This window comes from Zalophus californianus, chromosome 4, assembly GCF_009762305.2.
Source record: "Zalophus californianus isolate mZalCal1 chromosome 4, mZalCal1.pri.v2, whole genome shotgun sequence".
Classification (NCBI taxonomy): Eukaryota; Metazoa; Chordata; class Mammalia; order Carnivora; family Otariidae; genus Zalophus; species Zalophus californianus.
The window spans coordinates 14,563,867-14,626,567 of record NC_045598.1 but is presented as its reverse complement, the minus strand read 5'-3'; the positions used below and the strand labels follow the sequence as shown (position 1 = coordinate 14,626,567).

Below are 62,701 nucleotides of genomic sequence, written 5' to 3'. Positions count from 1 at the left end.
CTCTACAACTTTCTATATCCACACAAATGTGCTTTTTTTCCCTATATTTTCCTCTTTCTCATTCTGGAGTAACTTTTAAACAACCTCTAAGCAATTTGTACATTGCAGACAATATTACTCTCCTTTTTCCTTAACAGAAATATAGCACATATTCTTGCATAATTTGCATGTAGTTTTTTTTCTTCACTCTTATTATTCCTAGAAATTTCTAGCAATTCATTTATGTATGATTAGAATTTTCAACCCATTGTAATCTTAATTTCAAGTGAAAACAAGGAAGTAGACAGTTGTTAACAGTCTGCTATATATCAACATTCTATAGTATATTAGTAAATTTTATGAATATACCATCTCACAATTTCTAGAAATATATGCTTCTTCTAGTACAACTTTTCATGCTTATTAATAGACCCAAAGATATTTCTCTATACCATATAAGAATAAAAAGCCAAAAGTATATAAGCTTACACTTGTGCTTAGTAATTAATGTCTTAGTGGTTTATCTGACTTAGAAATGATTTAGATATTTAATGACTATCTATTACTTAATTTAATTTAACATAACCGTTAAGATGGCAAGCCACTAAAAACATTTTGGAAACTGTTCTTAGGCAAGCATATTTGAACATTGGGCAAAATTATACAGCATCTCAAGCTATTTCCGTAAACTCTTTTTACAGCCCGTGCATGTTAGGCAAGCATCATGAAAGCAAAAGCCTAAAAAAGCTAAATACACAGGTTTTCTGCAGTGCTTGATCTACACAAAGTAATGGATATCAAGCAATTCATTTTTACTGCACCCTGACTTAGACATTTGTTCTTCGGTTCAATTTATAATTTTTTATAATCTTAGACATCTGGTAGAGATGACATTACTTTATTTAACTACTAAACCCGAGTAGAATAAAACATATGTTCGTATTATCCTTTATTGTTGATAACTCAGAAAACATGGCTGTTTTTGTTCAACCAATGCTATTAAACCAAGAACTGCTCAAATCATATAGGCTTGGAAAATATCTGGGTTAGTTTCTATATTTCTGGGTGTTTTAGGAATATTAATTAATAGGAGTGCTGATTTATATCTAAGCTATTTTGAATAGAGCTCCGTGAAGTGATTTCATGAATTAATTTGGTAACGTCATCTTGATTAGGACGATATCACACATACATTACACACACAAACTAACAGATGCAGACAGAGATCTTACAGGTTTCAGTCTAAAATTTTAGCCATGAATCAGCAAAGCCTAGTGACGCAAGATCCCTGGTTTGTATAAAATAGTTGGATCTCATCTTTGTTCCATTTTGTATTTTTTATCTGAATTGTATTTCTGGCAAATGGGACAAGTTAAGGTTGTTTATTCAGTATGAGAGTTAAAGCTTTTTACCAGTGTTTGTGGAGGAGACTTTTAAGCTTTTCAGTTGCCCCAATATGTAATTTTTTAAAAAGATTTTGCATATTTATTTCGGAGAGAGAGCGTGCACAAGCAGGGGAGGGGCAGAGGGAGAGAGAGAAGCAGACTCCTCATTGAGTGCACAGCCTGACACGGGGCTTGATCCCACAACCCTGAGATCATGACCTGAGCCAAAATCAAGAGTCAGAGGCTCAACTGACTGCACCACCCAGGCGCCCCCCACCCCAATATGTAATTTTAAGGAGGCCGTGGGATACATTTTAGGGGAGAGATTGAGGGGACATCAAGAAGCTGCCTGGATGTCTCCAAAGCCCATCTAAGTGAATAAAATATCTAGTCTGTTTCTAAAGAACAATTTCCTTCTTAGCTTTAGGTGGTTGCTTCCAGGGGTCCCTGAGTCCCTTGAGAAAACCTGATGGAGACAGGGAGCTAGATATTCAAGGGCCCAAAGGGCTGGCATGGGCAGGCAGAGGGAGGGAGGAGGCAGGGGTTTGAAGGGGTCATATCAGGGCATACAAGGGAACTGAAGGGCAGATCAAAGAAGGTAGGTGGGGACATGGGAAGGGAGAAGTCTTAGAGGAAGCAGTGAAGTTCCAAGTTCTGCAGAGGGTCGGGAAGGGATGGGCGGCTTCAGTCAACTAAGAAGTTTCCTTGGAAGAAGCAGGATCAAATAGAATAGAGAGGTTTCCCAAAGAGCCAGGAAAAATATTCCAGCCTCGGGAGTCAGGGAGAGAATCCCTACTCAAAAGAAAGGGCCAGGAAGAAAGACTCCCAGCCCAGCAGGTATCTGTCCAACAAAGCAGCCTGTAACTCTCATCCAGCTTCACCGAGTGTACTCAGAACCTTAAGAACCAAAACCTATCCTTGCTGTGCTTCAGTGGGCATTTACCCGGAGCCCTGGCTCAGGAGTCGGGCTCACAATGGGTCCCCGATCAGTCAGTCAGGACTGAAGACAAAGGCCTCAGGCTGCCCACTCGGGGTCCTAGGTGACACGGCCAGGGGTCCGATGACCATGAATCTGATCTCACACGAGTCATGACACCAGAGCTGTTAGAAAACCGGAGATGTACAGTCATTTCAATGGTAAAAGCGAATTTTATTCAAGAACCATCACAACAAGGGCCCGTATGGAACTGGGCTCTCCATTTTGAGTACCACAATGAGAAATCCTCCCTTTCTTAGGTGGGGGTGTATAGCCAAGGACCAGGGAGAGAGGCTGGTGGATGGAAGATCGCTAAGAGGGTTGGGTGATTCTTGCTACGCTGACCTAACAGGATGCCTGGGGAAGGCAGGCCTGGGTGATCAGGAACCACCTGGCAAACGGTGGAGGCTAAAGACTTCGATCAGATATTGAGGGTGAGATGGGATTCTTGCTAAAACGGGGCAGATGGAGACAGAAACCCTGAGGTCAAGGCCTGGTTGAGAAAGGTCTCAAAGAAGCCTAACTAGGGCGCCTGGGGGGCTCAGTCGGTGAAGCGATTGCCTTCGGCTCAGGGCACGATCCTGGAGTCCCGGGAGTCTGCTTCTCCCTCTGACCCTCTTCCCTCTCGTGCTCTCTATCTCTCATTCTCTCTCTCTCAAATAAATAAATAAAATCTTTAAAAAAAAAAAAAAAGAAGAAGCCTAACTAAAGTGGGGTCAAGGACAAAGTCTTTGTTGATGACCAGCCCAAGGCAAGTGTGGTCCCTTCCTCAAGCCTTAGCCTAAATGACCTAATTTGGAAAGAGTCCTGAGGAAGGAGAGACCACCTCCCCCCGCCCAGACTACAGATGCAAGGGGCCTCTTCCTCAAGACTTGTGACCCCCTCACCTCTCCCCTCCACCTCCAAGGACCTCAAACATGCCGTCTCAGCTCCACCCCTTAGCCCCTCGGGGGCCCTTCTGGGACAGCCAAGGACATACTTGGGGCTTCAATCTCCATGCTCTCCCTGCTCCCCGTGATAGTGCTTGGCACCATATGGCAAGGTTATCACATGTCTCCCCCCCACACCAGTATATGGGCTTCCTCAGGTAGGGTCTGTGTCTGATCAAAGGTATCACGCCCGGTCCATAGATGACCATCGGTATAGGTCCATTGGAATGAATGAACTAATGGATGATCTCGTCCAGGGGCTTTCAAGCTTTGAAAAAAGTTACTGAAGAATGTCCTTTTCTTCTTATAGTAGTTCGTGTGAATGCTCAGTATATAATATAGGAAAAGCAGAGCTGCTCAATTGAAGATTGAGGTGGGGAGAGCGGAGCCCCAGAGATCATTCCAGATGTGCCCAGGAAAACACCGGGCTTTGGGGAACGCCTGAAACAGCTTCTCTGGTCCCTCTGCACATGGGGAAACTGATCACAACAGGGAAGGGAAGGGACTTAAATCAGAGAAGGGGCCAGGGCGAGGACCAGGACTTGGTGCCCTGCTGGATTTTCAGTCGCTGACCCCACTGTCCCCAGCTGCCCAGTCATCATTAAGAAGGTGCTCAGTCAGTTAAGTTTCCAACTCTTGGTTTCAACTCAGGTCATGATCTCAGGGTCGTGAGATGGAGCCCCGAGTCGGGTTCTGCACTCGGCTCAGAGTCTGCTTATCTCTCTCCCCCTGCTCCTCCCCCACCTCTCTCTCTCTCTCTCTCTCTCTCTCTCTAATAAATAAATAAATACATAAATAAAATAAATCTTAAGAAAAAAGTCAGATCCCGAGGCGTCAGACCCAGCCCCATCACTGACAACCTGTGTGACTCTGGACAAGTTACTTTCCCTCTCTGGGCCTCACATGTTCAACAGCAAAGAACAGGGTGGAGATTGACGCCAGAAAGCCCCCAGCCCAACAGTTCTCGTTGTCCAGCCTTTGGCACACACCAGCCTTCCTGACACTCGCCCATCTGCTGGAGTGGGCCACTTCATCCAGGCCCCGGGGCAGGAAGGGGACAGGCCAGGCCAGCTGCTTGGGGTCAGAGAACCTGCTTTCCCCAGAGCCGCAGATCCTGGAGGGAGGCTCTGTGCCCTCCCCTGATGCCCAGCCAGTGAGTACCATGCCAAGGAGGACCAGCAGTGGGGAGCCAAGGCAGGAGACCTTTATTAGATTGAGGAGGGGTTGCTGAGTCCTATGGAGTGTCTCTGGGGTGCAGCATCCTGGACAGGCCGGAGCAAGGCAGGGGGTGGGGCAGGCAAGACTTGGCAGCAGAATCTCGTCCCAACACATGGGCCCAAACTCTCCGGAGTGCAGGTTTGTGCAAGCTAGAGGGGCGCAGCCAGAAAGCTGGGCTCCCACAGGTGAGGGGCGGAGGCTTCTGCAGACCCCACCTCCAGCGGGGACTCTGGGTGCCCCATCGTGACTCCACCCCTGGCTTGGTGGGGGCTCTGGTTCAGAGAGAATGGGCCCGCCCAAGATGGCCAGGAGAGGGTAGTTCATTAGCTGGAAGATGTCAGTGATGAGGCTCACAGGGGACCACAGCCACCAGGCCACGCCAGTCAGCGGGAGGTGAGTGGTGGAAGGGTCTCCTCCCACGCATAGTGACAGCCAACGCCAACCAACAGCTTCATCCTCAGTCTCCAAGCCCGGTGTTCTAGAAGCTGCAGCTGGGCAAGGCTTCTGCCCAGTCCTGCTATTTGGGGGGTAGACATTCTCTTCCCACCCCCATGACCCTCTTGCCTCTGGCTTTCTTGACCATCCCTGGGGACAGTGGTCTACAGGGTCCTGGCAGGGCGGGCCAAGCTCCTGGTGGCTGTTCTTGGTGTCCAGGTGGGTCACAGCGCTATGCCAGTGGGTCCTCAGGGTGACGCAGGGCATGCTGGCTTCTTGGAGGCCGCTGAGCTTGAGGTCAAGAGGTGAGGCAGGCGGGACAGGGGAGGGCGCACCTGGAGAAACAGCAGAGCTGGCGCAGGGTCAAGAAAGCTGGCCCCGCAGAGGCTGACCCTCCTCCACCTCTGCCCACAAGCCCCCGGCCAAATGGGAACCTGGGCCCAAGGGGGGCCCTGCGCCCCAGGTTCCTTTAGCCCGCTTCTCCTGCCCAGACCACTCTGGTCTGGACGCCTCACCTTGTCCCGCCTTCTCCCCTCCCTTCCCTCAGCATGTGGCTCCCTCCCCACTGCCTTCCTGAACCTTCCCCACAGCCTCCTACCTGGACCTGGTCCCTCCTGCCTTTGTTTCCCCCTTCATGGAGGTGGGTCCCAGCCCTCGGCCTCCTCCCCATTGAGAGGGCTTCTGACCCCAGGGTGCAGCCTCGCCTCTCCCTGCCAGGGAGAGAGGGGTCTGGGGTCTTTCCACCCACTGGCCTAGCTGCTGCGGGGTGGGGGGAGCCAGGAGGGGGAACGGCCCTGTCCCCTCACATTGGTTAGGGTCCCAGGAGCCTGGGTTTGGGTGTTCCTCAGAGCCATGCAGTGTTGCAGGGCCGGCTCAGCAGGGAGGCGGGGGAAGACCTGTGAGTGTTGGGGGACATATTTGTGCCCCCGTCTTGGTCACCCTGCACCGAGGGGCGTGCCGCTGAGGATGCGGGTTCTGTCAGTGCCCTGGAGACTGCCCTGAGGCCAGAGTTGGGGGCTGAAAGGCTAAGCACTGTGGCCATCCTGTGAAGTCTGGGCCTGGACTCTGGGTCACCCACCCACCCTGGGGCTCTAGAGAAAAAGCAAGGATCACCCTGAGTTATTGCCTAGGAGCAGCCAAGAGGCCTCCAGAGCCCAGGCCTTGGGACCAGCACGCTGTTGGTCTGGGAACCTGTCTGAGGACACACCAAGCTCCCAAGCTCTGGGGCTGTGCCCGCAGCTCAGGATCTTGATGTCTAAGGCCTCAGGGTCCCATCTTGAGGGCCAGGCTGAGGAAGTCAGCCTGGGGCCAGGGACAGGGGCCCCCCTCAGAGGACCCCCACCTCTTCTCTCTCAGGCCTTGCCTTCCATACACAGGAGACGTCCCTGCCAAGTCAAGGACTCACGCAGCGGGCCACGGCCACGCTCAGGGTTGGGCCGGATGAGCCTGGGGGCCACAGGCCTTCCCGAGTCCTCTGGGGCTGATCTCCTGGGGGGTGGGGAGGCTCCAGGGAAGAAGCAGCCAGGCAGTCCCCCAGGCTCCCGGTCTCATCCCCACCTCCCCCTGCATCTGTCTGGTCCCCAGAGGGCACTAGGGAGGTGCGGGGGGAGCAGGGGAGAAGTGTCTGCAGGCCACCTCCCCCGGAGGGGGCTCATAGATGCTGCAGTTGGGCGTGGGACCCTGACAGTAGATGTTCAGATAGTTGCGATGCTTCTCGTTGTACGTCTGGTTCCGGAGACACAGAACCACGCTCTTGTCACATTCGCATGTCTGCTTGTCACACTCCGTCTCGTTGAGCTCACCTGTGCGGGGCAGAGGTTCCAGTGGGCCTCGGAAGGTGGTCCCGTGGGAGGGTGACAGCAGAGCGTCACTGACGGGTCACCCCAGGCCCACGGCTCAGACGCTCTGGGGCGGGCCCAGTCATCTGTGTCCATCGCCCTCCTGGTGGCTCTGGGTGCACTTAAATCAGAGAAGCCCTGAAGTACAACATGCCACTTTATAGTTGGGGAAACTGAGGTTCAGAAAGGGGTTTACCTAAGTCACCCAGCCACCCCAAGGCAGAGATGGGACAGACACCCAGGTGTCAGGAACTCCCCATCCCGGGGCCTCCTCTCTTCCATCACAGAATCACAGAACCCCCTCCCCACCCCCGACCGGAGGGAGCTGGTGGTAAGGAGCCGCTGAGGAAGGGCTCCTAAAGAGCTTGGCTCAGGGCATCCCACGAGCAAATGCTTAAGTCCTAGTCACTGTTGCCACCGTTACTGCTGCTACTTCTGAGCCTCCAGAAATCGTCCACCCTGACCGTTCTCAACCTTAGGTGTGTGCTAGGGTCCACCGGGGGCTTGTTGAGACAGAGACTGCTGGGCCCCAGCCCCACAGCTTCAGATTCAGTAGGTCTGGGTGGGGCCTGATAATCTGCATTTCTAGTAAGTTCCTAGGTGATGGTGATGTTGCTGGTTTGGGGAACACCCTTTGAGAACCCCTCACTGGCTCAGTGGTTTGCACACTTCTCAAACTTTCCATCAGCAGAACCCTTGCTCTTAAATGAGACTCTTTGCAGGAGGCTAACTTATCAAATGGCCAAAAGAGAAGCCCTTAAGCTATCAAATGGGTTAACAGGGCCAGCTGGACCACTCAGGGACCCCATGACCACAGGAATCTCCAGAACCCAATGTGAAAACCACTGCTTGGGTTAGTCCACCGCCCTTTGGGGATCCTTGAAATGCTTTAATGAGGGGACATCCCCTCTCTCAAGCCAGCCCCCTCACTCCATGTTTGAACAACAGCATACGAGAACCTCAGTGCCCTGGGCTCCCAAGGGGCCCCAGATGTGCCCAGTTCCCCACCAGGCTTTTCCCCAGAGAAGAGGAGACTTAGGGTTTCTTTGCAAAGCTGGGCTTGCTTGTGAGCTTTTAGTGAGGAATAGTGAGCAAGAACCTGGTTAAGGCAAGGAGACAAAGGGAACCCGGGGCTGCCCATGGGACCGGGCCAGGAGGCACCTGCTACCCAAGGGGAGGCAAGGCAGGGACACTTGGGCCATTAACTTGGATGCCACATCCCTCAGTTGAGGAATGGCCTGGAGAGTTCAGGGCAAGGGAGGGAACCCCACAGGGCCTGGTTCCCATAGCTTGAATCTTGGGAACAGTGAGAGTCCTGGGATGGGGCCACCTTCTGGCCCGGTCCCAAAGACAGAACCAGAAGGGAACAGGTCTGCTCCGATCTAAACCCTTCCATGGGCCCATGGAGAGACTGAGGGCAGGTAGGGAAGCACCCTGCTTAAGGTTACACAGCAGGAGATGCTGTGAATCCAGGTTTGAACCCAGTTCGGCATGTCACAAAGTCTCAACATCACCAGAGGATCTCGTTAAAAACAGATTCCGGGGCCCTCACCCAGACCCACTGAATCAGAACCCTCCCTAAACCCTGCGAAGCCTAAGAATCAAGGACCAGGGAATTGGGCTGCTAATTCAGGCTTGGAGGGTCAGAGCATACCAGGATGAAGACCACAGCTAGGGTTCTCAGATTTAACAAACAAAAACAAGAAGCCTGGCTAATTTGAATTTCAGACAAACAGTAAATATTTTAGTCTAAGTATGTCCCAGATATTACATGGGATATACTTACACTAACTCTTAATCTTATACTACTAGTAACTGATTTTACGCTAACATTTAATTTTTAGTATGAGGCTGTCCCATGCAATATTTAGGGTATACTTAGGTGAAAATATTTTTCGTTGTTTATCTGAAACTCAGATTTAGCTGGGCATCCTGTATGTCACCTGGCAACCGTGTGCACAGCCCCAGGACAGGGCAGGCAGGGGGACTGGCAATCTAAGCCCTTCTCCTAGGTGGGGGAGTGGGAAATGGCAGGGGGAGAACTCACTGCAGATGACCGAAGTGTTATTCTCTATGGTGTGTTCATAGTGGTCCACATAGGGGTGACAGCCCAGGTCAAAGAGCTTCTGGTAGCAGCAGTCATGGGCGTGGCAGCACCTAGGGGCAGGTAGAGGATAGCAGGCCCATGTAGGTAGGCTTGGCTAGTCTCCCACTGGCAGAGACCCCAACCATCTGTACCAGTTCCTTACAGATCAGACCTTCAGACTGAGACCCAGAGAGGGACAGTTACCTTCCTGAGGTCCACAGCCAGGCAGAGCCCAGCCAGTGGCCCAGTTTCTTGCCCATGATCCTGCCTCCCTGTTCTATGCGCAGGGCTCCTGGCTTTCCCCCTGAGAGCCCTGATGCAGCTGCAGGAGGCAGGAAGCGTCAGGCTGTCCGGCGATGTGGTCGGGATGGGAAGGAGAGTCAGGGCTCAGTCACTGTGAAAGGAGCCTGCCTGACTATATGAAGAGGCCATGCCTGGCTATGTGGGATGGCCAGGGAGTGACAAAGGTCCGCAGGGGCGAGTGGGATCGGGGGGGGGGCGGTGAAGGACAGGAAGCAAATGTAGTGTGGCCACCCCCAGCCCCTCAGGTGGAGGAAAGCAATTAGTCAACATGGATTCATCAAGCCTCCCCGCTCCCCAGCCCCCATGATACCAGACTTGGCGCTGGCTGCTTCCGGGGAGATAGGAGCAGAAAGTAAGCTCAGCCCTCCATCAGAGCCTCCAGGGGGATGGGGGTGAGAGGGGTCAACAGCCCTTGCTTTTGCTCAGCGTGAGCTGCATGTCCGTTGCTCTCATGTGTTTTGGGGGCAGGTCAATGTTTCCTTCCTGGCGAGAATGCGAGTTCCCAAATGCCTCCAAGCCCAACCGTAGAAAGCATCCAAGACAGTTGAGGAGGATAGGGGTCAAGGTCACTAACTCACTGAACCAGCCTCATCCTTTGGGGAAAGGGTCCTGTCCCACCCATCAGAGACGGAGACCAGTCTGACCCTCACTGCCCCCCCTTCCCAGTCCCAACACGACAGTAGCGCAGGCGCTCGGGGACCTACCAGTCCACCTCGTCCATGGGCAGCCCGTGCCCTCCCAGCCCACAGTAGCAGCCATAGCCCACGAAGGAGAGGATGGCGTTCCTCCCCGTGATGCCTTCCACCATGGACTTCAGGTTAAGCAGGCTGCTGCGGGCCTCGGGCAGGACTGCAAGAGAACCAAGGGGTGCCGTGAGCGTCCTGCCTGGTGGATGGCCCTTCGACTGTCCTCCCCATACCCCGGGGCCAGGGAAAGGGGGAGGGAGGGGGGAGGGTGAGCAGAGGGGGAGGATGGAAGCAATGTATAAAAAGCTGTGAGAAGGGGCGCCTGGGTGGGCTCCGGCCATTAAGCGTCTGCCTTCTGCTCAGGTCCCAATCCCAGAGTCCTGGGGTAGAGCCCCACGTCGCACTGGGCTCCCTGCTCAGCAGGGAGTCTGCTTCGCCCTTTCCCTCTGCCCCTCGCCCCGCTCTGCTCATTCTCTCCGTCTCTCTCTCAAATAAATAAATGAAATCTTAAAAAAAAAAAAAATAAAACACCCGTGAGGCACTAGGGCACTTAGAAAGTAATTATTGTTACTATTTGTTGAGGGCTCTGTGCCAGGCACTGTCCTAAGCCCCTCCCATGCATTAGCTCGCTGAGTGCTGTTATTATCCCCACTTTATAGATGAGGAGACTGAGGCCCAGAGCACTGAGTAACTTGCCCGAGAACATTATCAAAAAGTGGTAGGGATAGAATTTGGACCCAGGCAGTGAGATCCCAAGTGTCCGGTCCACTGTAAGGGACTTCACAAATGCCACATGCTCTTCTGAACATTTGATTCTGGGCCCTGGGCTTTGTCTGGCTCCTCTGCCCCCAGGAGGGACTCAGGGTCCCTACCACAGTCCTGGGGCTGGTGCAAATTACAATGAATCCAGAGACAATTCGGTGCTCTGGTCGTTCCCCAAAGACAGACGGACACACACACACACACACACACACACCCCTTTTCCCTTTGTCCGTGTCTCACCAGAAGCAATAGCGCCATGATCCCTTCCCACACCAGCAAACTCAGTGGCAGCACCTGCCAGGCCAGCCCACCCCAGCGACAGATTCTCCTCTCCCCTGCTCCCCGCCTCCTGGGCCCCCCGGGGCCTGTGCTGACTCAGCATCTCCTCCTCGCTCACTGCTGAGTCAACCCAGAGCCTGGTGCTTAAGTCCTTACTTGGTGAGGCCACCCCGCACAAGGCAGGAGAGCTACTGCAGCCCCATTTAATGGGTTTGGGGAATCCTGCTCTACCTGAGTCTTCCTGTCTATTGGCTTGGTGATTTTTGTTATTACAGAAAATAAGGAGCAAACAAGAAAGGAAACGGGCGAGGAGCTGGGACAAGTGACTTTAAGAGGTTGGTGCCACGTGAGGTACATGTCTCAGCAGGGTCTGGGGCAGGGAGAGGCAGGACCCCACATCCCGTGGGCCTGAGCCCATCCCTGAGCTGCAGGAGGGATGTGAGGGTTGCGGGTGGAGGGGGGGAGGGAGAAAGGGGACGCTAGCTCTCTCCCCCAGCCCTTCCTCCTGCTGTGTTGGCGTCCCACTGCTGGAGGAGGATGTGCATGCCAAGCAGCTTGGGGGCCCGATCTGGAATTGGACCTTGGGAGTCAAACCCAGACATCCCCGGGTTTGCAAACAGGTTTCTCCGGGAGCACTGTGGCACCGTGAGCAGGTTGCACAAGCGCTTTGACATCAACTGCCAAATCTAGGGATAAAGCGGCTCTCCTGCAGGGCACCAGGTGCCCGGGCTGTGAGGAGGGAGCACCCTCTGTGGGTCCTGGCCTCCTGGCTCCCTGGCCGGAAGCTCCGGCCTCCCACTGCCCACCATCTGGCTGTGCAGGTGTTACCCTGGAGGGGAGGGGAGAAACTTCCATCCCCAGGGCACCCTGACCAGCAGCTCCATACAAGGTGGACATTATCACACGAGCACTCCACACCTCACACCCAGGGAGACACACCCCGTCACACTCACACAGGCACCCACACCTCAGACTCCCCTCCGCGCACACACTCTGGTGCACACTCACCCACAAACACGCATTCACCCACACATACCTCATACACACAGTCACGTGGTCCTGCTCAGCAAGCTCACACACACACAAGTCACACACCCATGCATACCGTACGTAGAACCACACTTCGCGCACACACATTCACCCACCTCACACACTCATGCAAGATACACACTCACACTTTCCTCTACACACCGCATGTGTTCACAAGCACACACCCGTGATACACTCACAGGCACCTCCCACACAGACGCACACTATCATATACACAGTCGTGCACACACTCACCCGCGAACACCTCACCCACTCACATGCCTCACACACACAAGCACACTCACACATACACTTCACACACTCAGCCGCACGCCGGTACACACTCACATGTGCAGCACACACGATCCACACTCGCGCTCCCAGCAGAAGAAAGGGAGTCTGCGCTCGGTCAGGCTGGAGCTGTCCCCGGCCAATGTTGGGGCGGAAGGCAAATGGTTGGTTTCTAAACAACCTTAGCAGCCAATTCAACCCCCTCTTATTCACATCTGGCCACAGGGTTAACCTTATTTTGTTTCTGGGATCTCTTTCTTTCCCGCAAACCAGGCTGCGTCGGGCGATATGTAACAGGCTGGATGAGAAGTCAGCGAGGGGTTCGGGTCACCTCCCACCTCCCCGAGACACCTGGCTGTGTGCGGGGTCAGATTTGCCTCCGGAGCCTCAGCTGTCCCCAGCGCTGTGCCCGGGAGCACCAGTCCCAGGAAAGGAGCCCCCGGACCCCTCCCCCGCCGATGGCTTATGAGCTCCCAGACACCTGCTACGCACACACCTCACGCACATCCAGGTGCCCCAATTAACATACACCTACACGTTTTGCTGATGTGTGCTGAGACACCCCTCCACACACAGAGATATACGTGCATATAGCCACACACAAACCCATTAGCTCTTATCTAATGTACACATGGACACAAACACACACTCCTATCTACACAAACACCCAGGTTTTCCCAGGGCGGCCAGACGCCCTAGGCAAACACTACTGTTTTACGATGCTTCCTCAGCTCTGGGCCCTGTCTCCTTGGAGGCTCATAAATGCCAAGCTGAGGGCCCCCGGAGTGTTTACGGCTGGCCCGGCGAGCAAACAGTCCCAAGGCAATGAAGGCCGCCAGGGCCTGAGCGAGGAAGTTGCGCCCCAGAGAGGCAGCACAGTCCCCCAGCCAGTGGCTCGAGAACCTAGGTGCCCAAGGTCACAGGAGAAAGTGTGGGAGCGGGAGAGACAGAGGAGTCCCCCCAGAGCCTTTACTCACCGCTGCCGGCCAGGATGACCATGGTGAAGAACTTCATACCCAAGCTAGATCTGAGAGAGGAGAAAATCCAAGTCCTGAGTCCATTCCTTCCGCTCTCCTGCAGCTCTGGGCCTGCAGCTCCCTCCCGGGCCTCATCACCCCATCAATGCTGCCCCTTCAGGCCTCTGTTCCTGCTTCCCCGGGCTCTGTGAGGAGAACCTCCCACCGGCCCTGCACCTGCTGAAAGAACAGTCCCCAGGCTGGCAGAGCCTCCTTCCTTCTTACCCTGAGCAGGAATGCCCTTCCTGCCCAAGCTTCCAAGACAGGAAGCTCACTGTCTCATGGGGTCGGGCCACTGTCACAGATCAGAACCAACCCCCTTTCCATACACACTCCAGGAAGTCACATGACCCAACCTGCTGGCTGGGTCTTGCACTTGGAGCCAAGAAACCTGGGTCCTTAGATTCTAGTCCCAGCTCTTCTTCCAAAATGCTGTGTGATCTCGGGTAGATCCTTTAGCCTCTCTGGGCCTGAGGATTGACTAGAGGATCCTTAAGGCCCTCATGGTGCTGAAAATGCAGTGACATATCTCACCATCACTCAGAGACTTAGAGCTCTTCTCTCTGGAGAAATGGGCTCTAAGAGCCAGTTCCCCAACCCCATCCCTGCTGCTCTCCATGGAGGATTCCATCCCCAGGTAGCAGGCACGCACCTGGAGGTTCTCCAGGGAGAAGAGGCCCTGAGACTTGGGCCCATCCACCCAGAGGGGTGCCTAACCAGCACCTTCTTCCTGAACACTTTGGGGTTGGCTTGCGCCCCATCTGCCATGTTCTGCGTTCTGGGGGTCCAGCAACATAGGGCTTGTAAGGTCCACGATCACTCTGAAGGCTCCAGGGAACAGGCCCCAGCTTCGCACGGCCACACGCACTGGCAGGGTAATGCAGGGGCAGTGCCCCTGGGCGGGAGGCAGGTGACACTGCCCTAGAAAAAGGAGACTCCACCTCCTCCCTCCCACAGCCACTGCCCTGCCCACAGCTGCCTGGTACGGTCCCCACCCCAGGGCACTCGGCCTGCAGGTGGAGGTTTGCACATCTGCCCAGGAGCTGGCCCCTCCCTGCACATCTGGAAGGAAATTCACCCAGAGGTCTCCCTGTTCCCACCTGAAACAGATGTGAAAGAAAAAATCATTCAGTTCCATTTGTTAAAGCACAGTGCAGCGGGCTTGACACGGGGCACTGGAGAGAGGTGGGGCCACTACAGTGGGGTTTTGCAGTGGAGGACAGAGACTGGAGGAAGCCCCCAGCTGGCGTCTGCAAGAGCAAGCCCATCTGCTCCTCCGGGAGCAGTCTTCTCTGCCACAGTACCACTGTGGCACGTGAGCCCGACACCTCTCTGTGGTGGGGGTCGTCCTGGGCATCCAGAGTGCTGAGCAGCATCCCTGACCTCCAGCATGAGACCCAGGAGGGGCCCCCGCCCCCCGCCCCATGCTCCTCTCCCTGAAACTTGCCAAGTTGTAACAACCAAAATTGTCTCCAAACATTTCGAGAGGTACCCTTGGGGGCACAGACATTTCTGGTTGAGTTGTAATGCTCTCTTTCAAGCTAATGAATTTCCCTTCTATTTCAGTTTGCTGACATTTTTTTTTTTTTTAAATCAGGACGGTCAGATTTTGTCAAATGGGCTGTTTCTTTGTGTTTATTAAAAAGATCATATAGTTTTTCTTCCTTAGTCTGCTATTATGGTTAATTACATTGATTGATTTTTAATGTAAAACCAACCTTTCATTTCTGGGCTAAACCCCATTTGCTCATGGTCTATTTTCCTTTTTTATATTGTTAGACTCTTTGCTTGTATTTTGTTACAAATTTTTTGCATCTAGGAGCCCCTGGGTGGCTCAGTTGGTTAAAAGTTCAACTCTTGATCTCAGCTCAGGTTTTGATCTCAGGGTCGTGAGTTCAAGCCCCAACGTGGGGTTCCAAGCCCCAAAGAATTTTTGCGTCTGTGTTTATGAGAGATATTAATCTGTGGTTTTTCTCTTCTTGTAATGTCGTTATCTGGTTTTGGTGTCAGAATAATTGTGGTTACCAGAAGGAGTTAAGTGGAAGCATTTCCTCCACTTAAATTTCCTGGGAGAATTTGTTTATAATTGGTGTTATGAGCTGAATTTTGCCTCCCCCCATTCATATGTTGATGCTAACCCCCAATATCTCAGAATGTGACTGTATTTGGATATACGGTTTTAAAGGGGTGATTAAGTTAAAATAAAGTCATAAGGTGGTCCCTAATCCAACTGGACTGGTATCTTTATTTTTTAAAAGATTTCTTTATTTATTTGAGAGAGACAATGGGGGAGGGGCAGAGGGTGAGGGAGAGAATCTCAAGCAGACTCCCTGCTGAGCCCAGAGCCCAAATCAGGGCTGGATCTCACAGCCCTGAGATCATGACCTGAGCCGAAATCAAGAGTCAGACACTTAACTGACTGAGCCACCTAGGCACCCCTAGACTGGTATCTTTATAAGAAGAGGGTATTTGGGCACGCAAAGAGACAAGAGGGATGTACCTGTACAGAGGAAAGACCACGTGAGGGTACAGAAAGCAGATGGCCATCTGTAAGTCAGAGAGGGGCCCGCAGAAAGAAACCAACCTTGCCAGGGCCTTAATCTTGGACTTTCAGACTCAAGAACTATGAGAAAATAAATTTCTGGAAAATAGCTGGGCAATTTCTTATCAAATTAAACATACACCTACCATACGACCTAGTCATTTCACCCCTTGCTTTTTACCCAAGAGTAAAGGAAGTATGTGTTCATACGAAGACATATACGCAAACATTCACAATAGCTACAAATTATAAACGATCCACATGTTCACCACTTGGAAAAAGGACAGACTGTGATACATTCATACCATGGAATACCAGCTCCCCAGTTGAAAGGAGGGGAACCCGTTCCATGGGACAACACAACCTGGAGGGGGCCCCGAGGGAACTCTTTTGGGGAATGGAAGCGTTTCCTGTGGTGGCTGGGGTGTGGCTCTACAGGTGTGCACATCTGTCAAAATTCACTGAACTTGACACATTTTATTGGTAAATTTCATTCTTTGTAAATCATACCTCAGTAAGGTTGATTTTAAAAGAAACAACGCTTCGAAGAAAAACAGACGGCTTCTACGTTTATTTTTTTTTAAAGATTTTATTTATTTATTTGACAGAGAGAGACACAGCGAGAGAGGGAATACAAGCAGGGGTGGTGGGAGAGGGAGAAGCCGGCTTCCCGCCGAGCGGGGAGCCCGATGCGGGGCTCGATCCCAGGACCCGGGGACCATGACCTGAGCTGAAGGCAGACGCTTAACGACTGAGCCACCCACGGCTTCTACATTTATAACAAAAATGCTCTGTATATCCATATCTATAGTGATTGCTTTGCCAAATCATCCCTAATCATTAAGCCGTTGACTGTAGAGGAATGAGGCATCAAAGGACATCGGTCCCATTTCATGGAGGCAGACACCTGAGGCAGTAAACTGGAGGGCCATGTGTCTCGGCCTTATGAGTCAGGGAAGGCCCGTCTATAGGCAGCGTCTGGAGGATCAGGCCAGTCCCACAGATCAAACTCCTGAACTGCAGGCCTGGTGTGTGTGTGTACGCTGGGGGGAGGTGTGGGGGTGCAAGCAGAAGAAAGGGGATTATGACTAACAGCTGCTCACCTCCTCCAGGGAGCCTGCCAGGGCATCTCTTCTTCTCTCTGGGCTCCCTTAACACCTGCCTTAGTCTGCTCTAGCTGCCATCACCAAGTACCACAGGCTGGGTGGCTTCAACAACCGACATTCACTCTCTTACACTTCCGGTGGCTGCAAGTTGCAGGTCAAGGTGTCAGCTGGCTTGGTTCCTTCTGAGGCCTCTGTCCGTGGTTTGTGGACAGTCATCTTCTCCCTGGGTCCTCACATGGTCGTTCCTCCCTACCTGTGCCTGTCCCAAGCTCCCCTTCTTACAAGGAGTCATATTGAATTAGGACCTACCCTAATGACTTGATTTTAACTTACTTATATCTTTAAAGACTTTCTCCAAATATGGCCACATTCTGAGGTACCGGAGACTAGGACTTCAACACAGAAATTGAGGGCCGGCACCACTCAGCCGCTGTCCACAAGCCCACAGCTACAGCCCACTGGGAAACCATGCTTGGGAGTGACACTAGGTCTGGTCAGCCCCCTGTTTGGGTGGTTTGACCCTTTAAAGTCCCACTAACCCTTCTGGAAGTGGGGCAAATAATACCAGCTTCTAAACTGTGCTTTGAGGAGGGAGTGAGCAAAGGCTTTGTGCAAGGCAGAGCATCGTTCTTTCCCACGGAGTTCATGGTGTATCCCCCTAGGCTAACCCTTTCACCAGGTCTCACAGGGGTCGGGGGCTCCTGGGGGGGTCATAGCAACAGCAAGAAATGCTTCTGGTTTATTATCCCACCCATGCGAGTCAGAACGCCCTTGAGCCCCTACTTCCCAAATAAAGTCCTGCTGTTATTTCTAGGAGTCTCTGTGGGAGCCTCGGGAGCCCCAGGGTTCTCCTAGTCTTCTCCTCTGCTCCCCCGTGTGACCTCCACAGCTGTTCATGGAGGCCTCAGCACCCCAAAGCTGCAGGCTCTCAGACGCCCGGTGGGGCCGCCCCACCTTCCAGCGTCAGAGCCACACTGTGCTCTGCAGAGGAGGCGGCATGCCTCTAGCCCCACACTGTGCCATGTCTGTCCCCTGGGCCCCGCCCGGTGACCGTAGCCTATGCCCGAAGCTTCTATACGGCCCTCTCCCCTGGGCTCCAGCCAAATCCGCCAAATGAATATCTTGGTGTCCACAGCCATCCCCCCGTTCTGACTCCTCAGGCAGATCAACCCACCTCCATGCAAATCATCTCATGCAAATTGGTGTGAGGCCCCCACCCCCCACCCAGAGATGGAGCGCCAGGGGTCGCCACAGCCCAGGTTCCAACCAGCTCCAAAGTGTCTGGTTGCTCTGAGGATATCATTAGTTCCTAGTGGGGATCTGCCTTACCCTTTCCTCTCTGCACCCGAAGCACTGTGCTGGGCCTGCTGACAGCGAATAGTAGGTGCTCAGGAAATGCCTGTTGAATGGAGTCATTTGCTGGCTTCCTGTGGGATTTCTTGCAAGTGTGGTCTTTGCCCCCCATACGCTAATATTAATAACAACACCAACTGCCGTTTATGGAGTGCTTACAGTGTACAAGCCAAGCACCCTATATGCCCCTTGGGATCCTTACCAAAACCCCGGTGGGGGGCATTCTCATTTCCCTCCACCCCATTTAACAGATGAGGAAACAGATGAGCAGTGAGAATCCAAGTCAGGCCGGTCTGGCCCCACTTCCTTCTGAATGCCCAGGCTCTGCCGCCTGCCAGGTTGAGGTGCGCTTGAGGAAGGCAGCAGGGGCCAGGCCAGGGCCGGAAATGGAAGAACCTTCTGGCAATGACCACCGCAAAGCTGCTGGCTGTGGAGATTTCTGACTCTGAAAGTACATTCCATGGCCACGAGTCTGAGTTTAGCTCACTCTGAATGAACTGAGAGGTCAAAGTGGAAATCCCCCCGCTGTGTGTGACCAACTCTGTGTCATTTAGAAACAAGAGACTCTGGGTGTGAGGCACGTGGGGAAGTCACTTTGTCCAGCCCCTTGCTTTGGTCAGAGTTTTAGATTCTTTCCTTCTGGGAGGAGGAGTCAGCAGGTGCCATACATTTACTGATCACCACCTGTGTGCCTATAGTCCCCATCATTCCACCTGAACTCATGACAGCAAGCTGGCAGGGGGTGCGTTGCTGGCCCCATTTCTCAGATGGAAAACCTGAGGCTCAGAGAGATGAAGTAGTGGAATCAAGGTAATGCCGTTGTTAAGCTGGAATTCGAAGCCACATCAGTCTGATAGCAAAGCTGTTGAAGAAAGTTTCACAATGGGAGCACACCAAGGTGCCCAACATCCAGCCAGTGCAGGGGATCAGAGACGAAGCTCAGAGCCCTCGGGGAGGCACCCTCTCCTGCAAACCTTTGGTAACTCCCAGCTTCCTCTCTGACACCCTCTGCAGGTTCCCGTGGATGGAACCCAGGCCATGGGACCGTTGCAGTGAGTGGAGCTTTGCAGGGAGGGATGGGTTGAGGGCAGGATCCTATCACTGGCTAAAAGGACATGCTCTCCCCTGTGGGGGTACCTCTTAGGAGATGGGGGTCCACTTTCTCTTCTGCAGTGAGGTTGGGGCAGCAGTTTTCCAGATTCTGCCAGCTCTCCTCACTTGCACCTCCATCAGTGTGGGGAGGACAAGAAAGTATGGCGGAGACCCTGCGTGCAATGACTCATCTGTAATATGGGGATTAGGGCAGTACCTACCTTATGTTACGATGTGTGAACCACTTAGAGCGGTGCCCAGCTCATAGTAAGGGTGGCTCTGGCAGATCTGTGTTCAAACCCAGATTCTGCCGTGTACCTGCTGTGTGACCCTAGGCAACTTTCTAACCTCCCTGAGCCCCACTTTCCTCACCTGTAAAATGGGGATATCGGTATCTTCCTCATGGTGCAGTTGTGAAAATGAAGTAAGACAACAGCCCGGTGCCTGACACACAGTAGAAGCTCAGCTGATGGTAAATATTCCTCATGGAATTTGCATGCCAGCATCTAAGCCCCTTTTGCTCTTTTCTACCCACCACCTGGAGATCTTGACGGGTTGCAGCCTAATGATACCATCAAGTGTTTTTCCTACCATTTCCAGAGAAGTAAAAGCACACAGACTTGCTGACAATGACAAGTCCCGAGGAACCACCAGGCCCAGTGGAAACTCATGTGTGTTGATGGAGGCAAAAGCAAGGGACTTTCTAAATTCCTACAGACTTCAGAGAATGGAAGAGGCTTAAAATTTTTCTCTGTTCCAACCCAGCAATTTCACTTCTGAAAATCTATTTTAAAGCAACTACCCTTTAAACGTAGACAAAGCTTTATCATCCCAGCGTTAACTATAATAATGAGTGGGGGTGACCTGAAAGTCATAATAAGGAAAAAAAAATCAAGAAAAACAGACCCAGAAATGACCCAAATGATAGAATTAGTAGATAAAGCTATTAGAACACTTATGATAAATATATTCCTTATGCTTAAGATAGAGGAAAGATTGAGCGGGGTAAGTAGAATCAGATTTTTTTCTTAAACCCAGATCAAATTTCTAGAGTAAAACAAATATACGTCAGAGGAAAGGAACAGTGGACAGGTCTAAGGCAGATTTGACAACACAAAGAAGAAAAGGCTAGTTGTTTTCTGTTCATCGTAAGCAGTGAGGGTGACGTTAAAGATGACAATAATGATGGGAACCATCCATAGCTAACGTCTGTTGATCTCTAGCTATGGACCAAGCCCTGTTCACCTACCATGCTGTTTAATTCCTGTGACAGGCCTTTGAAGTAGGTACAGTCATTGTCCCCAGTTTACACATGACAAAGCTCCAGGTGAGGCAGGTAGAGCACCAGGGAGGTTAGCCTTAACCCAGGTGGTCTGGGTTTGAACATCTCCTCCCACCCTCTTCACCTCCACGGAATGCTACACAGGCCAAGCTGTGGTCACTGTGGCGACTTTCTTTCCATGGGTGGGACTTGGTACAGTGTGCTGCATGCATGGGACCTCTAAACCACACAGCAGTCGGAGGAGGGAGGGACTATTGTCCCCATATTGTCCCCACCAGCAAATGAGGAAGCCAAGGATCATGGAGGAGGAGCGATTGGCTCAGAGTCCCACCGTTGGTAAGAGAAGGAGCCAGAATTTGAAGCAGGTCTCTCTGGCCCCAAACCTAGCCTTTCAGATGTGCCCTGGGGTCTCAGGAGGTGTCGGGGACAGCCAGTTCTGAGGCCTCTCTGTAGCATGAATTTGCCATTAGGGAAAAGGCTTCTGGAATCAACAAAGGACTTGTGGTCCTGGCTACTTTTGCTCCTACCCAAATGATAACCAGATCAGGAGCAGCTGGGACTCTGGGAGGTACCCACATGCCCCATCAGGAGCCCAGATCTGGGAGATGGTATGCTGAAGTCCCTCACCGAGAGGAGTGTAAGGGAATGACCACAGAGTACACACGAGGGACGCATGTCAGAGACTATGCCAGGGCCATACACTGTGCTCGCTGCTTACTTATTTTGCATGCGGGTTATTTTCTCACAGATGAGGTGGTCAGTTGGTGACTGAGTCAAGGAACAAAGGAAAAATTAGATTCGAGAGAAAGAACTCTCTCTCGAGTCGCAGGGACTCTTGCTGGCATACTTTTTGGGTGAGCAGGCAGCAAGGAGGTCAGTCTGTGGGCTATGTCCTTGAGAGCCATCCAACGAGTGTGGGAGAAAACCAATCTCTACTACTAATGGACCCTCCATGAAACCCCGAAAGGTTACCAGTGGAGCGTCTGTGGGAGCGCATCTCTAGAATGCCTGTGTGTCCTGCCACGAGCACCTCCACCCTCTGAGTGAGTCCACACCATCTGCCTCGTTAGGATTCTCCTATGCAAACTGAGGCAGACCTGCAGAGTAAGATGTCAACACACATCAATTGCCTTCAAATCGTGCCTGTGTGCTGTGACGTTCAAGTTCACGTTAGGAATAGATCCTACGAAATAATTCTGGACACACTTTCTGAGATTTAGCCTCAAGGATTTCTCTCACTGTACCACTGTATGGACTAGAATAGTAAAAAAAAAAAAAAAAAAAGTTTGGAAACAACCCATATGTCTGTCAATAGGGGATTCATTAGATGAACAGCATAGATGGGTAAAGGAATATGGGGGTGCCTTGCAAACTGTTACCACAGAAGAATCCTTAATGACACAGAAGTATGTTCAAGTTATAAGGGTAAGTGAAAAGACAGACTACAAAGTACTACTTGTAACATTTTTCTAATTCGGTCAGGGAAAAGTGTGGAAAGGTCCATACAGCAATAGAACCAGAAGAACATACACCAAAAGGTTAATGGTGGAAAAAACTCAAGTGCCTCTCAATGGATGGATAAAGAAGATGTGGTAGAGATATCAAGATGGAATATTATTTAGCCATGAAAAGAAGGCCATCTCGCCATTTGTGACAACATGGATGGACCTTGAGGACATTATGCTAAGTGAGATAAGTCAGAGAAAGACAAATACTCTTTGATCTCACTTATCTGTGGAGTCTAAAAAACCAAAAGCTTGGGGCGCCTGACTGGCTCAGTCGGTAAAGCATGCAACTCTCAATCTCAGGGCTGGGAGTTCAAGCCCACGTGAGGCATGGAGCCTATTAAAAAAAAAAAAAAAAAGCCAAACTCATAAAAACAGAGAGTAAAATGGTGGTTACCAGGAGACAGGGAGGAGCGAAAATAGGGCAGATATTGTTAAAGGCAAAAGCTTGCAACAAGTAGTGAATAAGTCCTAGAGATCTAATACACAGTGTGGTGAATACAGACAACAATATTGCATTGTAATCATCAAACTTGCTAAGAGATTAGATCTTTATTCCAACCACTAAAAAGAAATTATAATTATTTGACATGACAGAGGCACTAATTATTGCTATACTGGCAGTCATGGTATAATATATACATGTATCCACTCAACATGTTGTACCCCTGAAATTTACACAATGTTGTATGTCAAATATATTTCAATCAAAAAAATGAATGGTGTGTACTGGATTCACAAGCAATTTTAAATTGTTTTATTGTCTGTGATTTTTCAAATCTCCTCCACTGAATGTGTTCCTTTTGCAATCAAAAAGTAAAAAAAATAGGTATTAAAAATACAAACAGTAAAATTCCCCTGTTGCTAGAAACAGGAAGTAGAAAGAGCGTGCCCTGGTGCCGGAGCTGGGAAGGACAGGGGTGGGCTCGGCCTGGTGGGGCTACTCTGATATAAGAGGCCGCCTGCATGGAAGGGGATTTCCAGCAGCTACGTCCACTGCTCTGGGCTGGGACCATGGAGCTTCCCCTGCTGTGCACACTGCTGGTGTTTGCTGGTGAGTGGGACAGGACCCACAGCTGGGAGGGGAAGGCAGGATGTGAGTAGACACTGTATGTCCTTCCCAGACTGAGCCTCTGCTCTGATCCCCAACAGCTCTGGACCCCAGTCCTCAACCCTTCTGCCCCTGCAAGGAGCCAGCAGCAGTGGCTGGCCCCTAGAACCCTGGCTTCAGCCACGGAGCTCTGGGCTGCCCTGCTGTGCAGCATGACTCTGGTCTGCAGTGAGGATGAGCAGCTAGAGGCTCAGACACTGGGGCTGGCTGAGCAGATGCCTACGGTACTTTGGACGCAAGTTACAGAAAGGGATCTCCCCACCTCACCCTGCTCCCCTCTGTCACCTTGACCAAATAATAACAATCTTTCATTTACACACAGCACTGTGTACTTTTAGAACCCCTTCGTTCATGTTCATTGTCTCCCTTGAACCTGGGAAGAGGGTCCTGTTGACAGGGGCGGGAGATGGGGCAGTTTCCATTCAGTCTTCCACAGATCAAATGTAAAAATGTGGTTGCTAGCAAATCGGTGTTTTTGTTTCTCAGTCCATCCGAGTATGTAATGTTAGAAAGGATTTGTACTTTAAAATGTGGTTGCTTGCCTGGCAAAGGAAAACTGCATCATTCAAGTGTGAGTTTATTTGTGTACTGTGAAGCTGACATGGAAAGGGCCAGTTTTAGGGCAGAAAGAGGGATGAGGTAGACCAGAAAGGCAAGAGTCTGAATTCAGGTCCCTGGCTGGCGCACAGGTGGGTGGTAACTCTCTTTGCCATGGCTTGCCGCGGCTTCCTCATCACGGAATCCGGGCTTCCAGTGGGCCTGGGATGGGTCATTAGTCCCCTCAAGGCTTAGCAAGGGTTCTCTTAAACATCCGTACAGCTGGAGCCACCGTGTCAAACAGGAGTGACAACGTGGGTTCCTGCACATTGAAGGGACACACTGGGGACAGAACAGACCTGCAAGTACCAGGCACCCCTCGTCACTTTTAGCTGCTGCCCATCGCTCGAGCCCCTCCCAAACCCCCTCTTCCCACCCACCCCTCTCCCCATTTGGGGCTCACTCCCACTTTGCTATTTACTTCATTTGCACACAGAGCTTTCATTATAACACCATTTACCTGGGAATGGGAGGGGAGGTCCATAATGAGGTCACTCGAAGGGCCCCACCTGGCCACGTCTCCCTGAGACTCAGCTCCATCTGTGTCCTCGAACCGCCTCCCGAGGTTGTACACTGGCACAGTTCTGTCCCCTTATCTTGTCTGTTCCTCCCAGGCTCTCCCCTGAATTCATCGAGTTCATATATTTTTTCTCCTATCTCAACATTATGCATTCCTCTCCCCCAATAAAATAAAATGCCCTTATGACCAATTCTAACCAGTAGCAATTATGACTACAATGAAAAATATCCATAAAAGTCATTGATTTCTAAATCACATTGCCTCCCAGGTAGGCGAGCCACACAGTGCTCTCTCTCAGGGAGGTGAGGGACAGCGCGGAGTGCAGGGAAAAGAGTGAGTCTTCCTGTTACAGAATGGGAACTCAATGCAGAGGCAGGGAATGGCATCAAACTGCTTCGGGTTTCAATCCAAGCTCCTCCGTGTACCAGCCACTGCGACCCGGTACGAGGCTCAAGCTGCTCATCTATGAAGGGGGCATCAAACATAGTGCTTTTTGTACCAGTGTCAGTTTCTTAGTTCCCATAAGTATACGGTAGTTATGTAAGCTGATCATAACATCAGAGGAAAGTAGGTGAGGGGTGTATAAGAATTCTCTGTAACTCCTTGCAACTTTTCTGTACGTCTAGAATGTACCAAGATAAAAAGTATATTTATTGGGGGAAAAAAAACGAGTATTTATCTCATGGGTTGAATGGAGTCAATAAATTACTACATGAAAAGACCCATAGGGGCACCTGGGTGGCTCAGTCGGTTAAGTGTCTGCCTTCGGCTCAGGTCATGATCCCGGGGTCCTGGATCAAGCCCCATGTCGGGGTCCCTGCCCAGCGGGGAGCCTGCTTCTCCCTCTCCCTCTGCCCCTCCCCCCTGCTTGTGCTCTCTCTCTCTTAAAAAAAAAAAAAGGCCCATAATAAGCACTTACTATCGCTATATTTTTAATAGCCTTGGTGGTTGTAGTCATTTTATTATCCAAGGTCATGGGTTTGGTCCAACCAGGCACAAGTGCCAGGCCTGTGACTTCTGGTATTCATGTCCTCTCCGTGTTGCTGGACTCTCTGGCAGGTGTGATTCCAACCCAGGGCGGAATCTTAAACCTGAACAAGATGATCAAACAAGTGACCGGGAAGATACCCATCATCTCCTATTGGCCCTACGGCTGTCACTGTGGACCTGGGGGCAAAGGCCAACCCAAAGATGCCACAGACTGGTAATCCTTTCGCAGGCAGGGCCACGGGTGGCAGTCCTGTCCTGCCCCCACCCCAGGACTCTCCCATTTCCTGTTCCCCCATGTATTCATTCTGTGAATTCATTTTGTGCTGTGTGCTAGGGAACTCTGCTGAGGCCCGGTACCGTCCCGGCCCTCCTGGAGCTTGCCTTCTAGCTGGTTCTGCAGAGTCTCTGAAGGCACCCCCCCTTTGCACCTCCAACCCCTGATCTAGTTAGAACACCCACACACACTCCCTGCTGCCATTTCACGCTGTTTGTTTGTTTTTTAACTCCTACCTCTTTTTGCCACTGTCTCATTCAATCTTTACCACACCCCCCAGGAATCCGCCAGGAGGGAGGGCACTCCCCTCACCCACCACTTACAGGCTGTGTGACCTTGGGCATGTGGCTTGACCTCCCTGAGTCTGTTTCTTCATCTGTGAAATGGGGATTATCCTAGTGCCCCCATCATAGGATGGTAGTGCAGATTGAGAGAATATTCACAGACAAAACACATGCCTGGTTCATAGAAAGCACTCAAGAGGCGTTAGCTAGCGGGACCATAACCCTGCCGGCCTTGACTCCTCCAAGGCCGGCACTCGGTTTCCACCCTTGGGCAGCTGTGCTCCCTGCCCGTCCCTCCTCCTGTTCTCTCCCTCCAGGTGCTGTCGGAACCATGACTGCTGCTATGATCACCTGAGGCAGCACCGATGCCGTGCCTACATGGACCATTATGACTACACATTTTCCCACGGGGACATCCAGTGCTGTGAGTGCCCGGGCCTCGGGTTTGGAGTTAGAGGTGAAGGAAGGGAGTTCTGGCCCTTACTGACCTCATGCGCTATGTGACAAGGCACAAGCCGCTCAACCTCCCTGTTTTTCTCGTGTGTCCGGTGACAGTAGCGGGGCTGTGGAGGAATTTGGGGCTGAGAGTATGGAGAGGTCCAATGGGGCTTTTGACCCCTCTAGGATTTGGAAGGCTGGCAGACCTCAGCTTGGATCCCAGAGCCACCATCAACCAGCTGTGTGACCTTGAACACCCTCTGAACATCAGTATTCTCATCTGTAAACTCAGGATGATAACAGTATTCTACCCCCTAAAGTTAATTCAAGAACTAAAATGAGAGCAGACAGAATGAGCCTCGCCTAAAATGAGAGCAGACAGAATGAGCCTCGCACTTACCTGCTGCCAAGTGCGTGCTCGATAAACGCTTGGACTACCTAACATTGTTACAGCTTACTTCCGCTCCGGTCCTCAGAGCGGCCTAGCCAGGAGCAGCACCACCCTGACGATCTCCATTTTATAGACAAGGAAAGTGAGACCAGAGTGAAGAGATGTTTGCCCAGGGTCACCCAGCTGCAGGTGACAGAGCCTAGGCTAGATCTCAGGTCCCCTCTGGCCCTGGGTCCATGCTTGGAGACAGCGGGCAACTCCCGGGGCTGGGAATCAAGTGGGTTTATCACGTCAGTCCCTGTTCATTAAAGGCTTAATAATAGCAACAGGGGCACCTCGGTGGCTCAGTCGGTTAAGCGTCTGCCTGCGGCTCGGGTCATGATCTCGAGATCCGGGATCGAGCCCCCGCATCGGGCTCCCTGCTCAGCAGGGAGTCTGCTTCCCCCTGCCCCTCTGCCCCTCCTCCCGCTCATGCTCGCGCTCTCTCTCTCTCTCTCTCTAATAAATAAATAAAATCTTTAAATAATAATAAGGCAACAATAATAGCCAACATTTATTGAGCACCTACTGTGTGCTGAGTGCATTGCTTCTTCAGTAGTCTTGACAGCCCCAAGGCAGCATCTACCCTCACCCCAAGTACAGGAAATGAAACTGATGCACCAAGGTCCCTTCGGCCTCAGTCTCTGCACATGCTGTTCCATCTGCCCGGAACAGTCCCCCTCTGCCACCCCAGCTTTCCAACGGGGGGAGCAGAACCTTCCCACCTCAGCTCAAATAGCTCTTGACGCTGAGCACTGTCCCCCTATTTTATCGTCTTGTAGCCCCTGCATCATCCCTTCCTTCCGCAAGGAACAGGTTGTGATCCCCATTTCTGTGGTTCTCGAATATCTGCTGCCCCCACGGGAGTGTGAACCGCATGCATCCATTCGGGTCAGTCCTGTCCCCCCAGGGCCTGACACAGGATGGGTGCTCGGTTGTTTATTAAATGGATGAATAAATAAAGGAGCAAAGACAAACAGGGAGGTCACGATTCATGCCCAGGGTCATGCAGCTAGAGTCCAAGCAGCTGGGAAGGGTATTCGAAAGTTGAGCAAGGACGGGGCTGCCTTCAGAAACTCCCTCTGGGACCCTAAGGCCGCCCTGGGCTCTGCGTTGGCAGGGGACGGACACTGAGCCCCCTTCTCCTCCACCCGCAGCCGACAAGGGGAGCTGGTGTGAGCAGCAGCTGTGCACCTGTGACAAGAAGGTGGTCCTCTGCCTGAAACAGAACCTGGACACCTACCAAAAGCACCTGCGTTACTACTGGAGGCCCCGCTGCAAAGGCCAGACCCCTATGTGCTAGCAGGGGCCTGCCCCACCGCCCCATGCTCCCTCCTGTTCCTCAGCATCTCCGGCTCTGGCGCTCCGCCCCTGCCCCAGCGTCTGACCCCCTGAACTGGCTCGGGAGGGTCTCAACCACGCCCCACCCTCCTTCTTGCTCTTGGACCTTCCAAATCTTCCTGACCAAGGCCACCGCTCTCTTCTGAGCGTGGTTTGAGATCTGCGGAGAAGCCAAAGCCAGGAAGCCCCTAGGGATGGTGTTTGGGCCGAAGCCACAGGTGTTGGGGGTGGGGATTTGGGGTCCGTGGTGGGACGGGTCCCCCTTGCCACTGCCAGTCGCCAGGCCCCCTGGCCAAGTCTCACCCTGTCTGACACACTGTCCAAGCTGCAGCCAGGGTGGCCTCTCTTGAAGGGCAGTGTTGATCTTTCTGTCCACGTGGCTCTACTTCTTAAAACCCAAAGCCCCCCACCGCCCCCACCCCTGGTAGGACCTCTCACGGAGTTTGGGGCCTGCACTGTCCAGCGCTATGTCACTCTCCCAAACCAGGCTGGGCAGTCCTCTCGGGCAGGGCCCATGACCGTCTTGGACTCAGTTGCATCTCTGCATCCAAAGCAGTACCCAGGACCAAGAAGGGACCCCATGAATGTCTCTTGAGCTAAGGACCAGATGAAGCCGCCTGGAGCAAGAGCTCCAGGCCCAGGTCCACACGCAAATGCAGTGTGTCCTCTCCTGCTTCTAGATGCTTTTCAGGCTGGGACCTCTGCAGAGTGCTCTGCTTGCCGTCCCAGGTGGCCGAGCCCCACCTAGGCCCCTTGGGGTCCAAGGGCCACTAGCAACAGAAGCCTCCCCTGGCTGACTCCTCCTCGGCTCCAAGGGCTTGCGCCCTCCTCCAAACCCGCATAGCACTTTATGGGTCTGTAATCTACCAGGTTTGATCTTGAGTGGGATATAATACCTGGCCTTTTCCAAACCCCTCCAACTGGACTGGAGCTCCTGGAGGATGGGGGCTTTGTCTCTCGTCTTTGTTTCCTCTGCTTCCTGAACTAACAGGTGCTCGATTAGTGTTTATGGACAAATGAGTCCATAATGGATGGATGGAGGTTGTGGCAGATGCTGGTACCCCACCCAGATCCCCTCCTGGCCCCATCTCCCAACCCCCAGCTAAGCCAGATGGTTGGCTGCTACATGCTCACATCTGTCTCCTTCTCCTCTTTGTCTGCTGGAAGCCCACCTCTGACAAGTGACTAGAGAGTGTAATACCAGAAGGATGTAATTGCCCAACTCCAGCCTCCATGCAGGACCACCCAGGCAGCACGTTGCATGCCCCAGAGCTCCACATGGGATCAGGCTTAGGCAGATGTCTAGAACACCTCTTTGCTTAGCTTCATACCTTGGTCTGGCCTGTTTCCCTTGCCACCTTACAGGTTTCTCCTGAGAGCATGCCCTCAGTAAATCACCCCACTTGCACAAGAATCCTGTCTTGGACTCAGCTTCTGAGGAAACTGACTTAGGATGGATGGATGGGTGGGTGGATGGCTGGCTGGCTGGCTGGATGGATGGATGGATGGAAGGATGGATGCATGGGTGGGTGGATGGATGGATGGATGGAAGGATGGATGGATGGAAGGATGGATGGATGGATGGATGGATGAATGGATGGATGGATGGATGGATGCGTGGGTGGTTGGATGGATGGGTGGGTGGAAGGATGGATGGATGGGTGGGTGGATGAATGGATGGGTGGATGGGTGGGTGGATGGATGGATGGACGGGTGGGTGGACGGATGGGTGGACGGGTAGGTGGATGGATGGATGGATGGATGGATGGATGGATGGATGGATGGATGGAAGGATGGATGGAAGGATGCATGGATGGGTGGGTGGGTGGATGGATGGGTGGGTGGATGGATGGGTGGGTGGATGGATGGGTGGGTGGATGGATGGGTGGATGGATGGGTGGATGGATGGATGGGTGGGTAGATGGATGGATGGATGGGTGGATGGATGGGTGGGTGGGTGGCGTCATCATATAAGGATCTGTCATCTGTATGTGATTAGCTGTGTCTCCAGCAACAGGGCTAGAGCACCAGGAGCCACTCACCCCCTCCAGCCTGTCACATATGTAAATGAAACAGCTGACAGAGAACTTTCCTACTTCTACATGAAGCTCAGGGGTTCATGTGAGACAGGGTAATTGGAATTAAGAACCATGGCACTGGGTTCAAATTCCAGTCATACCACTGACTAGCCATGTGACCTCACCTAAGGAATCTTGGGTTTCCTCGCATGCGAAGTATAGATGAAAGTTAGAAGAAAATAAGACAAGGTCAGCAGATTAAACAAGATTTAGGTGTATGAAGCTGTTAGAACAGTGCCCGGCACATGGTAATGCCTCTTTATTTTTTAAAAAAGATGTATTTGTTTTAGAAAGAGAGCAGGGGGGAGGGGCAGAGGGAGAGAGAGAGAGAGAGTCCCAAGCAGACTCTGTGCTGAGCATGGAGCCCATCGTGGGGTTCGATCTCATGACCCTGAGATCATGACAGCGGAAACCAAGAGTCCGTTGTTTCACCGACTGAGCCGCCAGGCGCCCCGGTAATGCCTCTTTAAATGTTACCTGTAGTACTCTTGGTCTTGTTGTTATGTAATGACCACAGCTGAAATCAAGATACATCAGAAGAAAATAGTTAATCAATGTCCCCCTTCTTTCCACCCATTTCCTCTCTCCCTTCCACATGACTGTGCAAGCCATGTCAGTTAGATTCTGATGCACCATGTTCATTTATTCAAGAGCTGGTGACCCCCACTTGTCCTTTAGAGCTCCTGTGTGCCAGGCCCTGTGATGGTGACAAGATCGGTGTTGGTAGGTAAGGGGCATTATTGTCCCTATTTTACACCTTGAGGCTCAGAATGGGGACAGCAACTTCCAAGGTCCCACGACCAGCAAAAGCAGAGCCAGGATTCCACCCCAGACTCTCCCCACTCTGTTCCCTGGCACCCCGTCCCATTTGCACTGGTCAGGAAGCTTCCTGTGACTTGATGGACTTCAACAATGAGGGCATTTATGACCTCACATGACAAGAAGTGTCATGTGAGGGGTATGGTGGCTTTTCAGTGGCGTGGTGATGTCATCAGCACCGGTGTCTCTCCTACTCTTGGTCACCCTCGCTGTGCTGCGCTGGGCCCCTGGGCGGCTCATCCCAGCTTCCAAACCGCAGCTGTGCTCCAGACCCCAAACCTGGACATGATAACATCCAGCAGAGAACATGTTGTCCCTTTTGTGTCTGTTTTTAATGAGCCCTACTGCCACCACCCGGCAGACCTTCCCCGCAGGACTGATCACCCTAAACCCTAGTGCTTCAAGGTGATGGGATTACTCTGGTCAGTTTCGATTCCTCTGGTTTCATTTACCCTTGAGAGGAGACAGGGTTAATGTCCCCGAGTGGCAGGTAGCGGCTCCAACCAGAGCTGTTGGAGTTGTTGATAGGATGGCCTTGGGTGGGCAAGTCCAGGGCTGGGTCAGGAGCAGGACCGTTTCTGTGGCGGCTCCCCTCTGTGAGCTAAGCACCTGGTGCAGGGCCTGGTGGTCACAGAGTAGGTGATCAATACTTCTTTGTTATGAATGAATGAATGAATGATTAATGAATGAATGAATCCCAGGTTGGTAAAGACATGGGACTTTGGACCAAGAGGTGGGATGGGCAGATGGGGTCTCAGAGCAGCCAGGACTGAGTCCGCAGAGTAAGATAGGACCCCCCACCCTGTGAGTTCTCATTCTGGGCCAATTTCCAATTCCTGGAACTGGGTAAAAGGCACGAAGGAAGGAGAGACTCACTGGCAGCTTCTGTTCTCCACGCCCGTCTCTTAAGTATCCTGGAGGTAGGAGGCAGACAGAAGGACGCAGTCACTGTGCTTCCTGTTGCTTCTGGGGTCAGACTCACAAAGGGACAACCACGGGGGGGGGGGGGGGGGGGCGGAGCGGGCGGGGGGGTGGAGCCAGCACGGAGCAGCCGACACTGAACACCTGGGGTGCCTACTCACCTGCTCCCCTCACCTCCCAGGGGCATGGTATTGACACCTGTGTCTTCCAGCTGCAGAGACTGAAACCTGAGGGTGAGTCACTTGCTGATAAGTGGCAGGGCTGGGACTTGAACCCAGTTCTCTCTGGCTCCAGGGCCATGTCTCACCCTACCTCCCACACTCTTTCCTGGGACAGTTGGTGAATCAGCCTTGGGTGCCCCTCAGTGGGCAAGAGGCACACCCAGGGATAAGGAGGTGAGGGGGGATGTGGCAAGGCAGGAAGCAGTCGGGGAGAGGGGTGGGGGGTAATATTGTACTGACAGTAACCATACTGCTCAGATAGAGCCCTCCCATTGGGAGCCCTTAATCCCACGGGTGAATCCAATCCCCAGGCCTCGTGGACCCAGGGTGCCACCTCCAGGGGCCGGCGGCAGGGGGAGGTGCCAGCCCAGGGGCACGATGGGCAGCTGCCTTCTCCACGACTCTGCCTGTTTTCCCAGCAGGAGCCTCTCCCAAATACCCACACTCCTTTCACACATTGTCTCTGTTGCTGCGACGTGCGCTGGGGCTGGGGCTCCTATCCCCCCGTCTCCCTTGTGTCAGTGCCCCCTGGAGGGGGGTTGGGGTGTTCCCTTGGGGTGCAAGGCATCCTTGCTCACCACTGAGGTCACCCCCAGAGCCGACCTCACCGGGGCAGCCTGGACAACAGGGAGTGAGGGCCTGGCTGGCTCTAGAGCTTGGGGGTCCTCTTTTCTTTTTTTCACTTAAAGAAGTTTTAAAGTAGTTTGTGAAAACTCAACGCAGGTCAGAAAAGGCAAGGCGGAGAGTTTCCTTCCTTTCTCTCTCTGCTTTAGGTTCCTGGCCAAGCCTGGCTGGCTTAGGGGCCTCTCCCGGATGGACTTCCCTGGGCTCTTTGCAAGATCGGCCCCTTCGGTCATCCAGAGCTCAGCTGCCAGTCACTCCCTGAGAAAGGTCCCTGCCCTCCCACCTGAAGCAACCACCTCCCACCCTGACTCAGTCTCCCTGCCTTATTTCAATTCTCTGCTTACCTTTTCTGTTGGTTTTCTTAATCACTCATTCAACCATTTGTTTATCTTAGATTGAAAAGCGGGTGTGCGTTATCACCTCCCAGCCCCTCCCGCAGAACTATCAGAAATCAGCCCCCACCCTCTGCCAAGAACACGCCCCTCCTCCCAGGAGACCCTGCGGTCAGAGACCATTCTCGAGGGGGACTGTCTATTCTGGAGCCCCGTCCCCCAGGGCCCGGGCTGGCCTGGGGTGAGGCTCTCCTCTCCCATCAAGGATCCAGCCCCAAGATGAGGCTGCCACAGGGCCTGGCTCTCCGGATGGCTGCAGTACGCGTCCCACCTAGTCCCCAAACCCCAAGTCTGGGAACCACAGAGCAGAAGGAAGAGGAAATAGAGGAAATAATTCAGCCAGGTGGCTTCTGGCTTCTTAAGAAGGAGATGGGAAAATGCCATTTTTCAGGGTTCTCTGGTGCCCAGAATCTTCTACACATGATCACATTACACCTGCCCCCATTGGATGGGTATTTTGACTTTCTTTTCCAGGGGAGGAAACAGGCTCTGATAAGTAAAATATCTCGCCCGAGGTAACTCAGCAAGAAGCGGCAGAGGCTGGGCACGGGAGGTCAGACCACGCCAAGATCTGCCTCCGGGTTCCACCCTCTCCAGCCCAGATGGTGAGCTCCCGTTGAGGGCAGTTCTGAAACTTCACAGTGGACAAGAATCCCCTGGCAGAGAGTGTTTAAAAAGTAGGTTCTTGGGCCAGAACCCATACCCAGAAGGTCTGATTCTGTACGTCTAGGATGCGCTGCTGGAGATTTGGCTGCATCTGGCTCAGGACTACACTTCCAAAAGGGTGCAGGCTGGCTCCCCTCTATCACCGGGTCCCCGTTGCCCCCTTCCCTTATGGCCAGCATCCAGAGCAGGCAGAGTCTGTCCCCATGGCCAGTCATGGGGCTGACCAGCCCGTTAGTACCAAGGTTTGTTCATCCTGTGCCAGCACAGCTCAGTGAGCTGGAAGATTGGAGACCCACCTTCTAGATCAGACTCCACGCAAGCCCCATTCTATCAGCCCCCACTGCTTCCTCTGCCAGGTAGGAGGGGGGAGGATTCTGCTTCCCAAAACCCAGCCTTTCACACATCATTGTCCAGATGTTTGGTTTAATATTTTAATTTCCTTCTTTTTTTTTTAAATGTTTCTTAACCTAAACAAATTTATTTAAGAAGGAAATTAATTCCACTCTGATATAGTGAAAACCAGTATCACTTGTCATCCCCAGAAGGTGACCATAAAAGTAAATGCAATGGAAATGAAACTCTTATTGGAGAGAGAAGTGCACGATCAATAGTTGGGTCAACTAGCGAGCATGGGAGAGGTGCTGAGGACCCCCAGGCTCCGTGCAGAGACCACCTTCGGCTGGATGTATTCTGGTTGGGAAGGAACCAGAGAGGGAGCAGGTCAGGCGCTCTGTGAGCAGCACCGTTTGTCCTCTTCTCTGGCGAGTCCCAAGCCAGGTGGGGGGTGTGGGGGGACACCAGCTGGGTGATGCTGTAGAAGGTCCTGGAGACAAGGAAGGAGGAACGCACAGTCTTCTCTTGGGGAGCACAAGCACAGCAGGGGAAGAAGGGGCTCACGGAGTGCCGGACTGGGAGCCAGGAGACCCCCACGCTAAGCCAGCTTCTGTGACTCTCTTGCAACAAGACCTCAAAAGGGATCAGAATATGCCATCCCAGAATATGCCACATTGCATACAAATTATTTTGAGCTGAAGGCAATTAAGAATCCACAGATGGCAGGAAGAGTTCTCTGCCCATCCCTTATCTGCCTCAAAGCAGCACACAAATTTCCCTTTGAGGAAGGTGCCCCCAACCCTTGTACTTGGAGAGGAGAGCAGCTCATCTTCAAAGCTGGGGAGTCAACATCCAGATCGGTTTGCATAAACAAAGACTTTTCTAAAATAGCCTTTCTTCCATTAGTTCCCCCATATAGCTCTTAGTCATTTCCCCACAGGTTATGTTCCTTGAAGTCCAAACTCTCTCTCCTTTGCTAAAAAGGAATCCCCTGAGTCTCATCACTCATAGTTTCACTTCTTTTCTGTGAATGCCTGTGCATGTCAATATTGATAAATATCATGTGGCTTTTCTCCTGTTAATCTGTCTTTTGTTGGTTTAATTTGCAGGCTCCTGTGCATTGCACCTTAGAGGGTAGAGGAAAAGTTTTCTTCACCAACACTGGCCTGCAGTTCCCCATTGACACTAAAATGGTCAGGGTGAAAAACCTCATGTTAAATGGAAAGGTGAATAAAACAAGATGTACAACAGTACATCCATCTTGACTCTATGGGGAAAATGTACTACATGAGAAGTTGGCAGGAAAAATGCTCTAATGTAGTAGTCAAGAGTGTGGGCTCAGGGTCCCGCATACAAGGTCTGCCAGCCCTTAGGGTCTCCTGACTCCTGGATGTAGGATCTTGGGCACAAGTCACTGAACCTCTTTGAGCCTCAGTTTCTTTTTTTTTTAATGTTTTATTGTTATGTTAATCACCATACATTACATCATTAGTTTTTGATGTAGTGTTCCATGATTCATTGTTTGTGCATAACACCCAGTGCTCCACGCAGAATGTGCCCTCTTTAATACCCATCACCAGGCTAACCCATGCCCCCACCCCCCTCCCCTCTAGAACCCTCAGTTTGTTTTTAAGAGTCAGTCGTCTCTCATGGTTCGTCTCCCCCTCCGACTTACTCCCCTTCATTCTTCCCCTCCTGCTATCTTCTTCTTCTTTTTCTTTTTTCTTAACATATGTTGCATTATTTGTTTCAGAAGTACAGATCTGTGATTCAACAGTCTTGCACAATTCACAGCGCTCACCATAGCACATACCCTCCCCAATGTCTCTCACCCAGCCACCCCCTCCCTCCCACCCCCCACCACTCCAGCAACCCTCAGTTTGTTTCCTGAGATTAAGAATTCCTCATATCAGTGAGGTCATATGATACATGTCTTTCTCTGATTGACTTATTTCACTCAGCATAACACCCTCCAGTTCCATCCACGTCGTTGCAAATGGCAAGATCTCATTCCTTTTGATGGCTGCATAATATTCCATTGTGTGTGTGTGTGTGTGTGTGTGTGTGTGTGTGTGTGTGTGTGTGTGTGTGTATACCACATCTTCTTTATCCATTCATCTGTCGATGGACATCTTGGCTCTTTCCACAGTTTGAGCCTCAGTTTCTTTACCTATAAAATGGGAATTATCATACTGTCTTCACAAGGTGTTGTGAGGGGTGAATGACAGACCCCAGGAAGGCACTTGGCACCCTGTCTGGCATGTAGAGACCAGCCTGTGGAACACATGGCAGTTGCTGTCAAGCTCATTGTTGAAGAACTATTGGCAACAGTGGTCGTGCGTCATCGTGGTGGTGGTGGCAACCCCATCTTTATTTTATTGATGTTTCTTTCCTTCTCCCCAGGGCTCATGCTCAGCCGGGCCTGCTTGTTGGAGCTCTATGGCATTCGCAAGCAGGCCAAGGAGAAGCAACCCCTCCTTAGCCACCTCACCAGTGGCTGACACTGTGGCTTGGGGGGACCAGGGCAGCCTGTGGATGCCAGCAACTGGTAACTCTCCCCTCCTGGGGCAGCAGATATGCTGGGCAAGGTCTGAACTGAAACCTTGTCTGGGCATTGTCTTGAACGGGGGCAGCCATATTGATTCAGCACAACTTTCCTGGGTGAAGAGGGCCGGCTCTGGGGTTCATCCCCTTCTGCACTGCTTACCAGCTGTGGTTTCTGGGGCAAGCTCCTTGACCTCTCTGTGCCTCAGTATCTTCACACACAGGATGGGGTGTTCATAGTACTTCCTTTGCAGGTTAATATGAGGATTCAGTGGAATCGTGGTGAAGCACACTTAGGATACTGTCCACACGGGGATCTACTCCACTGTGTCAGGCACCAGGCAAGGCAGTGGGGGCTCAAAGAAGTGCCAGTCCCAGCCCCCAAGAGGTTCCCATTCCCATGAGGGAGAGACTCCCCCAAACTTCAGCTTCTGAGAAGCTGGTTCAAGTCCTGGCACCACTAACTTGGGTGAGATCTCAAGCAGGACATTTTTCTCTCTGTCTCTCAGTTTCCCACACTGTAAAATGGGATGTTCTGAGGTTATATTGGATCATGGATTTGACAACACTTTGCAAAGCATAAAATATTAAGAGGTCTAGAGTGTTCTACATAGAAAGGAAGTCTGCAAGCTGAAACACATTAGAACTTGGATTGGATGCTCCATATAATAGCACAACTGTCTCTAGGTACAGAGATCCTTACAGAAGATAATAAGAGGTTCAAGGTTTACAATCAACAAGTTTAGTTGTAACCTGAGTAATCTCAGCGTCCGGCAGCTGGCTCACTTAGATTTATAGGAAACCAATTGTGCAACATTCCAGATTTATTAAATCAGCTGTTTAGAACTGATGACTCAGAGTTTTTAGGCATGGCAACCAAACAATTTTCAGATTCTCTGCCTCAGGGGTTCTCAAACCTGATAAATGAGTTGTTTGCCAATTCCCAGAATCTATCATTTTGGTCTTGATGGGTTGATGAGTTTGAGATGTGCCTTTTCTTTCTAGAAGATCCATCTCCCTTTCTCTCCAGCTCCTTGCTGGAGAAAGGATGGGGCAGCTGAAGTAGAGTGGGAACGTCAGTGCAGAGGAATTCACACAATGACCAGGGATCTTCCAGGAAAGGATAAAATCAAAGGAAAACCAAAGCTGGGCAGTAGTCAAAGGGGAAAAAGCAGATTCTAAGCAGGAACGATTGCAATGGGAGACAAGATCCCTCGTATACAACCGGGCTCAGTTCAGAATACAACATGGGCACATGGGGATTTACAGCCACGGAGGCAGGCAGGGGTGGAAAATTGCTGAGGGGATATACATCCGAGGTAAGGGGGGGATTCTGGCCAAGCCGACCCAACAGGACTCTTGCCAAAGGCAGGCCTGGGTGATCAGACATCACCTGGAGGACGATGAGGGGCGAGGAACCTGATCAGATATCAAGGTGATCAGATATCGAGGGTGAGGGTTTGGCTAAACCTACTTGACAGGATTCTTGCTCTTAAGGATAAGGCTGAGTCAAAAAAGGTCTTAGAGGAGCCTGACTAAATTTGGTCAAGGAGAGTCTTCATCAGTCCCTCTTCTTGTTCAAGGAAAGAAGAGACATTCTTTCCTCTGAGTAGCAGGAGTCTGTTTATGGCTTCGTTGCCTTTTGTTCATGAAGGATCAGCTAACCCACTGCTTGGGACTTGGTCCTAGAGGCTGCCTGCTGGATGGTGTGAGCAGTTGGGCATCGAATGAGGTAATTCCATGAAAATAATAGAAAGATGAAGATTAGTCGTTGGGAGCCCACTTTCTGAGACCAGAAGGCAGCCAGTCAGAAGAATTCTAGATGTTGGGCTGGAGGTATCTGCAGGGGGGAGTGAGGACCGCAATGGCGATCCAACAGACTTGCTGGCTTGCAGTTCGAATGTCTTTGGCGATGGCATCGGGCATTCCGGTAAACTTTCTGAGCGGCTCACGTGACAGCAGACACCATCTATTGTGACTTCTCTGGAGTTCCTGTCAAGCCATCCAGCTTCTGTTTCCAGGGCATCGCGAAAAGAGCAGTTTCAGTTCTCAGTGATGCGAGTCAGGAAAGTGGGAGAATAATTGGAAACTTTAATCTGGGGGATTATAGTCAGATACTAGAGAACCCCAAGGGTGGGCAATAGTTTTCCATTAAAACGCAAAATTTTCTCTCTGCAGTCACCCCCCTTTCTGACCAAAGAGAATCAAAGCCCGGCTGTTCTTGTTTACAAAATTATTCTGGTCTCATTCAATTGGGCATGATTATTTACATAAGGGCAGCAAAAACAGAGATTGACCACATAGGCCTTTTTGAGTTTGCTGCCCTAGAGCCTTTCAGAGGGAATCTCAGATTAGACACTTAAGAAACCTCTAGAGGTTAGGAAGCCAAGCCAGGAACTCCTCACCAGACTTGGCCTTCAGTACCCATAGATTTGGGTGACTTCCTCTCCTCTCAAGGTCCCCAAGATATCCTAAGTTCCCTGGGTCTGCTAGGAAGTGACCTTCCTTACTCGCCTACAAGGCTAGGAACCCTGTAAAGCCAGGTCCCAGAACACTTTTCTTCAAGAGGGCTTTGTGAGTATTGGCTCCATAAAGTCAACCTTAATTCCTTAAAACTATCTGGTCATATCTGATCCTGTGCGCATCATTCTCAAATAAGACATTCCTATCAGAGCCTTGGTTTATATAACCAGTGTTTCCATTGATGATCTGTTGCAAGGAGAACTGATTCTTAGTGAACTCAGGCAAATAATTATACGGCCATGGAAATAAGAATACTCACTAAGAGCTTCTGAATGTTGGAGGGAGCAGGGAAGGAGAACAGATAAATATTTCATTTCTGTTTACAAAAGTATCATCTACTAAACTGTTATGAGCATAGACAACTTACAAGACCCAGCTCTGTTCTAATGATCCTGGTTAAAGGGACTTAAGCTTCTTGCCCTTCAGGACGAGACTCGGGGACAAGGCCCAGTCAAACAAGGGCTTAGAGGGGCCTGGGTAAAAGGTTAGGGAAGGAGAGCCTTTGTCAGTAACAAACTTACAGGAGTGTTCTTGGTTTAAACAGTAGAGAGGGGAGTGACACATCTTAAGAAAATATTCGATCATAAAAAATGAAAAATGTTTTAAAGATTTATTCAATTATTTGGGAGAGAGAGAGAGAGAGATTGGTGGGAGGGGCAGAGAGAGAGGGGGAAAGAATCTGGGGCAGACTCCCGCTGAGCACAGAGTCTGATCTCACAACCCTGAGATCATGATCTGAGCAGAAATCAAGATTTGGACACTTAACAGACTGAGCCACCCAGGTGCCCCCCAAAAGGTAGGATGGTCATATATAATTCAGGATTTATTAGGAGGGCACACCTCCTACACCTTTACCCCTGGAGGTACTGTCTCGAATTTAGAAATGTATAAAATTAGGGCCAGGACCACAGGTCATCTGAGTCTCTGTGGATGTCAAGAGGCTGTCCCCACAGGTATATGTGAGTGTACCAAGTGGGCTTTGCTCCTCTTTTGTGACCTGCGCAGCCTCCCGGTGCCCCCACACCTGACTGCTTTGTGCATCCGGGTGCATCCGGGAGCTTGTTTACAAATACAGATTTCTGGTCCCCAACCGACCGGGAGTTGGGATCCAGCCCCGGGGATTTGTATTTGCAACATCAGGGAGTTCAGAAGCAGCCCTCCTACCTGCCAGGCCAGAGGGCAGCCTCAGAACGCATCGGGTGCCCCAGGGGGTTCCCAGCTCCACTAGGACTAAACTCCTAACCCTTTCTGTCCCAGCAGAGAAGATGCACGACGCTAGGAGATGGAGCCAGAGTCACAAGGTCCCCCTGTAGTGGTGGTGTGGCCTAGTGACCTCACCGAGGCCTGAGCGTGTGTGAACGGGGGCCTTCGTGTGCGGGGCACACTGCTCTTTGCTGGCTTTGGTGGAGATGGTGCACAGCCGTCCATGCCGGACCAAGAGGATTTGTGGGGAGGGAGGCTGACGGCAGCATCACGCACCACCTTCCTGCTTAGAGAGTAGCCTCTTGGTTCAACTCAAAACTCCCTCATCGAGCATCTCATTCTTGCCGTGGCGGGGAGTACCCATCTCCTTTCCCGGACTGAGCTTCTTGAGGGAGGGATTTGTATTGTGTTGTGATTGCTCTCTCTGTGTCCCCATACCTCGCCCAGACGGGCCGTGAAGGCCTGATGGGGGCCGGGGGCTCAAGTGGACAAATGACTGGTACTCCATGGGGGCCCTGGAGAGGAATGGCGGCCTCTACTGGGGACGCTGGGACAGATGCCACCCAGAGGGAGTGCACAGCTGGCCTGAGCAGGTGGGAGGGATGTAGCCGGTGGAGTAAGTGGACAGGTGGCATGGGGTAGCCCGCAGATAGAGGCTGGAGATGCGGGAACGCGCGGCCTCTGCCCAGATGCAGGGCTCGCTGCCCCAGGCCCAGCCTGGGGCTCCCCACAGGTGCTGCCTCACCTGTGAGTGTTGCTACGCCCGCCAGAGAGCTCACCGTGCTCCCCATGGGGTCGCCATAACCACAGCATCACCGCCACCCACATCCAATGTGGTAAGCGCTTCACAGGGCAGCCGGGGGCCACCTTCCACCCTGGACACCAACCTCGGCCCCTAGGGCTTGTGTTTAGAGCTAACTGGTTGGAGTCACATCCAGTCTCACATCCTGGGCTTGGGTTTGGTTGTCCTCTCTGACAATAGGGGCCATCATTGAGTGCCTCCTCTTTGTCAGACACTGCAACAGGTAATTTACGTGCATCGTATCATCAAATATTCCCAACAGCCTAGTGAGGAAGGTATTATTATCCCGTTTGACAGCCGAGAAACTGAGGCTTGGAGAATTGGAATCACAGGCCTGGGGTCACATGGCGAGGAAATACACAGAGCTACCACATGAGCCCCCATCTGGTCCAAAGCCCTTAAAAACTGGCTCTCCAGGGCTTAAACTCGTGGCTTGGCTCTCTGTGTCCCAGCCAGGAGCCAAACACCTGTGCTTATGTCCAGTGCCTCTGTTGGGTGGTTCCAGAACGTTCAGGGACTGACTCCATCACAGGCTTGGAGATCCATGGCCAGAAGCCCCGTTCTGATCTAATGCTTGAGGAGAAGGATGAGGGGGCCCAGGGGCACCAGACCAATTAAGGCTCAGACAGGGAAGCCACTCAGATGCTAGCAGCTTCAGACCCAGGCAGGCCCTGAGAGGTCATGTGAGCAAGGGTTTCTCAAATCCTTTTGATGGCAACCCACAGAATGTAAGAAATTTCACACCTGGATCCAGTCAGCCCCCAACACACACACACGCCCACCACAGAGACACAATTTGCTGAAGCAGCACTTTACTGCTTGTGATACATTAACACACACGCACACGCACATGCACACGCACGCACGTGCCACACCAGATGCAAGCCTCCAAACTGATTTCATGACCCACTCACGGACCAGGGCTAGTGTTAAAATTATCTGTCAAATTGGTCCCCTAAAATGGGAAAGCTGAGGTCAGGAGAGGGGCTGCCCAGGGTCACCCAAGACACAAAGACACATGCAGAGTCAGGACTAGAACCTGGTATCTAGTTCCCAATACCTCTCGTTACCCCAAATTAAATTCCGATTAATAGAATGCTAACCCAGTTGAGTGTGGAGGAGGTGTTTGGATGGTCTGGGGCGCAAAGTCAGTTAGACCCTACAGCTAGCCAGGGTCTAACTCCATGCTTCTCCGAGTGCTCGGGAGGCACTGCAGGGCCTCTGGGCCCCACCTGTGGCCGTCGGTTCTCACTGAGCCAGTGGGAGTCGGCGGCCAGGCTCCCCCAAAACCAGGTTTTCTATATTGGCCTAATCTTGGCTGTGGTTCCCAAGAAGATGCAGACCTGAGCCCTGCTCGCAGCCGAGGTGTCTCTGATCCAAGGCAGCGCTGACAGAGGCAGCAGCGTGCAGGGGGTCTGACCCAGAGCACACTCACTGGGCCCTCCCCCCGTCCTGTGCCAGACCCTGTGCCAAGCTAGGAAAGGCGAGCCAGCAGCAGTGAGGCACAGGCCCCGTCCCCGGGGAGTTCAGGCTCTGGATCAGCACGGTCCCAGGTTCAAATCCCCACTCTGCCTCTCTCGGGTTGTGTGGCCAAGGTTCCATGCTCGGCCTCAATCGACTCGTCCCTTAAGTGGGATTATGACATCTGCCTGTTGGGTTGTTGGGAGGATGAAGGGACCTAACCTATAAGAAAGTCCCTGGCACATAGCAGGCAGTCTGTAAGTGGTAGCTTTCATGATTATTATTACCGATAAGAAAAAAAAAAAAAAAAAACCTCACAGATAAAGGAGAGGGACAACATCCCAGAAGGGGAGAAACGGCGAGAGCAGAGGCAGAGTGGAACACACAGGGCAAGCTGGTGAGGAGTGGAGGTCTGGGGAAGTGGGGAATGGTTGGGAGATCAAGCAGAAAGGCAGGGCTGCCAGCCGCAGAAAGACCTTGAACTTCAGGCTGAAGAACGTGGCAACAGGGAGCCACTGAAGGCCTTAGAGGAAGGAAGTGGCGCGACTGGAGTAGTATGTGAAAGAAAAGATGGATCGAGGACCCTTGACGAGTAACAGCAAACCTCCCCCAGGGCTTGGCGTTCCCCCAGGGCTTGACTTACGCCATCGTCGTGGGCTTTCTGAATTCAGCAGGGAAGGGCATGGGCACCATCCTGAGGCCTCCAGGAGGTGGCAGGACTTCTGAGGATCCCCAGGGAGGCTCTCGCCACCTGAGTGGGGTAGGATGGGTCTCTCTGGCGGCAGCAGAGGGGAGCACCCCAGTTGCCTTCCGCGCTAGCGCAGGTCCCGGGAGCAAGTGCCAGAAACAGATGTGCGAGTGTGACCAGAAGTCGGTTCTGGACACACAGAGCAGTCTGGGACCTCATCTCGGGGGCAAGCCATATGCAGGAAGACCACACCCCCTGCTAGACTTCAGGGCACTGGGTTATCTCCCCCGGCCCCCGAGGGGACGGCCCCGGCGTGGCCGTCTGATGAAGGGCCCTTCCCCTCACTCAGCACAAGCCTGGATCAGGGAGGCATCAGGGACCGGGAAGCCAAAGGGACCAGGGCAAGCCAGCACTCGTCCGGACTGCGCCACCAGAGAGGTCAGCACGCCGTGGCCACTGTGCTGCCGGCCCAGCTCCTCAGTTCTGTCTCCGCGCCGCTCTGTGAACACCTCGAGTGCGGGGGCTGTGTCTCCTTCATTCATCTGTTCATCCAGTCCCTCATTCAATCAACAAACACTGGAGAAGCCCCTGCCAGGCACGCCGCTAGGCCCTGGGAAGCCGGCTCTATCAAGCAGGCTTTGATCAGAGCCCCAGAACGGCGAGGAGATACCCATATACACAATCAGGGACTTTTTACCGGGATTTACTTCCACGATTGTGGGCGCCAGCAAAAAAAAAAAAACATTCTGTTTCTTATTCTGCTGGTGTTGCTACCTGAAATCATGTGGCCCAAGTGACAGGGCAAACTGGAAGGACAGGGATGAATGGAATGGTGAGAACAGCCCTGAACGCCCTCATCATTTCATCACCTCCAACAAGAGGCGCTGGGGCAGGTGGCCCGGCAGGACCTGGTGCAGCTTCCTGACACTGACACGGTGAGCCCGCAGATACGGGACAGCAGGTGTCAGCCGGGACAGCGTCTCATGCACAACATCTCCGGAGACCGAAACCAGCCTGGAATTCTGCAAGGATGGAATTTTTGGGAAATGCAGTTTCCACGTAGCCAAGGGACATCTGACAGATCCAGGACGGTACGCCCCTTGGGGGGGCGTGCAATTTTGAGAGATGACCTCCCTGATGGTTCTCCTGTCACCCAAGAGCTGGTCAAATAACAGAGTCGGAGAGACCGCCTCCTCCCAGGTTTTGGCGATTCCTGGATATCATCATTTCCCCAAGGGCTGTTCACGGCAGCAAATGAGGGTCCAGAGGAGCCACCATGGAGGACCTCAGTGGGGTCCCCCTCTCCAGTGAAGCCAGAGCCCCAACCAGACTAACCACCCAGGGACGGCCTCTGTTATCCAAGGCAGTTAGAGCAGAGAGGAACCTGGCCCTCAGGTGGAATGCAGGGGATCCTCCCAAGAACCCCTAATATGGACGAGTCTCTGAACCACCCCAGGTTCTGTGTTCTCTCTGTGTGGGCTGGAGCCGAAGACAAGTGGGATTAGCAGTCAGAGTCCAGGGCTTAGAACCAGGATCTGAGGTCTAACTCCACCTTTGGCTGTTGATGTGCTGTGTGACTTTGGGAAAGTCTCTTAACCTCTCTGCACCTCAGTGTCCTGATAGATAAACAAAAGTTCCCCACGGGCCTCTCCAGCTCAAGCCCAGCTCAGCCTGTAGTGTTGCTTTCATAACCTCACAGCTTCCTTTGTCCACAAATGCCTGCCTGTGCCTGTCTGAATGCTGGTGCCCTGAACTGGGATGCCCAGAGGTGACAGCCGGCACCCAGCCCCTCCTGCCAAACCTAGCAGCAGAACCTTCCTGACCCTGATGGGAGGCGGGAGAAGCCGGGACTGGGGTCTCCATCAGCCAGGATATCACAACTGGGGAGAGATGGCATCAGAGTGAAGCTTCTGACTCTGCTACATTCCTATTTAACATTGGACTTGGGAAGTGGTTTCGATCAAAAAAAAATCTGATTAGCAAATGGGACATTTGAGCCCCATTCTGTGTAACACTGTCAAATACAGACGCGAGTCTGTATCAAACTTTTCTAAGACACTAGTACATTCAGAGTCACCTCAAAAAATTAAATTTTATTTTGAAAACATTCAGCGTTGGAGCTTTTTAAATATAGATCCCATTTATTATGTGGTTATTCTGGGGTTTGTCTGTGTAAGGAAGCCAAAGGTCCTTCCTTGGAAAGGACTCTCCTCTGTTTTAGAATGTGTGCATTCTTCCTGCAATCTCTGTATTAGAACGCCCTTTCTTTTACGAATTGATAGATGAGGTGGGTTTTTTAGAATCCTTGCTTGGTAAAAATAAATCCCTCGGCTGAACCCTATTTTTTTTTAAATGTCCTGCTCTGTGACATTCCAGAACCTCAGCATTCCCGTGTCAGCACCCAGGTGGCCTCCGGATTACCCGTTTTACATTTTTCAAAAAAACGTTCTAGCTCCTTTTTTAAAGAAACTGGAAGTCAGAGACGTTCAGTAACAAGCCTGAGACCACATGGCTGGAGAAGCCAGTGCGGGATTTGAACGTGACCCTCTCTGGCCCGGAAGCTCAAGCTAGCATGATTGCCTAGCACCTTCTCCCCATCTCCTTAAGGAAGAATGCAGCCCAGTGCTTGGCCGGAGAGGCCCCCCCAAGGGGTAAGGAGATGAACCCCAAAAGAGGCTTGGATCTGGTCCCAGAAAACCTTCTACTTTTGAATCCACACTTTCTGTTCCTGAGAGTCCGTGGTTAACTCGGGGTTCAGCGCCCCAGTGGCAGAGGAAGGAGAGGTGCGGGCAATACCCCAGAGCAGAGGAAAATGCCCATGTGGTTTTATTTGTCTTAAGAATAAATTTTTTTCAAAGATTTTATTTATTTATTTGAGAGAGAGAGAATGAGAGCATGAGAGGGAAGAGGGTCAGAGGGAGAAGCAGACTCCCTGCCGAGCAGGGAGCCCGACGTGGGACTCGATCCCGGGACTCCAGGATCATGACCTGAGCCGAAAGCAGTTGCTCAACCGACTGAGCCACCCAGGCGCCCCAAGAATAAATTTTATTTAATATCTATATGACAGACTTATGGGGTCAACTTGGCTTCTACCTTGAGTAAAAATTCTCTAAAGGGTGGTAGTGAGAATCCGATTGCAGAAACTGAACAGTAAATGCATCTTGCTGGAGAAGGGGCACTGTCTTCAGGATGAGGGGGGACAGCTGGCCTGGAGCTAGGGGTGAGCTCCCAGCATCAGAGGGGCCGACCTCACAAGCGGGGGCCAGAGACCCTGACCTTACCCGGTCCTATGACCCAAGTCGCTCTCCTGGGACTCTGTGGAGCGTGAAGAGTGGCCATGGGGCTCCTCCAAGCCCCGTGGACCATGGAGAGAGAAGAAGGTCTGAGACCGGGAGACTCTCTCGGGAGCCCAGCAGCATCGGTGGGCTCCGTGTTGTAGGAGAAGGGGACAAAAGTCTTGGTCAGCAGCAGAAGTTGGGAAAGTATTGGTAGTGAGGGTTGTAGCTCCTTAGGTTCCTCTTCAGGCAGTAGACGAGCTTCTGGTCACAGGCGCAGAGCTGTGCTTGGCAGGGGGGCCCGAGCTCTGCAGACAGGACGCCAAATGCACAGTAAGGAAGCGAAGGGGGGCTCTACCGACTCTGCGTCTCGGGCTTGCCTCTAGTCGGAGCCGACTCCCCGGCCTGCCTCCTGCCCAGGAAGCTCTCAGTCTGATGAGGGAAGCACAGCTTCCACACTGGGAAATGCGTGAGCCGATGGAAGAGGCGTAGCTGCTGCCCCAGGGGGAGGCTTCCCTCCAGGGAGACACAGCCCCTGCCCTCCAGGAGTTGCCAGTCTGACGGTGGAGACACATTCTCTGCCCTTGGGAGTTCCCAGTTTGATGGCGGAGACAGCCCCTGCTCCGGAGGAACTCCAGTTCTCATAGAGGAGATACCACCCCCAGACTTAGCTTTGAACTCAGATGGCCCTGAGCTTGAATCCCAGCTCTAGCTGTGCGCACTGGCAAGGCTCTGAGTTCCAGCTTTCTCATTTGTAAAATGGGGAGACTAAATACACTCCAAAAGATATTTGGGGGAGCAAGTAAACAGAAGTATGCAAAGCATTTGGCACCTAGTGAATGCTCAGGCTGCGATGTTTCAGCCCTTCCCCAGAGGTCAGATATGGCTGCAATAACCCTGCCCCTCTTGCCCCCAGCTCTGCCCTCTAAGATATAGGCTGGCTGACCTCTAGGGGCAGCTGAACTCAGAACCAGCAGAGACCCAGGTTCTATCAGTGGCCCGAATGGGAAGCCCCAGGCTTACCACAGGTGACCAGTCCCCGTGCAAATCTGTATTTGTATGACTGTGTCCAGATGTGGCAGCCTTTCTCCTCCAGCTGCGCATAGCAGTGATCATGCACCAAACAGCACCTGTCAATGCAAGAGACGTAGATCCTACGTAAGGGGCACGTCACTTTAAGCAGAGGCCACCTAGGTGGGTGCGGTCTGACAAAGAAAAAATCTAGGGATATGGATGAGTACTTCTCTGCTCTTCCACTGGGGCTGCCTGCCACTGGCTAGTGGCTCGCTGACCTGCTTTCTCCTCCAGGGCTCACGGTGAGCCTACATTTCTCAGCCTCCCTTGCAAGTGGGTGTGGCCACACGACTAGGTTCCTGCCAGGGCATCATGGGCAGAAGGGATGCTCACCACTTTCAGACCTACCCATGAAACCCTCCCACACTGTCCTCCCCTTTCTCTCTTTCTCCATCTCTCAGCTGGATGGTGATGACCCAGCAGAGGACTCTGAGACCACAGGGGATGGCAGAGCCATAAGAGGGAAGGAACCTGGGTCCTGGAATTAACATGTGATCCACATGGAACTGTTTAGGTGAGCAAAAAACAAACTTCCAGTATGTTAGGTGTGGCAGATTGCATTTTTTTTAAATTGATTTATAGAAAAATAGAGAGGGTAGTACAGAGTGTTCCCTTTTACCCCACATCCAGTTTTTCCCATCATTAATTAGTACAATACACTTGTTACAATTAACAAACCAATATTGATGTCATTGACTAAATAACTAATCAGCTAAATCATAATATATCATTATTGATTAATTATAAAAAGACCATAGTTTATTTAGATTTCCTTAGTTTTTATCTAATATCCTTTTTCTATGTGAGGATCCCATCCAGGATACCTCATTACATTTAGTTGTCATGCCTTGCTAGGCTCCTCTTGAGTGTGACAATTTCTCACATTTTCCTTGGTTTTGATGACCTTGACAGTTTTGAGGCGTGCTGGGTAGGTATTTTGTAGGATGCCCCTCTATGGGGTTTGGCTGATGTTTTTCTCATGATAAGACTGAGGCTATGGGCTTATTTTGCTCCTCTAATTACTCCAGCTTTGGCCGTTGGGAGCCCTTCCAGTTAGCTCCTGTGCTCCCTGACATCTCTATCAATGTGGCAGGTGGTTCTTTTTGAACACTTCCTTATCTTTTGGCCTTACATGAGACTCCAGGTTCGTCCTGTGTATTTTCTGCCCTGGTCCTAGAATCAGCCAGGTCTCCAAGGAGCCTTGGTTCTGTTTTTCGAAGAATAGTGTCAGAGACCAGGTCTGGGCATTAGGAGTTGCTTATTGCTAATGGGATATTGTTTCTTTTAGGTCCTCTCTGCTGCCAGAGCAAAAAAATGTGTCTATTTTAACCCATGTTTGTACACACATCTGTACCTATTTCTGTATGTAACCACCGGCATCTATATTAAGCTAAACAGGAGGTCATACTGACATCTCCACCTCTAATCCATCACCATAGGGCGTAAACTCTCCCTCCAGCAGTGGAAACTTGGCTCCCACCATCTGCCATCCATTTGCCTAATGGCCCCATCCCATCATCCACATCAGGGGTCTCAGAATTTTCCAAAGAATCGTCTCTCCTTCTCGCATGTTCTAGAACTTTGACATTTCCCAATCAAGAAATGGAATCTCGATCCCCTTCCTCTCAAAGCCTTTGTGACTACCTCCACCAACTGACACCATAGAATTTCTGAGGCTAAACCCTTTTGTCTTGCAGTGTTGGGACACTCACTCTTGGAACCCAACGGTCACTGTACTGTGGGGAAGTTCCAACAGCCTTGCAGAGGCCTAAGTGAGAGGAACCGAGGCCCCCAGCCCACAGCCTCCGCTGAGGCCCCAGCCAACAGCCAGGGGCGACAGCATGTCAGCCATGGGAGTGAGCCCTCCGGAAACTGGATGGTCCAGCCTCATTTGAGCTGCCCCAGCTGAAGCTGGGTGGAGCAGGGACAAGCCATCCTGCCAAGCCCTGCCCCACAGGTAGATTCTTAGCAAAGTAAATGGTCATGGTCACTTGAAGTCACTACTCTCGGGGTGATATGTTATGTAGCAATGGACCAACTGACACATGTGGTCACTGAGATGCGTGACATTACTAGATGTATCTCGAGCAAGTCAGTTCACCTCTCTGACACACAGTTTTCTCACCAATAAAATGGCGCTTTAATACTCATCTTCCGGAACTGACGTGGAATTACATGAGATCTTGCGGGCGCAGAGGCTGAACATAAAAGATAATCATGATAATCAGCTCACCAATCCGTGCCGTCCTTGGGGGTCCCCCGACCGCCCAAGCCACAGTAGCAGCCATAGAAGCCGTAGTTTGTCAAGGCGTTCTTCCCAGTCACCTTCTCAATCATGGACTTGAGGTCCAGCAAGCCCCCGGGCACAGCAGGAACACCTGGAAGACAGCCCCCGGCCCCTGGCGAACAGGCTTGCCCGGCATGCACCTGCCCCTGCTCCTGCCCCCATTCCTGCCCTGGGGCTCGCGGGGACCCAGGCGTCTCCTCTTTCTTCTCCCCATTAGTGGGACGGGAGCAAGAAAGGAGAGGACAAGCAGTAGAGCTACAAGTCTGGACTCGGAGAATGGGAACCGTGGGTTCAAATCCTGCCTCTGCCCACTCATTTTCACAGCATGATGTCGAGTAAGTCACTTAATCTCTCAGAGCCTCTGCCTCCTCATCGGCAAATTAGGGGCAGTGGGGCGGCGGGGGGCTAAAGTGAACGCCTACGTTGTGGAGTTATCTTGAGGGTTAAAATGAGAGAAAGGATGTGAATTTTGAGCACAGAAGCAGACACCTAGTGAATGACCAAGAAACACGAGGTATAATTAATACAGTAGCGATAGGAAAGCAGGCAGACAGATGCGCACCCCCCTCCCCGCAAATAACACCACTTAGAACATAAGGCCCAGGACCATAGAAGGGTGGGATCCTTCCAGATCACTGAAGCCAGCTCCCTCATCTTCCAGATTGAGAAACAGTAGTTTGGAGGGAAAGGTTCAGGGTTTCACAGTGAGCCAAGTGTTCCCTCCCTGCACTAAGCCTCCCGCCTTCCGCCCTCCGCCCTCCGCGAGTCTCCAGGGATCTGGCAAGACATCGAAGATGAGGACAGCCTGCCGGGGAGGGGGGCTGTGTACATGGTTATGGGGCTCCCCTGTGCTGGGCGGTTACCTCTAGCTGGAAGGTGGCAGCAGGTGGGGCCGGCCTCCGCAAAGAATGACCCAGGAACGGAATAGTTACAGAAGGGTCTTGTTCTCGTTTGGGCTTTATTTTGTTTTGTTTTGTTTTGCACCAAAGTAAAAAATACGCCTCGCATATTTGAAAGCCACATATTGTTCCCAAGGCAGAATCTTTACCCATCACCACCTAGAATTGTGCAACAGCCCCACCAGTGGGCTCAGTATCATCCTGTGTCACAGATGAGGAGACAGAGACTCAGAGAGGCGAAGGTTCTTGTCGATGTCTACACAGGAAGCACAGAGCCAAGATTCAAACTCAAGTCTCCCCGACCTCAAAGACTAGCCTCCTTTCCATCTACCCTATGGTTCTTAGGGGTGGAAGGTCACAAGTTCAGAGGTCATGGGGCCAGCACTTACTGCAAACCAGGAACCAAGCCAGTATGAGAAGGCCGTTCATCTCTGGGGTTCTGGAAAAGAAAACACATCCCATCCCGTGACATGCCTCTCGGGAGACGCATTCGGACCCCACCCCCGGGTCCCCACCAACTCAAGGAGTTGATCCCAGGGGCCCCTGGGGGGCAGTAGAGCGCCTGTGGGGTATGGTCCCCCATCGTGGCAGGAGAGGACTTCCCACCATAGATGTCCCAACACAACGGTCCCCTCTGCAGACAGTGTGACCACCTTTCAGGGCCTTCTTGTGGCTTTGTGGGTCCTGAGCAGTTTTGCTTTCATGGGCCCCTTCCTCCAAAAAAATTTCTTTCAAGGAGTATTTTACAACCGTGTCGGTATGGAAACCAACACAATCCGGGCTGGATGCAGTAGGACGTATTCGTGACTCTTATATTCTATTTTCCTCCTGATTCTAAAAGAATTCAAGTTCATACATTTCCATGGGCCCCAGGCACTGTGCCTACCGAAAGAATAAGTCGACCCTGGGTACTCATGAGGGCTCCGAAGGGCAGCTATCACTGCTCCCATTTTTCCAGTGGAGAAATGGAGGCTCAAAGAGCTCGTGGAACTTGCCAGAAGACATGCAGCCAGTAAGAAGTGGAAGAAGGGCTCAAACCCAGGCCTGAGCACCTTTCACTGCACAACACAGCCTCCCTTCACAGAAGGCTGAGTTGCCCTGTGGGCCGTGGAGCCTGGAGACCCCAGCTTCCCTCCCCAGCACCTGCCTTCGGCAAACACATGAATCACTGGCCTTGAGTCCCGAAAATTCTCACCCAGAAGGCAGAGGAAAGTCCATGTGTCGTGGGCCAATGCCTGATTCTAACTTGGCCTCTTGAAGGTTCCTTACCGGTGGCTGCCTGTCTCCTTTCCCTGTGTGGATCCCAAAGTCCTTGTTTATCCATAGCTGCTCGCTTGGCTGATGGTCTAACAGGATTTCCCCTTCGGTGCCCGGCTGTCTCTGATCCCTGAGTCCAGCGGTCACTTGTGCAGGGCTCTGCCCCGAGCCCCTGGCACCTCTGGAGGCCTGGCTCCAAACGTACAATCTCCAGCTCCCCGGGGCTCCTGGCTACCAGGCTGGCCTCTCCGTGCCGCCCTTTGTCCAGCAGCCCCTCTGAGTTCCAAGAACATTCCTGAGGATTCTGTCCACCCATGGCCTCTGCCCCGAGGGCTCTAACCAGCCAAGGGAAAAGACTCTAGACCCTACTCTTCCACACCCGTCTTCCTCGGCTGCTTCCCGGAGCTGCAACAGGAGGAAGGTGCCAGCCACCACGCACAGGGCACCCACAATGTGCCAGGTTCTCTCCCCTGTCTCTTTAAGCCCGCCGAGAATCCTGGCAGGTGTTTATTGTTAAACCTGCTGGCACAGTGTCTGTCCTTCGACAGTCATTTGTTGAACAAGGGGCTAGCAGTCACTGATCTCACAGATGGGGAAACTGAGGCTCGAGAAGGGGACATGAGCTGCCCAATGATTCAGCCCAGGACTGTGAATCTACTCTGCTCACTGCCTCTGAGCAGCCCCTGTGTACTATTCATGGTGTTCCTTTTCCATATTTGATGATGCTTGGATGTCCTGTGGTCGCTTTGCTGGGCTGGGAAGACACAGCCTCCCCCAGGAACAGCTAATTCCCAGGGTAACAGAAGACTCCCCGGGGAGCGTGGCTTTCATACATGCAAACCAGCCAGTCTTCAACTCCCTCCCCAACCCCTCTGTCTAACTCTCCCACTCCCAGCCAATATTTCCCTGCCCTAAATCACCACCCCAGGGCCAGGAAGCAGGCAGCTAGGGACCCGCCACCCCCTGCAGCCCAGAGTTTGCTGAAATCCTTCGAGCTGGCCAATCCCAAGATGTTTGCCCTGCCCTGCCTTGCCCTTCCCGTGGAAAACACAAGAAAGGCTCTGGACCGAGCTTGCTCTCATTTCTTCTGCCTCCTGGTCAACTTGGTGCTTCCCCGTGTGGCCCTGCCCGGTGGGATGGGTCCCCTTCTCTCAGAAACGGTGAATAACAGACTGTCTTCTAAATGCCACCTGACTTCTGATCTGTTGGCTTCACCATACCTGAATCTGAACCAAATTCCCAGGCACATTTTAGAGCATCTGGGGCCAGGGCCATTGGTGTGAGGGAACAGCAAGAGGCCCCATGGAAAGGGGTCGGGAAGAGGCAGAGAGGCCTCACTGAGGAGGCGACAGAAGCATGAACACAGCTGTCCCAGGGGCCGGGAAAGTGGCCCATCAGTGGAGCTCAGAGCCAGTCACCGGGAGAAGGATGTGGGGCTGCTATTTTTATCGAGCGACCACAGAGGGAAATGAGCACAGCCGTGAGATAATTTTGGAGTAAAGTGGTGGCTGAGGTCATGAGAGGTGGAGAGAGTGGAGACAGACAGCCTAACGGAAGCCCGAAAACGTGGGGGTCGGTAGTGGCCGGGTCCCTGGGTGGACAGGAGGTAGCAGCCCCCCCCCCCGCCCTAGGACCCCCAGGTTAGGTCTCTGGCCACGAAGGATGGACAGCAGCAAGCCCACGGCACAGCAGGCGTGTGAGAGACCTCCCCTCAATCTGGGGAGGGGGAGGCACTGGGGCATCAGGGGCCTCCTCTCCCAGGCCCTCTCCCTCCCTGTGCCCTGCCCACCACCCTACCTCAAGCAAGGCAGCCCCCAGAATGAGATTCCTCACCAGGGAGACCTTCTGTCCACCTCAGGCCTGCGGAAGAAGCAGGGGCTGGGCCCTCGGGTTTTAAAGGCCTCTCTGCCCTCCTCCCACGCTCCTGCGTGGGCCAGCTCCGGGACTCCAGAGGGCTCATGTGGGAAGCCCTGTTTCTCCCTCTCGAGACCCCTGAGGACCTTTTGCCTCCCTGGGTCCCAAAGCAGCTATTCCCTGGAGCATGTCACAGTGCCTGGGCGATGTTCGGGAGAGACACTGAGGAGAGTCTGGCTTGGGCCACCCACTTTCCAGGGTTCTCCACCAGGGACAGCACACCTGGGATCCCCCTCCCAGGGCAGCCTCCCTCCTCCCGCCGCCCTGTGTCTCTGGAGTCCTCCAGCCCACGGCTCCTGCTCGCATTTCATTCCAACTCCCTGGGGCTCAACTCAGGGACAGCCATGGCAGCCAGGCGGCACCCCCTCTTCCTGTCGTTCCCGACCTGCTAACCCCCGACTCTGCCTTGTCCCGGGGCTGGGGCGACCCAGGAGCCTGTGACAGCCCCACTCTGGAGAGATGTTGTAAACTGTAGCTGGAGCCCGGCTGGCACCTCCCTTTTGGCCCCGGGCTCCTTACCCAATTCCTGCCTTCCTTCTCTCTGCGAGGGAGAACCCACCAGGCTTGCAGTCAGAGCCATGCAAGCCGCAGTCCCCACTCAGCCACCCAGGAGCTGTGCTGTGTGACTCCGGGCAAGTCACCACACTTCTCTGTTTGTTCCTGTGATCTAGGAGAATAGTGACTCCCTGCCGCCCCAGAGGCTCGTGGTGAGGAACATACTGTATAAAACAAGGCCGGGTGGCGAGATGTGTGGCTCAGGGGTTGACATCACAGGCTCCAGAGGAGCTTCAAGTCCGGTCCTGGCTTCCCCACCACAAGCTGCATCTCCTCCGGGCTGGCTGCCCTTGGCCTGCCTCAGAGAGTCCTTGTTAGGGTGAAGTGAATGAATGCATTTATAACAGAGCAGTGGCCAAACAGTGCGAATAAGTAAATGTAACCTTCTAGAATGTTCTTGAGGAGCATAGGTAACTGTTATTAGGCTCTGCTCTCCACTTCTATGAATCCTGAGCCCTGCTCCATCCCCGACCCCCCCGTGTGCACACACTTTTCTGAGACGTGGGTGTGAGCTCCTCCTTCTCCCTCTTGGCGTCTCTTCTCCCCTCTCTCAGCTCAATCACGGCAGCCTCAGAGAGAAGCCCCTCCTTGCGGCCCTCACCGGCCCTTCTCTTCCTGAGACCTGACTGCTGGGCACCCCACGGAACCCTGTGAACCCCAGTGCAATACAGAAAGTACCTACTGAGTGTCTCCCACACACAAGGCACTGCAGGGGATCCGCTGTGAGCGAAACGGAGGCCGGAGCCCCTCACGCTTCCCCTCGGGTCGAGGGAACAGAGAGCAAAGACACCGACTACTACTACTACGTACGCAAGGCGTCCGGCGGGGGGTAGCGGGGAGGGCAAAGACTCCTCTCTGTTCCACGCGCACTTTTCCCTTTCCCCACCAGTCCCTTCCTCCACCTACGGACACTCACAGGCCTCGCCATCCGACACCAAACAAAACGAGCGAGCAAAAGGAAGCCTCCCTACCTCTGCCGACCTGTCTCTCCAGCTTTTGTTTTCCCCTCTAAAAGCCACATTTCTGGACGGAGAAGCCTCCACTTGCTCATCACACACTTCCTTCTGAATGCGGGGCCGCCTGAAGCCTCCGCTGTGTCCCGGAGCTGGATCCCAGGGACCCACCCCCCCAAAGCCTGGTGCTTCCCAAGCCTGGGCTTCACCCCCCACCCAACCCACTCTCTCTCTCTCTCTCTCTCTGGCTTTGAGAGGCCACACCCCGCCATCCGCTCTCCGCTGCTCACCCCCATCTCTGTCGCCCCCCCCCCCCCACTTGCAGGTGTCTTCAAGGATCTGCCCTCAGAGTCTGCTCCTCTCTCTGTCCGCCTCTCCCGGGGTGAGCTCATCCATGGTCAGGGTCTTAGGTCTTAGTTTTATGCAAATGTCCAGGGGCTAGCCTGGCCACGCAGTGTCTGGCACTAGCTTTACACCCCTTGAAATGAGTACGGGAATGAGGAAAAAGTACAATGTCAGGTCCAACCGTCTGAGCTTCCAGTCAGACGGAACTGGATTCAAATCTGAATGTCCCCTCCAACTACCTGTGTCCCCTGGCCTCCTCAGGTCTTGCTCTTATCAGCACCTGTAGAACAGGACAATAATGGAACCAGCTTCATTCTGTAATTGTGATAATTCAATGAAGCGCTGCAGAGAGGCTCGGCACAGTGCCTGGTGCCTCGTAGGTGCTCAGTGAACGTAACTATTATAAATATTATTGCTGTTACGGCATCACCCCCCCCCCCCCCCCGCCGAGGGTAGGCACTGTGTCTGCTTCATGTCTGTACTCCTGGCGCTTGGCACACAGTAGGTGCTAAGTTAGGTCTGCCGAGAGAATGAATGACCCCTCCAGCTCTAGCTTCATACCCATCGCCCCAGCCCACATGTCAAATATAGTAATTAAATATATACAATCATTACAATCCGAATACCTGTTTGAGAGTGTAACTCAGTGTCCTGCAGGAACACCAGGACCAAACTCATTGTGTCCCCCCACCCCAGCCCCTCCCAGCCCCCCTCTTCCTGGTACTGGATCCAGTCAGTCATTCACACCTCAGTGATGAAAACGCCCCAACTACTTCCACCCCCACTGAGTGGAAGACTCTGGAGGGCAGGATCCTTCTCTGATTCATTTCTGACCCCAGCACCTAGAACAATATCTGACACATGGCAGGTCCTCAAGAAATATCTGTGGAATAAATTAAACATCTCATAAACATGCTTGTTCTCTGACACCTGCTGAGTCACTCTTGTGCAGGCTTGTCCCAGGGCCGAAGCCCCATGGAGGGCAGCCAGAGATACTTGGACACTCTCTCATCCCGAGACCAGAGCTGCCGAAGTACCCTCAGCCTGATCAGAGGGTCTGCTGCTCCCCTCTCCCCAGAGGCTGGCACATAAAGCAGGCTTGCCCAGGGCTCACTGGCAGATGGTGCACATTGAGTCCTCCTCCTCCAGGAAGTTCTACCTGATTTCTCCTTCCGCAGGAAGCGTGCCTGTCTCTGGAATGTTGTAGAACTCATCACGCATACTGCCTACTCTAGCACCTCCATCTGGAGGGAGTTTCGAGGCTGATCAATCAGGAAGGAAGGAGAGAGGAACTCCATACTCGGTGAGTATCCCCTGTGCGGCCAGCACAAGGTGAGGTCACCATTTGGGATCTTGAACCTTCACAAAATCTTGTGGGGCATTAAGACCCCAAACTGAGGGGCAGATGTGAGGTAGCTTATAAAAGGCAGACCCAGAGGCTAAAGCCTGGCCTGTCACCCTGGTCCCTGTTCTTGCCACTCCACAAAGGGATTGACATCCAATAAAGACCTAATGATCGTGATTTTCACAAGACCCCTGACCAAAGTGTCATGTGATTTCCTCATACTCTACATGGAGAAGTGAAAGCTGAGCTATAGTCGGAGCTCATAATTCCTGATAATTGCTTAATGAGTGGAACTGGGTCTTTGGTTATAAACCTGCAGCCCTGAGCTGGTGCTGAGCTTGTCCTACACGGTGCTTTTCAAAATGTTGGAATTAGTTGCTAACGTGTGAGCTTTAAGAGATCTCAGACAGAAATCCAGATTGCCAGCTTCTCTTTAAAAGACCTGGCGAGGGGCGCCTGGGTTGCTCAGTCAGTGAAACGTCCTCCTTCGGCTCAGGTCATGATCCCAGGGTTCTGGGATCGAGCCCCACATCGGGCTCCATGCTTGGCGCGGGCTTGCTTCTCCCTCTCCCTCTGACCCTCTCCCCACTCATGCTCCCTCTGTCTCTCTCTCAAATAAATAAAATCTTTAAAAAAATTAAAATAAAATAAAAGACCTAGCGATTCCCAGCTCGGTTCCTACATGACGACAGCTGGCCAGAGCAGAGAAGGAGATGCACCCATCTGCTGGAAATGTGTTTAGCTTTACCCTGGCCTCCACCGTTCCTTACTGTCTCATCCCCACCAGCTTCAGGGTTGCTCCCTGCCTGGAGGGCCCTCTAGTGGCCTGTCATAGAACTCAGGCTTGAGTCCTACCCTCTCCGCCTGTACCCCAGGAATGGGACAGGGAGTGCCTTGAGAGCAGAGGTCATCTCCTGTGCAAACTTGTGTTTCAAGTGCTGAGCTCAGAGCCTAGCACACAGTAGTTGCTCAGTAAATGTACATTAGAGGCACCTATCCCAGGATGAGGAGATCACAGAGGGCTTTTCTAGAAGAAAAGGCACCTGTACTGAATCTTTAAAAAAGTAGTTTGGGGAAATTGGAACCCTTGTACACCATTGGTGGGAATGTGAAATGGTATAGTTGCTATGGAATGCAGTATGGTGAGTCCTTAAAAAATTAAAAGTAGAATCACCATATGACCCAGCAGCCCCACCTGCGGGTACGTGCCCGAAAGAATTAAAAGCAGGGTCTCAAAGGGATATCTGTACACCCATGTTGATAGCAGCATTATTCACGATAGCTTAAATGTGGAAATAACCCAAGGGTCTATCAACAGGTGAATGGATGAACAAAAGGCGGTAGATACATAGAGTGGAATGTTACTCAGCCCTAAAAAGGAAGGAAACTCTGCAGCATGCTACAACATGGCTAAACCTAGAGCATTACACGAAGTGAAATAAGCCAGTCACAAAAACACAAATACTATACGATTCCACTTATAGGTGACACTTAGAGTAGTCAACATCATAGAAACAGAAAGTGGAATGGGGGGGTGCCAGGGAAGGGGAGTAAGGATAGGAAGTTAGCGCTTAATGGGAACAGACTCTCAGCTTTACAAGATGAAAAGAGTTCTGGAGATGGACGGCGATGGTGGTTGCACGGCATTATAAATGTATTTAATACCACTGAACTCTATATTTAGTATATGCTAAAAATGCTTTGAGGTTGTGTGTATTTTACCACAATAAAAAAAAAAAAATTAGAAAAAAAAAGAGTGGATCAGAGTTCACCAGGCAAGGATGCAAGGAAGGGCATCCCAAGTGGAAGGAGCAGCCTATGTGGGACTCACAGGCATGCGTCACAATGGTTCATTTGGGGAGCCACAAATGGATGAGGTAGCTGAGGGCATTAGGCAGTGATATTCGAGTGAATACTTAATAACTGGCTCTCCAGGGGGAAGACAAGCCCTGATTTTTAACATCTGCCCATTGCCGTGTTGTAAGGACTCACACTGTGGGCAATCTCACGCTCTTAACAGAATGTTACTGGATGCAGAGTAGAGAAGATGTGCAGGAAGCTGAGGCACGCTGCCTGCTGATAAAAAACCCATGTTCTGGAACAACCGCTCATTAGCTGTTGTGACCTAACTGCTCAGTGCCTCGGTTTGCTAAGCTCAGTAATGGGGATAATCATTGTACCCGCCTCATCCCAGTGTTCCGAGCTGATGCATGGCAGGTGTTTAGAATTGTGTCGCCACGTCATAAGGGTTCAACAAACATCTGCTGTTTTTACTAGGAAAGTGGGGCAGGCCCATGCTTGATTCCTCAGAAAAGGGAACTTTCTCTATGTGTTTAGTAGGAAATGAGAAATGGTGGAAGGGTTGGCTAAAGAGACGCAGCGGGGTAGGCCACAAAGAACCTTGGGCGTCAGGCTAAGGAGTTTGGACTTTTCTCCTGATGGTGTCCCAGAATGGCCTCGATCAAGAGCAAGATGATATGAGTTCAACGAGAGGAACAAATCCTATCCCAAGAACCCCAAAACTGAACCACGAAAGGACAGGGCAGGATGACACAGCTCAGTCATCAGACCTGTGACCTCCAGCCTGGGAGCATTCAGATCACAGAGGCAGCACTGTCTTTGCTTGTCATGGCCCGAGTGTGATGCCCAGAGTGAGGGCTCCTAACTGACCTCATTGGGAAGGATGTGCCTGGTCCCGAGCCCTGCTCTGAGAGCATTTCTGGAAAACTGGGGGGTGTCTGGGTCACAGGATTCCTGTCAGATGGAGGGAACAGAGGCTGACTGGTGTTTGGAAGGGGGCTCGGGGTACCCAGCCTCTGTCTCCAAATTTCTAAAGGGCTGTTGAGGGTGAGAAGGACCACAGTTTGTCCCATGTGGCTCTAGATCACAGAGCCAGCACCAGGTGGGGGTGCTGATTTTGGGTCAAGCCCAGAAAGTGTTTTCTAATAGCCCTGAAGTCCTGGGAATAGAATGAGCAGTCTTGAGGGTGGTAAGCTTCCTGTCCCCAGAGGCACTTTTTCTTTATCGCAGTTTAGGAAGAAGAAATATAGCGTAAAAGGAGGGGACTGAGGAGGTGAGGCAGGCCCCCACTTGACTCCTCTGGAAAAGGAGCTTTCTTTAAGTTTTAGGAACGCGAGAGACCTGTCAAAAGCACGTGACGTTAGCTTACGTCAATTACGAAGCATCAGTTCTAGTCTGTAGAAGTGTAAAAAAAAAAAATGACAATTTAGCGAAATTAAAAACACACACGCAGAAAAGTCAGGATCCCTTCAGTTGCATGGAGAGAGCTGTCAAATATTCTGGGCTCTCCGCCTCGTGGGGCTCCCCACCCCTGACACTGGTTCATGCCACAGTCATGTTCAGGGCTGTTGCAAAAAGCAACATCAGTTGAGTGGGGTACAGACTGAATAGCTCCAGGGCGCGCACGGGCTCTGACCTTCTAGTGACAGTGCCTGTTGTCACATGAACCTTGAGCACCCCAAGCTTTTCTACTGAGGCCTTTGGTACTTGCTGCTCCCCCTGCCTGTAATACTAATACTTAGCATTGGTATGAGCTCCAGGTCTCATCATAAATGCCCCCTCTTCCAGGAGGCCTTCCCTGACCACCTGCCCAAGGTTAACCTCCAGTTAAGCTCAGATCACTGTTTTTCCCCTTCGTAGCCCTGACCATCATCTTTACCTCTCATGCATCTCTTTCTGGACTTGTTTAGGACTTCTGTCTCCTGCCCCTTCCACTAGAGGCCAGGAAACCCATCAGTCTTGTTCATCATATTTTCAGCAGCTAGCACAGAGCCTAATACATATTGGTATTTGATATTTATCTGTGGAATAAAGAATAATTGGGGGACGAGCCAAGACCTGAGGGAGCAGCCAACCTCACTGGATTTCAGTCATTCTATAAGTTGGCAGCCTGCTCTAAAGATACACACAGGGGCACCTGCCTGGCTCAGTCAGAAGAACGTGTGACTCTTGATCTCGGGGTCGTGAGTTTGAGCCCCAAGTTGGGTGTAGAGATTGCTTAAATAAAAATAAAATTAAGATACACACAGCTAATCTTATCTGGGTCTCAGTCTGTTCCTACATATGTAATGGTTATTTTTCAATAACACACTGAAGTCTGACTTCCGCCAAAACCTTTGCTGAAAATGCAAATTCAAACACCTAGTCGATAGCAAGTACCTGCTTTGTTTTATCTTTGAGACACCAATTAAACTCTTCATTCTCTGCAAGCTGGTGCAACCACTCTGGAAAACAGTATGGAGGTTCCTCAAACAGTTGAAAATAGAGCTACCATACGATCCAGCAATTGCACTACTGGGTATTTACCACAAAGATACAAGTGTAGGGATCCGAAGGGGTACGTGCACCCGAATGTTTATAGCAGCAATGTCCACAATAGCCAAACTGTGGAAAGAGCCAAGATGTCCATCGACAGATGAATGGATAAAGAAGATGTGGTATATATACACAATGGAATATTATGCAGCCATCAAAAGGAATGAGATCTTGCCATTTGCAACGACGTGGATGGAACTGGAGGGTGTTATGCTGAGTGAAATAAGTCAATCAGAGAAAGACGTGTATCGTATGACCTCACTGATATGAGGAATTCTTAATCTCAGGAAACAAACTGAGGGTTGCTGGAGTGGTGGGGGGTGGGAGGGATGGGGTGGCTGGGTGATAGACATTGGGGAGGGTATGTGCTATGGTGAGCGCTGTGAATTGTACAAGACTGATGAATCACAGATCTGTACTTCTGAAACAAATAATGCAATATGTGTTAAGAAAAAAAAAAGAAGAAGAAGATAGCAGGAAGGGAAGAATGAAGGGGAGTAAGTCGGAGGGGGAGACGAACCATGAGAGACGATGGACTCTGAGAAACAAACTGAGGGTTCTAGAGGGGAGGGGGGTGGGGGGATGGGTTAGCCTGGTGATGGGTATTAAAGAGGGCACGTTCTGCGTGGAGCACTGGGTGTTATGCACAAACAATGAACCACGGAACACTATATCAAACACTAATGATGTAATGTATGGTGATTAACATAACAATAAAAAATTATTTAAAAAAAACTCTTCATTCTCAAGAAACATACTTTGAGCTAGCCTTCCTTTCTGTCTTTGTTTCTGTTGTTCCCTGCACCCGCAGAATGTTCTTTGTTGTCTTTTTTGCCTTGTAAACGCCTGCTTGTTTTTCCACACTGTAATGTCACTTCTTTTTTTGGAGAAACCCTAGAACAGACTCTGACTGGCAAGATCCAACGTGGCACCCGAGATTCTAGGCTCATGATCCTGACACCACAATTCCAGGCCTTTCCACCCGTCTCCCATCCCAGTCCAACCCAGCAATCATTTCTGGAACAATTCCTGTGGGCATTGCTCCAGCTAGACACTGCAGGAAACAAAGGCAAAGCTGAGTCCATCAGCCTCCGCACTCTAGCGTTGAGA

The 62,701-nt window shown here is 52.0% G+C and overlaps 3 protein-coding genes across 8 annotated transcripts; 1 reads left to right on the top strand and 2 right to left on the bottom strand.

Annotated features, from left to right (window-relative positions):
* Positions 1 to 4,458: 4,458 nt before the first annotated feature.
* PLA2G2F (phospholipase A2 group IIF) lies at positions 4,459 to 14,070 on the bottom strand. Of its 3 annotated transcripts, none has more exons than XM_027622420.1 (6): positions 13,865 to 14,070; positions 13,174 to 13,223; positions 9,854 to 9,998; positions 8,808 to 8,917; positions 6,558 to 6,724; positions 4,459 to 5,257 (listed from the first exon to the last, which is right to left on the bottom strand). In XM_027622420.1, exons 1-6 carry the CDS (start codon positions 13,978 to 13,980, stop codon positions 5,171 to 5,173), a joined length of 675 nt encoding a protein of 224 aa, XP_027478221.1. In that variant the 5' UTR covers positions 13,981 to 14,070; the 3' UTR covers positions 4,459 to 5,170. The 3 variants fall into 3 exon arrangements, 2 of the variants coding, with proteins under 2 accessions (XP_027478221.1, XP_027478230.1); XR_003524682.2 differs by having other exon boundaries at positions 5,243 to 5,257; positions 5,729 to 6,724; XM_027622429.2 differs by having other exon boundaries at positions 4,459 to 6,724.
* Positions 14,071 to 23,070: 9,000 nt separating this feature from the next.
* Positions 23,071 to 29,481, top strand: PLA2G2D (phospholipase A2 group IID). Its single transcript, XM_027623567.2, has 4 exons — positions 23,071 to 23,146; positions 25,380 to 25,524; positions 26,186 to 26,292; positions 27,894 to 29,481. Exons 1-4 carry the CDS (start codon positions 23,107 to 23,109, stop codon positions 28,037 to 28,039), a joined length of 438 nt encoding a protein of 145 aa, XP_027479368.1. The 5' UTR covers positions 23,071 to 23,106; the 3' UTR covers positions 28,040 to 29,481.
* A 16,836-nt stretch (positions 29,482 to 46,317) lies between these two features.
* PLA2G5 (phospholipase A2 group V) lies at positions 46,318 to 54,617 on the bottom strand. Of its 4 annotated transcripts, none has more exons than XM_027626045.1 (5): positions 54,578 to 54,617; positions 51,277 to 51,326; positions 49,935 to 50,079; positions 47,651 to 47,757; positions 46,318 to 46,935 (listed from the first exon to the last, which is right to left on the bottom strand). In XM_027626045.1, the coding sequence occupies exons 2-5, from the start codon at positions 51,314 to 51,316 to the stop codon at positions 46,814 to 46,816; spliced, it is 414 nt and encodes a 137-aa protein (XP_027481846.1). In that variant the 5' UTR covers positions 51,317 to 51,326; positions 54,578 to 54,617; the 3' UTR covers positions 46,318 to 46,813. The 4 variants fall into 4 exon arrangements, with proteins under 4 accessions (XP_027481846.1, XP_027481827.1, XP_027481836.1 ...); XM_027626026.1 differs by lacking the exon at positions 54,578 to 54,617 and adding an exon at positions 53,978 to 54,048; XM_027626035.1 differs by lacking the exon at positions 54,578 to 54,617 and adding an exon at positions 53,942 to 53,998.
* Positions 54,618 to 62,701: the final 8,084 nt, after the last annotated feature.

What these genes read in the sequence shown, in the direction of transcription:
- PLA2G5 (XM_027626045.1), bottom strand. Translation starts at nt 51,316, where the DNA reads ATGAACGGCCTTCTCATACTGGCTTGGTTCCTGGTTTGCA. An exon ending in GGCTTGGTTCCTGGTTTGCA is followed by an intron (nt 50,080 to 51,276) that starts GTAAGTGCTGGC and finishes GCTGTCTTCCAG; the next exon opens with GTGTTCCTGCTGTGCCCGGG. An exon ending in ACGGGGACTGGTCACCTGTG is followed by an intron (nt 46,936 to 47,650) that starts GTAAGCCTGGGG and finishes TCCTGTCTGCAG; the next exon opens with AGCTCGGGCCCCCCTGCCAA.
- PLA2G2D (XM_027623567.2), top strand. Translation starts at nt 23,107, where the DNA reads ATGGAGCTTCCCCTGCTGTGCACACTGCTGGTGTTTGCTG. An exon ending in CACACTGCTGGTGTTTGCTG is followed by an intron (nt 23,147 to 25,379) that starts GTGAGTGGGACA and finishes ACTCTCTGGCAG; the next exon opens with GTGTGATTCCAACCCAGGGC. An exon ending in CCACGGGGACATCCAGTGCT is followed by an intron (nt 26,293 to 27,893) that starts GTGAGTGCCCGG and finishes CTCCACCCGCAG; the next exon opens with CCGACAAGGGGAGCTGGTGT.
- PLA2G2F (XM_027622420.1), bottom strand. Translation starts at nt 13,980, where the DNA reads ATGGCAGATGGGGCGCAAGCCAACCCCAAAGTGTTCAGGAAGAAGGTG. An exon ending in GGTCATCCTGGCCGGCAGCG is followed by an intron (nt 9,999 to 13,173) that starts GTGAGTAAAGGC and finishes GTTCTCTTGCAG; the next exon opens with TCCTGCCCGAGGCCCGCAGC. An exon ending in CCCATGGACGAGGTGGACTG is followed by an intron (nt 8,918 to 9,853) that starts GTAGGTCCCCGA and finishes ACCTGCCCCTAG; the next exon opens with GTGCTGCCACGCCCATGACT.